A 72,089-nucleotide genomic window follows, 5' to 3' on the forward strand; every position below is an offset into this window, starting at 1 on the left:
TTGTAAAGATGTAGAATCTGCATTTAAATCTGGTACTTTACCAGAGACCAGACTAACAATACGCCTATGACTTCTCTGAAGAAGGAGAGATGGGAAAGACTGCATACAATTGTTGCCTGTTCTTCACCAGTCAAAGCTTTATGGGAGAGTGGCAAAGAAAAAAAACAGTTGAAAACTGGAGTATGGCAGATGGCTTGTAAGAAGCTCTGAAGTCAGCCGGAAGAAAGCTCTTTGGTCTGATAAGACTAAAATTTTGCTTTTTGACCAACACGTCTGGCAGATATCAAATAATGCACTTGATCTCAAATGCATCATCGCCACTGTGAAGCATGGTGATGGCAGCATCATAATGTGGGGAAGCTTGTAAAGATGGAGAGTAAATGAATGCAGCAAAGTACAGGGAAATTCTGGAGGACAATCTCATGTAGTCTTCAAGAGAACTGTGACTTAGGAGACAATTTGTTTTCCAGCATGACAATGACCTGAAGCATACAGTCAAAGTTACACGGAAATGGTTTAAAGTCAACAAGGTAAATGTTCTGGAATACGCGAGATAGAGCCCAGACTTCAATCCAACTGAGAATTTGTAGCTGGACTTGAAAAGAGTTGTTCATTCCCATCTAACCTAACAGAGCTTGAACAGTTTTGCAAAGAAAAATTGGATAAAATTGCAGGGTCCAGATGTGAAAGGCAGATGTGAGACATATCCATAAAGGCTCAGTGCTGTAATTTCAGCCACCTATTAAATACTGACTACTAACGCAATGTTTTGTGTTTTATATTTTTAATTCATTTACATTAGTTTGTGGAAATCTGAAATCATCGACTTCTGCAGGAGGAGGACACCTCAGACTGCACCGGTGAACATCCAGGGTTTGGACATTGACATGGTGGACTCATACAAATACCTGGGTGTTCACCTCAACAATAAACTGGACTGGACACACAATACAGAGGTTCTGTACAAGAAGGACCAAAGTGGTCTCCACCTGCTGAGGAGACTGAGGTCCTTTGGAGTGTGCAGGACTCTGCTCAGGACATTTTATGACTCTGTGGTAGCGTCTGCTGTCTTCTATGCAGTGGTCTGCTGGGGAGCAGGGAGCACTGAAAGGGACAGAAAGAGACTAAACAGAAGGTCAGGAGGAGGTTCTGTCCTGGACTGTTCCCTGGACTCCATAGAGGAGGTGGGTGAGAGGAGGATGTTGTCAAAGCTCACATCCATCATGGACAATCCCTCTCACCCACTGCATGACACTGTGGGGTCTTTAAGCAGCTCCTTCAGTAGCAGACTGAGACATCCACCCTGCAAGAAAGAGCGCTATCGCAGGTCCTTCATTCCATCTGCTATAAGACTTTACAACATCAGCATCACTGGCTGATGTTAACATAAACTGGACTCACCCCAAACCATAAAATTTACACAGACATTATTGCACTGCTAAATCTTTGCACTTTTTATACTTATTTTTTCCATTCTCATTTCTCATCCCTGTACATGTTGTAAATATTATTACTACTATTTTATTAATATTTTATTACTATTACTATGTTTATTGCTACATAAGCTGCTGTAACAATGCGAATTTCCCCTGGCGTGGGGAGAAATAAAGGACTATCTTATCTATCTTATCTTAAATCTCTTTTGACTTTGACTTCTTATTTGTAAATCCATGTCAAAAAAGCCAAATTATATCAGCCACAATCCAGTGTTGAAAACCAATAAAAGAGGACACCTATCAAAGGGATTAAACACTCTTTAGGCTCTGTATGTTGCTGTGCAGTGATAAAATACCATGCTAGTGTTGTTCAACTGCCTGTGGCCCTGCATGGCAAGGCTTTGTGCAAGTACAAAAACAGTCGTTTTCCCTGACCAATAATCCTTTTTTGCTATTGAGTGACAAAGACAAGCATCAAATTGTCAAGTTTCATAACTTCCAAAACAAATGTTTCATTAAAAATGAAATGATTGGCTGCTAAAGTTCTGTCCAGCTTAAACTGGGAGCACCACAGAAAAACTAGTACTTACACAGACGTGTTGAGTCTCAGGTGCAGCTGAAGCTCAGCTGTACTCTCTCCAGTGCAAAGGCTACACACAGGTGCTAAGTTAGAAGGTAGTCATATTTAAATCTTTCTTTTCAGGAAGCTTCTGTCTGTGTCTGAGTCTGGTAGTTGACTCTATCTGACAACCAGTGCCAGATATGCTTCAAACAAGTTATTGATAAATAGTTTTCCATGAAATAGTTTCACTACTCAAACCCCACTAACACCATAAATAGCTGTTTTTACATTTGTGCTAATGTTCACTTTACAAAAACGTATGTATCATGTAAATTATTGAGCTTTAAATGTGTGAAATTGGAACTTTGAAACTGTACTTAGAGTCTTTTTGTAGTTGAAATTGTCCTGCCGCTGTTTTTTCCCAGTCACAGTTAGACTGGTCTTCCCTCTGCATGTAGTCTTCACATCCTTGCATCTAACTCACCTTTAATTCAGGGACAAATAAACAAGTGTGCTGTTGGTTTAAAGCTGCTGCAGGCCTTCATTAGGAGCTAATCTGGCTCTGAAAAGGTTTTTCCTCTCCGCTGCCTCAACCTGTATTCAGACGCTATGAGCTTCATCTGCATCACAACATATACAGATTAGGCTAATAGCATTAGTGGATCTCACCGGATCATTTTTATTACCATCATATCATTATTATTATTATTGTTAGTTTAAACCCTCTCACAGACTTGTAACAGAGGGATGGATGTATTTTAGTGTGGGAACTAAACTGATTTTCTACTTTGGTAATTTGGAAGAAAAGAGGGTGATTTTTGCTTTGTATTTATGTCATGGTGACAGTTTTTAAAAAGGCCTCTCATCCTAATCTCACACATACACTCATACAGTATACTGTCTGGGGGAAAACTCAGATACAAACACGTGTACATGAATGTGTTAAGATGCGCTGTTTTGTCTTTCTTCCAAGCTTCTGTTATTTGCAGAGTTCTGATGTTTCATTGTAGAGCTCAAGATTTAAATATGCCATCTATAGTAACACACACAATTAGCAGAGATTAGCTTCTGTATGGACCCCCAGGGAGTCTCATTCACATGGAAAAAACACCTCTTGCTTGTAATTGGCAGCCAGTGTAAATCCTCCACTCCCATTTGAACAAGCCGTCAGCAGTTTGTCGTCCTGCTGTTTTGCCTCTGACTAAAACATCCATTCACTCTCTCAGCTTGATTTAGACCACAGATCCAAAGCAAAGGACCGAGAGTGTTGGTGAGATTTTTATTGACGGAAAACAAATTTGTTGAACACTTTTATCTGATTTTTTTTTTTAAGTGAAATCAGAATAACTTTTGTTTTGGTTGTTGACAGCACTTCTGCTTACACACCGTTGTTGTTTAGTTCAGTCATTATGGCATCCACTCTGGCTCCTGTCACAGGAGAAGGCAGGCCAGCATTTTCCATCTGCCGGATACTCAGTCTGGAACCAGAAAGACCTGAAAACTGCTTAAAACTCCACAGACCCTGGACAGGTGAGGAGCAAAAGTTTGGATGTTTTAATTGTTTTCTTCCTACTGATGGGTCTATTTCTGGCTGATGAAGCACCAACACAGCATTGTGTCTGACATCTATAACATTAAAATGCCATTTCATTTAATGTTTTCTAGCTATAGCTGACAGGAGAGTAAAATGATAAATCACATTGTAGGTACTGCAAGATCAACAATGCACCTATTCATTCATTCACTTTAATATTTGATATTTACATCAAAGTAATGCCCTGTACAGAAGTGTTCGATATAATCTACCTGACTAAATGTATACCAAGGGGCTAAAAGTTTGTTTTGGTAATAGCAGAATTTTATTATTTTAGGTCATAGATTTAATAGAGACTTCCCAGCTCTTAGTACTTCTTGATTTTTTTTCTTCCAATTTCCCTCAAGTAGCTGTCAGATTTAACTTTAGTTGGTGTACATTTTCCTTTGCCTATAAATTTTTTTTTAAAAAAAACTTTGTTTTGGGCAATAGCCATGTTCAAACAGGATTCAGTCTCATCAATCTGTCTGTAAATAAACCCATGGCTGCTAAAAAAAAATAAATAAATAAAAAAAAAAACCAAAAAAATCTTGCATTTGATTTCTTTATGTGGTGATGTCCATGTAATTCTGCCATTCTATCAAATGAATACACTCAATTTGCAGCCATTCAGGACAAACAGATGAAAAGTGACCTTTTAAACTTTCTTATTTAGGTTCACTGGATTCTGTGTTAATTGATTAGGGTACCATTGGCTAAATTACATTTAGCATTCAACTATACAAACTAAACTAAACTGAACAAAAAAAGTGTCATATAAACCCAACGGATAAAGCACAAATACATGTGTAAATTTCTTTTAAAATTACAGCCATTTTCAATTTTGGATATTAATAAATTAAAACGCTGAATTCATGTGTTTAGATGTGTTAGATAATGTCTATAAAATCTGTTGAAAACATTAGTGTGTAGAGTAAGATCTAATCATTTGATCTCAAGTCTATAAAAATCTTTCCATTCTGTTTAATGATGAGCCAATGAATAATTTCTTTCATTTTAATTAAAGGAGTTGTGTAGTATGTGATTTTATCCCCATCAATCCAGATGTGGTAGCAGATGAGAACAGAGGAAACACTCTCTGCTCTAAACAACAACACCATCATCAACAACAGCAGTTGCATTATCCTCAGCAGCTCGCCTCTTCCAGGCCCACATCAAACTGGTATATCGGACGCAGACCACGCACTGCCTTCACCAACAGCCAGGTAATCCATCAGTCAATCAGACTGCTCAAGGGTTCGTTTAAAAGTTCAGGACATCAAACATAAGACTTGCTGAGTGCAAACAGGTTTATCTGTAGATTGTTCATTGCTATCTCACTGTGTGTTTATGTGTCTTGCAGGTGAATGTACTGGAGACAGTGTTTCAGGTGAACTGTTATCCAGGGATCCAGCTGAGAGAACAGCTGGCAGGAAGACTCAACCTGCATGAGGACAGAATACAGGTTCAGACAAAATATTTCAACTATTTGCTTGTTGTTTCCTGCCCGTTGTAACACTAGGTCCTCTAATGATGGGGCATTTATAATATGAAAGTCCACAGGTTTTAAGCATCATACTGCTTAAAACCAGATACATAAATCTGATGGTATGAAGGGAATGATTTACTATTCAGTAAAAGCTGCATGGTTTTACTTCAAAATGTGCAATCAAAGAAAAAAATAGATTAGAAAATAGACTTAAAAAAATGAACAATACTTACGATAATGTGTCCTTATGCATTTTATAGCTCCTCCTCTCTCTTTCAGATCTGGTTTCAGAACCGGCGGGCCAAACTGAGACGTTCTCTGAGAGAAACCCGCCTGCATCTGGTTCAGACAGCAGTGACTGACCTCAGGGTCAGACACCAGGTCATAGATCAGCCAAAGGTCAAGCATGATGAGCAAAGTGACCTAGACCTTCCATCTCGTCTCCAGCTTGACGTGGAGGAAGAGGAATAGTGATGCTGATGAAAGACTTATTATTTTCACCACTCTTTTTGTTTCTGATCTTGTACAGAAATGGTTGTTTACTGTCCATGCATCATTTGTTTCTTCCTTCTTCTGTTTGTTGTTTGCGCTGCTTTGAAAGACTTGAAAACACAAATGTAAGATGTTATAGTATCATTAATTACTAGCACATTCCAAAGGCATTTGGCATATTTAATTATCAGGATTTAACAACTAAGCAACATTTTATAAATAAACTTTGTTGAGCTCTGCTGGATCAGTTGGTGTAATGCTCATTGCGTAATAATGTAATATGTCTCAATATGTAAATATTTTTTTAATTTTCTGATCCAATTAAGCTTTTGAATGTTGTGTCTGCTTTTTGTTATTTAACAGAATGTCTTCACTTTATGTATGTCATTAGAGATAAACAGTTCAGAAGAATTTCTCAAATACATTATTGTATTGCTTACTTCTTAATTTTATGATAATCTTGTATTTGCAAATAGACCACATTAAGACTGTGGTGTATTTGCAGGACGCAGAATGAGTATGAAATAATGATTATAATGCAGCCTATTAAGACTACATGTTAACTAGCAGTCATACGTATTTCCAAACTGCCACTCTGCACCACTAAAGTATTAATATTATATCTTTAGCATTGTCTGACAAACTGACCAACACATGAAATAAAAACGAACTCTGTGCTGTGATTAGCGATGCTGACATTCATTCAGAGACAAACTTAGAAGCAATAGCAAGTCCTGGTCTCACACAATAATTATATATTTGATTATACATTTGCGGTAAAATGCACTTTCTTTGACACATTTTATGCTCAAAAATTGAAAAACACATTTAAAGGACATGTAAGACTTCCATTACTTTGCCATAAAGAGCACAATATGGGGCTTTTAGAATCTAATGACTTGTCTTTTTTAATTTGCTCCTATTAGTCCGGGAGCCCAGATGGCCTACCATGCACACCTCATATATATATATATATATATATATATATATATATATATATATATATATATATATATATATATATATATATATATATATATATATATATATACATACATATTTATGTCAACTTTTTTTATTGATTTATAGTATATTCCTGATAGAATGTAGTCTTTGGTCCCACATGCTGCCTCATACTGTGCAACCAAGTGGCTGATTTCAGGACCAGCTATCATCCATCTTCTCAGTGCTGATGGCTTTCTCCTAATAGAAGAAATATGAATAAAAATGTTTCCAGAAAAAAATTCTGTGAAATTGTCCTTATTTACATTCAGGGCTGCAACTAATGATGAATCGATGAATTGCCTGAGCACGATACATCATCAAAAGTGGAAGTGAGGGCACAATGCAACAGAAATCACCGTCCGAGCGGAGCGCTGAACACGGACGGACATCTGTGCTGCAACCTATATATATTATATATGCATATACTATATAGCCACGATACAGCGTGGATGTCCATCCGTGTTCCATGCTCTGCTCAGATGGTGATTTCTGTTGCACTGTGCGCTCACTTCTGCTTTTGATGACGTATCATGTTCAGACGATTCATCCATTCATCGTTAGTTGCAGCCCTATTTACATTTATTGCAGGTAGTTAGAGGGTGAACTGAACCACGGGGAGCAAGTTGATTGTAAAGTCTGACTGCAGCAGGAAGGAATGACCTGCAATATCTCTCCTTTAGACACCGTGGGTGAAGCTGTCTGTCACCAAAGGAGCTGCCCAGTGATGTTACTGTTTCCTGTAGGGGCTGGGAAGTGTCCTCCATGATAGACAACAGCTTTGTCATCATCCTCCTGTCTCCCACCACCTCCACAGGATCAAGGTTCAGCCCAGGACAGAGCTGACTTTCTTTACCAGTTTGTTTAGTCTCTTCCTGTCTGCAGCCATGATGCTGCTGCTCCAGCAGACCACTCCATACAGGATGGCTGATGCCACCACAGACTCTTAGAAGGTCCTCAGCAGTGCCCCCTGCACCCTGAAGGACCTCAGTTTTCTGAGCAGGTGGAGTCTGCTCCGACCTTCCCTGAAGAGTGCGGCGGTGTTAGCAGTCCAGTCCAGTTCATTGTTTAAGTGAACGCCCAGGTATCTGTAAGATTCCACAATCTCAATGTCTGTTTCCTGGATTTTCACTGGTGAGGGAAAAATGTGTCTGTTCCTGCTAAAGTCCACCACCAGATCCTTAGTTTTCACCACATTGATCTTGAGGCAGTTCAGCAGGCACCAGTCCACAAAGTCCTGCTTGAGTTCTCTGTACTTCTCCTTATGTACGGTCACACCCCTGTCTACCTTGATGACAGTGTTGGCCTGCTCGTGAGCTTGGCCATTGCTGAGAACTGTCAGCTCGATTTGTGTATAACAAAGTTTCCACTCTGGAACTCCTGAGCCAGCTGAGGACGTTTCTGTTCAAGGGTCACCATGTCTCTGTAGTGGATCGGAAGCCACCATGCATAGTTTACATTGTTGTTGGCAAAGAAGTACGATATCAGCTCAGCCAGTGACTGACAGTACAGGAGGAGGTTGGCTTCCCTGAATGATCGGATCAACAAGAGGATCACCAGTTCCACTGACAGCACCGTATACCAGAAAAGAAACTGGGAACTTTACAGTTTGCGATGCTCAAACCAAGCTTTAAAGCTAGGCACCTCTTCGGGTTGTTCATCTGTCTCTTTCAAGTAGTCCATGTGGGCTGCCTTGAGAAGCTTGTACAGATTGCATACTGTTATCTGGTGTATCTGCCATGTCCTAGTGATGCTCGCAGCTGTCAGAAATTAATCTGCTGTCCCAGGAGATGCTATCCCTGCCTCCATGAGGGCTCCTGTCCAACCTCTGTCCTGCTGATACTGAACCCCATGCTGAGTTTCACAACAGCGGTGCCACCAGTGTGCCCTGGTTGTTCGTTGACATCCGCTCTGTTGAGCCACTACTCTACACCTTATGCCGCAAGTCAACTCAACTCAATGTCCCCCACTGCATCATGTCATGTCCCATTCAGAATCCTTGTACAGGAAGATGCTACACATATTAAACCTCTAACACTATGATATACACTACCATGCTTTTAGCCAAGTCAGACGTAACATGAACCTTTAATTTAGCAGAACATTAGGATTCTGGGGCTGATATTATGGTACCAGGAAGCCAGTGAGTAGGTACATAGGTCCAAATTCAGATTCTACATAGTCAAAAATGTATGATTTGACACCAAGATCATTCAAATAGGACAAATTTCTGTGATTTTATAGCGAAATGCAATATTTCTGTATGACTATATGTGAAGCACTTTGCTACATGAATAAATATTATTATTATTATTTTTTTTATTTATTTATTATTATTATTATTTATTATTATTATTATTATTATTATTATTATTATTATTATTATTATTATTATTATTATTATTATTATTATTATTATTATTATTATTATTCCACCTTAAACAGTATTTGTTGCTTTCTAGATGAACTTTGGAACTTTGATCATAGTTACATTTTAGTTCAGACTGTGTTAGAAGCAGCAGAAAGAGGAGCGAATAAATGACGCGGCCCGCTCTGATTGGTCCAGCCGTGCACCGTGTGTGTCCCGGAAGTAAAAGCGGAGGACCGATGTGTGTCTGGACAAGAGTAGTCTGTCGGTAACATTTGTGTTTCTGGTGGTTTTGTGGCTCAGAAAATGGACACGTTGAATAAACTAAAGCAGTTTGACGCTTATCCCAAAACTCTGGAGGATTTCCGAGTGAAGACGTGGGGAGGAGCGACTGGTAAGAGGCTTTAATTTGTCGGAGTGCCACAACCATTCAGACATACAGGGTGTTAGCTGCTGCTGCGGGTAACGGGGCTAATAGCTTCATTCAAATATCAAGTTTGACACATTTCTTGACTCCTACAACGCTGGCAAAACCTAAACACCAGCATTATAGACATTTGTAGCATTGACTATTCAGCAGTAGAGCAGTATTAAAGCAAACCCACTGGTAAATAAGCGAATATACACAGAAACGGAAGATTTATGTGTAGTAAAAATTGCGATATCACCAAATTTTGAAGTGCTCTTACCACATACTACTCATAAAGGGTCTTGCCAGGGATTTTGCATGTGTGGTCCATGTGCTTCAATGAACACTTTGCGTTAGTGCAGACTGTTCTACACACTGTGCAGCCGTGCTTTAGGAATTTGGAGGTATATTTAAACGAGGGGGAGATTCATATAGGCCTATTACAGTAACACACAGACAGGCTGCGACCTAACAAAACTGACATGGAACTCAATTTGATGAAATGAATAGAGAAAATAGATATTGGAGATGAGACATTAAAAAGACCAATATAATATATGCTTTAGTGAATTTTAAATATATATATGTATATGCAAATGAAAGTCATGATGTGTGAACTGTAGTACACACAGTACAGTGGCCAACTTACAGGCAGGTGAGCATGCTTTCAAAAATAACAGCATACGTTTTTGTTGTGGTTGTTAATTAACTGCATGCAGCAGACAGACAAGCATTAATCAAATCAGTGTTTGGTGAGCAGCACACACCAGTTAACTCTGGAACAGCAGCAAATCTTCTCATGTTTTAAGGTATTTGGCAATGGTGGTTATTCCAGGCGTTTTGGAGAATCTTCATGCCATGGTTGAAAAATGTTCTTTATTGCTCTGGCTCCATAGTTAAATGTTTTTTTTCCTTTTCCTTTTGTTTTTTTTTTTTTTTTCCTTTTTTACCGCTTACTATTGAAACTGGAAAAAAAACCCCATAAAATCCATTTTGTTTTCTGTTTTCTTTTTTCACTGCGAACTGCGCAGTATTTGGTTTAATAAGAGATATATAGATGTACACGCATATGTTTTAAATTCGGGTGGTGCTCAAAGATTGAGTTGGCTATTCAAATATGAAACATGTAGATTATCCCGTACAAAGTATAAATGCAAAGTATAAACTAGGATTTCAAAGCGCTTGTGGTTTTTAAAATACACACTTCCTTTTTGTCTCTGCAGTGACTATCATCAGCGGTGTGATCATGTTAATCTTGTTTGTCTCTGAGCTGCAGTACTATCTCACTAAAGAGGTGAGTTCATCTACATTATCTGATTATCTTAAACCTTCATCTGATAGCTGCAATCCTTCATGTGAAATTAAATGTGACACTAAGACTTGTGGAAAATATCTAGAGATGTTGTGATTTTTCTGAAAGATATTCAGTTCTTTTCAAGTTGTAGTCAAGTATTCAGTGTGTAAAGGTTCAAAATGTGATAGAGCATTACTACAAAAGCCACCACCTCCAGTGTGTGACTGTCACACAAGGGGACGGTATTCAGTCATCGTCTAGACAATTTAAACACTGGATTTGGTACACTGCCTAATGTACAGGGTGTCCATAAAGTCTCTTTACAATTTTAAGAATTTATTACAAAGGCAGTTAATAAGATATCTTAACCAGATTTGTTTTATTGTAATCAGTGATTATTAAAGTTTGTAATCACATTGAACTTGTGTGTTTCAGGTATTCTGTTGGTGAAAGAGGTACTGTTATATGAAACCCTAAAATATGGTTACTCCTCAAGAGAAGGCACAATGTATATCATGGTTTATTGAGACAAAATTGGATGTGCAGACTCAGCCAAACTACAGAACTAAGTATGGAAGAGATCCACCATCACATCCTTCAGTTTGTGCATGGCTCATGAAATTTATGGAGACAGGGACAGTGTTGGATAAAGGGAGGAGTGTGCGACCAAGAACATCTGAAGAAAACATCGAGTTTCATTTAACAGTACCTCTCTCACCAACAGGAAACCTGAAACACACAATTTCGATGTAGCTTTCAATTTCAAGATATCTTAACTGCTTTTGTAATAAATTCTTAAAATTGTAAAGAGACTTTATGGACACCCTGTATATCCTGAACAGTAGCCTTTACGATTTGCTAATTTAATTGTTTGGAATTGCATTTTGGTTTGAAATTGATCAATTGTTAAGCCCTGACACTGAGGCACAGTTTTCTTTCAAAAACTACTTTTTTACACTTTACATGCAGAAAGGTTAGCACAGCATGTCAGAAATGTCTTTCAGTGTCTGTCATTTATCAGTTGTACATATTTTTTTATAGTCATTTAATATTCTGTCTGGAACTACAACAGTTATGATATTTCAACTTTTTGTCATTTTTCAAGCAAATAAATATTTATTCCAGTTGTTTGAATATGAGAATTTGCTTTGGGATGAAAGAAGCAGTTTAAGGATAACTGACTAAACATTTGATCTAGAAAATATGGATTAATTAACTGATAATGAAATAATTGTGAGCTGAAACCTCAAGTCCCTCCACTTTCTAAATTCTGATATCAGTTAACGGAAGTTGATGAAGCCATTTTCAAGATCAAGATGAGTATATTCTTATTTTTGGCAATAGAAGGCACGGATTTGTAAATTATTCTAAATGATTGCATAATAGTGCTGCTAAGAGCTGCCTGGTGTGAAATTGATCACTTTTCAGCCTTCAAGTGTGTTTCCTGTCTAACCGGACTGATGAGTCAGATCACACAAACAGTGAAGCAGTGTTCAGTATGTGGAAGGTCTGCTTACACAGCAGTGAAATTAACAACAGTCATTATTGTGTTACTTATGGTTGTTAATCATTATAACAGGTCAGCAAGAAATGAAACTATTCTAGTGGCATAATTTCACTGATTGTTTAACTCAGAGGATATTAGAAGGTTTTACAGTCATCAGATGAAGCACTTTAAGGCTGTTAGTCATGTTTTTTTTTTTTAGGCCAAATAAAGTCAAATTAATTACAAAATTTTACAAAGCTGCTATTAACATGATACTAGCCAACATCTTTTGTTTTGGAGATTAAAGCCCACAAACTGAATTGAAGTCGCACATTAACGCATTCAAAAAGTACAGTTTTCTCTTGCCTTGGTGCTAAAAATGTCACTAAACAGGAGACACATTTTCCTTTTACACTTCAGATATCTGGACTCAAGTGTTCATGCCACAGTGTCAAATGCATTTGTGTTTTTAGTAAATCACTAAGTACAATCTGCCCATGTCCTGCAGGTCCACCCTGAGCTGTACGTCGACACGTCGCGAGGAGACAAACTCAAAATAAACATTGATGTTATTTTCCCTCACATGCCCTGTGCTTGTAAGTGCTGTTACTGCTCTGCTTTAGCAAGGATCTTTATTCTGATGAGGCCAACATGCCAATGATGACACACTCACTTTTTCTCCCTGCAGATCTTAGTATAGATGCGATGGACGTCGCTGGTGAGCAGCAGTTGGACGTTGAACACAATCTGTTCAAACAGCGGCTGGATAAAGACCTCAAGCCTGTCACCCTCGAGGCAGAAAAACATGGTAAACTTTAACTTTATACTGACCTTTAACCTCCTGACACTGTTGGGCAGCTTTTGGAAGGCATTCAGAGAGTGAATGGCACTGCTTTAAAACAAAGCACACAAAGGGCCCTGTTGGTGTGGTTGCAGCTACAGGAATCCCTGAGTAGCAAATTGTTCCTCTTCCTCAATGCTTGTGATGCAATCCGTGTAGTTAGCAGAATGCTAATACATTACAAGGTGTTCTGTTGGAATGTGTGTGTGCACATGTTTGACTTGAAAGTACAGAGTATTGACACATAACACTGATGCATGGTGTTAGAAGTTCATGCAGGCTTAGTTAATTTAGCAAATTTTTTTTCTTGGCAGAGCTTCTGGGTCAGGAAATTTTTGGGCATTTTTCCATCCATAATTTATTAGTCTGATGAGTATTTAGTATTTTTCCATTTTCCCACTTTATTTATTTATTCTCACACAACAAATGAAAGTACAATACTAAAAAAAATGTAAGAATGTTCACTCTGCTCATTGGTCAGATGTGTCCAGGTAAGGAGAGAGAAAGTAAACTCTGGCATCCTGCAACCTCACATTCAGATTCAGAAAACTTTATTTGTCCCCAGGGGGGCAATTAAAAAGGCATGTAGAGCAGGCAGTGCAACAATGATGTAATAAAGAAATAGGGGTACATATATATATATATAAAAATCTAGAGCAAGTAATGTAAGAATAATAAGAAAAAAGAAAAGAAACAAAAGACAAAAAGCACAACTTGGTATCATACTACACTCAAATATGTCATACAAGTGCAAATACGAATGAAAAGTAGGTGCAATATGCTTATGAGGTAGTTACAAGAATATATCAAGGTAGATATCAATTGCAGAGTGCAAAATGGCAGAGTTGACAGGTGGAGGGGGGTGGGGTGTTATGGTTTATGAGTTGAGGAGTTGGACTGCCCTGGTACAAAGGTAGACCTTCTCCTCTGTGTCCTGCATGCAGGGCAGCGACCAGAAGGAAGCCACTCAAATGCTGACATGAGAGCATGTGAGGGTCACGGATGATCCGGTTTGCCAGTCTACATGTTAAATGTTCATACACTGCAGACAGAGTTCTGAGAGGAAGTCCTATGATTTTTGAGCAGACAGTGACAGTCCTCTGCAGGTGGTTTCTGTTCTGGAGGCTGATGGAGTAGAACCAGCAGGTGATGGAGAAGGTGATGGTGCTCTCTATGAAGGAGTAATAGAATGCCTGGAGAATGTTCTTATTTACTCCAAAAGAGTTGAGCTTCCTTAGGAGATACTGCCTCTGGTGACATTTCCTGATAATCTCCTCTGTGTTAGAGAAGAATTTCAGCTGGCTGTCAAAGATGGTACCCAGATATTTGTACTCCTCCACAAGCTCAACAGGCATCCCATGGATGGTGGAATGCCTGTACATGTCAACGTACTGTATGAATTTTCTTACTAGACCAGTTCAGATCGACTTTAGTTGCCAGCAGCTCTTCTAGTGATGAAAGAAGACCTTTTATGTGGGACCTGTAAAACTGAAACCTGCCATATGCATTGTGTAGTTTGGTCAGCTGCAGGTTGGATCACATTCCCTGTAGCAAACACTTCCTCTAAAGTGCAATGGCTTTGCTCAGGAAACAAACTAAAGTGATTCTGTCAAAAAGATTGAAAATGTCTTTCAACTGAAGGCTCATAACCATGTTGATTTTGTGTATTTGTTCTTAGAACTTGGTATGGCTGATGATGGTGATGTGTTTGACCCCAGCACACTGGACCCAAACAGATGCGAGAGCTGCTATGGAGCTGAAACCGAAGACCTAAAGTAGGACACCAATAAACACACAGGCTCTGCCTTTTCTGTATTTATGCCATTTCTATAACCCTGTGTGTGTGTAGATGCTGTAACACTTGTGACGACGTACGGGAAGCGTACCGGCGGCGAGGCTGGGCGTTCAAAAGTGCCGACACCATTGAGCAGTGTAAGAGGGAGGGCTTCACTCAGAAGATGCAGGAGCAGAAGAATGAAGGCTGTCAGGTTTACGGCTTCCTGGAGGTCAACAAGGTACTCTGATTCTTATCTGGGATGTATCATCATTAGTATCAGTATTATGTGTATGCCGCCCATTGATCACGCGTGAGACTCGTTCCCTGCACTGATGTTTACTTCGATACTTTATAACACCGTAGAACTGCAGTACAGAATTAACAAACAAAACATAACATTACTTTCCACATTACTGCACCTTTCTGAAATATATTGCTCGAATATTGTCAACAGAGAAACATAAACTAACCACTTTGCCTGCTGTAATCAATGGGAGGGTTGGCTTGAATGGCTGCTTTGCCTGGAAAACTCCTACACCACCTTGAAGTACAATAAACCATCCTTAACACACAGCAATACTCAATGTCACAATTTAATGTAAACAACAAAAAACACTGACCACTTGTAGACAACAGGGAGTAAACAGTAACTTCAGTATACTGACCGCATGTCAATCAAAAACAACAAAGAAAACAAGAAGAAACAGAGAACGACTGAGAAATAATTACAGAGCCCCTGAGTGGTCAAAAAGTGCAACTGCACTGAAAGGTCAGTTTTGATTGTGCTTTCTGAGCTTTATGGATGCAAAAGAAACATTTTAATTGTATATTTAAAACACGTACACTTATTAACTATTACCTTAGAGACTGCATTTACAATGTGAGTGTAACAAAGATAAGCACCTGATATCTTTTTGGAGGACATCCAACTGGTTTGGAAAAAGATTAAAAGTTTCATAAGAATATGGAAGTTTTTTTTTTCTTAAATACGTAAAATGTGAGAAAAAAACGTTTTTTTTTGGATGTCAGTAATATTAAATGTCTTGGCCAAAAGATGGAGCTCAGCTGAATAAGCTAAGCTTAAACTGCAAAGTTACAATTCTCTATAATTCTATAGTCTCTGATACTGATAATTGTCTTTTAACATTCTGAGTTTTCAGACCTTAAAGAAACTTTTCAGATTCATTTCAGTATGAAAAAGTATGTTTTCAACTTAATTCAAATTCAGACTTAGATTATTACTTACAGTGAAACTTTGTTAGCGCTATCTCATCTTTTCTTTGCTTAAGCACGTGTTCCTGACATAAACTAGTGCCGTATGCATGAGATGATGATATATTTTTTTGGTATTAGGGCCACTGTGTCAAAGGCAGTCAGAGATTTTTAGAGTAAAGTTGAAATATTATGAGATAGAATAAAACTGTGATTTAAAACTATTTTAGAAGAAACTGTTGTAGTGGTTCTAGTTATATATATACACTACCAGTCAAAAGTTTGGACAGACCTTCTCATTCAGTGTTTTTATTTAATTATTTTCTACATTGTAGATTAATACTGAAGACATCAAAACTATAAAAGAATACATTTGGAATTATGTTAACAAAAAAGTGTTAATCTTCAGTATTAATCTACAATGTAGAAAATAATACAAATAAATAAATAAAAAAAAAAAACATTGAATGAGAAGGTGTGTCCAAACTTACAACTTTATATTATAACTTTATTCACAAAATGTCTCCTGCCAGTGCCTTTAACACTTTTTTGATCTAGATCAGGGGTGGGCAAACTTTTTGGCTCAGGGGCCACATTGAGTTTTAAAATTCGACAGATGGTCCAGGCCAGCATCAGATGGATGGAGACTTTTTGTGCAAACTAATATAAATTACATGTTAAAGACATTGCTGACAAAGTGAAAAATCCTTACATTCAGTTTCAGTGTGAAGTGTTGTTGGTCACCCTTTTTTGCCTGTACATCAAAGTGGTTTCAATTTGGTTGGCAATTCTCAGGATAGATCTGAGGTGTGTTTTGTTGATGTTCATCACGCTAAACGGCTGCTCACACACGTAGGTAGATCCGAACAACACCGGCATCCTCTGTGCCATCTTCCGAATGTTTGCAAACTTGGCTTCACTTAGTGTAGTGTAAAAGTCATCCAGTTTAAGGGAGCTGAACCTCTCCTTTAAGACTGAGTCACTTGAAGATTGATCAGTTCCAACTGCAACTAATGAGGCCCTGTTTCTTGGTCTGGTGACAATGGACATGACACCAGCTGAAATGACTTGTCAATTTTTTCAAAATCAGAGAACCGCTGACAGAATTCTCTGTGCAGGTCGCCTAGTCATTTCTTATATTTCTCCACATGTCGAGAGGCCTCTGTCAGTGTCGCCAGTGTAGGGAAATGAGTGAAGGATTTTTTTGACATTTCTCTTGAGAATAAAGTCAGTTTGGCTTTGAAGGCTGTCACATTTGCATACATTTCGTGCACAAACTGATCTTTCCTTTGCAGCTTCACGTTCAGCTCATTCATGCGCATCAGTATATCCACAGCAAAAGCAAAATCACAGAGCCAATCTCTATCACTCAGCTCAGGAAAAACACCGGTTTTCCCAATTATCTTCATAAATAAGCTAATCTCCCCTTTGAGCTCCCACACTCGCTGACATACTTTCCCCAATTTAACCAGCAGACTTGAGAGTGGTAAAGCAAGTCCTGGTGATCAGCATCACTTTCTTCAAGAAACTTCATGAACTGACGATGCTGAAGCCCTCTCGCTCGTATAAAGTTAACAAGTTTTATGACTGGCTTCACGACATGATCAAGATGCAAAACAGACTTACAGAGCGCTTCCTGATGGATTATGCAGTGGAGGAAAATCACATCCAGTTCAGGGTTTTCCTCCCTCACCTTATTCTGGATTCTTTTCAGCAGGCCAATGTTTTTTTCCTGTCGGGTTTGGTGATCCATCCGTAGTGACATTGGCAAGTTTACAAGGCACCTTCAGCCTCTCCATGACCCCAGACACCCTGTCGTACAAGTCCTCTGCTCCTGTTTCCCCTTCATGGATTCCATAGTCAAAAATTCCTCCGTTGTCTCAAAATTGTCATCAGTCCCTCTAAGAAAAATTAAAAGATGAGCAGTGTCTTTTATGCCATTACTTTCGTCCAGTGCTAATGAATATAATCTAAAGGACTCAGCTTTTTCGTTCAGTGAACTGGCTAAGTCTTTGTGAGTAGTTCAGTATGGTGAGTAACTGTTTTTTCAAATTTGTTTTTGCTCTCTGGACAAAGGAGACCTGCTACCTCAACCATGCATTCTTTCAAAAACTCCCCTTTGGAGAAAGCCTTGCTGACCTTTGCTATTACCTCTGCTGTTACCTTTGCTATTTTCATGCTTGACTCTTCAGTTGTAGTTTGTTGAAAAAAGGTATTTTGCTGAGTGTGTAAATTGGCTGCCAACCTCTGAGCAGTAGCTGTCCGTTCTTGCATTGACTGGTTGCTAGTGCAGTTAGCATGCTTGGTGGTAAAGGACCAGCTGATATTGTATTCTTTAAAAAACGCAATGGTTTAATTGCAAATAGGACATACAGCCTTCAGCAAAAAATATTTAGCTGTCCACTTATGAAGCACTTGACACTCTGTCGACTTTTCTTTTCTTTGGTCTACTCATTGTTACAGGACACCAAACGAATGTGGTCTTTACTGTATTTTTGTCAATTCTAATCTTGACCAAATTATTTGGCGGGCCAGATTGAAAAGCCCAATGGGTCGTATGTGGCCCTGAGGCCGTAGTTTCCCATCCCTGATCTAGATTGATAACTGATTGTATTTGTATTAATCCCTCTCTCCTCTCTGCTTTAGGTGGCAGGAAATTTCCACTTCGCTCCAGGCAAAAGTTTCCAGCAGTCCCATGTCCATGGTAAGACCTGCTGTCCATTCTGCTCATACACACACTTAACAATTCAAAAGTTTTTAACACCCTTTGTTAATGATGTGCCAGTATTTTTGACTACTTTCAACTTCTGTAAGTTCTGAGCTGGTTCTCCAAACTAGCTCCAAAAGAACTGTTTGGATCTAAGACTTTGACGTTACCCTTAAATATAGAGATTTTGTTCTACACATTTATCTGGACAGTAATCTCAGATTTGGCACAGCACATTAAAGGAGTCCGCTCTGTATTTCAACATCAGTGTGTTACAGTGACACTTCGATTAAAGGCTCAAGTCACAAGAGATTTCATTATAAACACTGATTGAAAAAGGGGAATAAATTCACAGTGCCCACAGTCTTCAGACTGAAAAAAAATCCTTCATCAGACCTTCTGTCACACAAACTCATTCCAGTATCACCTTTTCTATATTTAAAAATGCCTAATGCATAGCATATAATAAAGGGTGTTTAGAAACTTTTGGCTGGTATGTATTCCATCCACCCATCCATCCATCCATCCATCCATCCATCCATCCATCCATCCATCCATCCATCCATCCATCCATCCATCCATCCATCCATAGCGGCACGCCTACAACTGTTCAGGACTGCGCAATATTTTCTGACTGGTTCCTCAGCAACAATTAATGGGAGTAATTTTGAATTCAGTGTTAACATTTGTGAAGTAAACATGATGGTATTTAGTCAATTTCCAACAGTTTTGTTTGTTTATTAGTCACTCCTGTCATGGTTCATCCATTGTTGTAAAATGAAGATTTTATTATAGGACAGAGCATACTCCTGCTGTCAGCTGATTTCTTCAACTCTGTCAGTTTGACCTGAACCGGACTGTGATACTCAGGCACCACAGACAGTGAATCAATAAAAGACATTTATGTCTAATTTGATTGAGTCCCATGGTGAAAGTTAAACCCTCAACATGCAAGTCTAGAGTTGTAAATAACTTCATCTTTGATTTTCAAAAATATTCATGTGTTTTTCTGGCATAAACTTGCAAGAAAAAGTAGTTTTGACAAAATAACTGTAGCTAATCATATCTGAGATCTGAGAATGAAGTGTTACTGTTTTATAAAATAATGACAAGACTTTCCTGTGAACTTTTCAATGTCTGGGCAGAGGTACAGATGTCATTTGACACATCACTCCTGTCGTGGTTCATCAGGTGCAGTAGGGTTTGACTGATATGTTTCCAAAGCTAAATACAGTATTTCATGATTGATTTTGTGCTCCTTCGAATAACCAAACCGATTAAATACATTTTCAGGAGCGGACAAATGCAGTCTGTTCTTTCACTGTAACAACTGACATATTAACAAACTCATGTTGTATTAGTCTAGCCCTAAAAACGAAGATTTCTTCAAATTGTTTGCTTTTCCTTTGAATATGTGTGCGTGTCTATTCCTTTCATTCATCTTCCCCTCTGCCTGCCTTTCTCAATTTTTGCTCTGCCATCACTGCGTGTCTGGTCTTTGTTATATTGACTGGTATATTTTGTTTTGTGCTGTCAGTCTACTAAATGGTTCCATGTACCTGTACATGAAACCAGAGCGGTATATTAACTGTGACCGCCCACAATATGCCCCCAAAAATGCTTGGCAACAGTCACTTAAATAAGAAACCTGCCACAAGGCGGCTTCTAATCTTATCGTAGCACTGGTTAACTATTAAAACAGAAAAAGTGTCCTGAATGTAAACAAGCCTCAATTAAAAATCATGTGCTGCAGTAAAAATTTGCTTGGTTGGCTGGTTAAACAGTGAAAACAGCTGAAGTTTGAGCTGCACATTTTATGCTGATTTAAACTGCATCCACTGATCTCAGAGTCTAGGATGTGAGTTTATTAATTAATTCATTTTACTCAAGTTTTTGGTGTAATATTTAAAAGCTTAGCAGCAGAAACAAGAGACAAGAATCACACAAGATGCTTAGATGAGGCTGTGACTGAAATCCATCAGCCTCTGGCTTATTCTGGTTTTAAACCTCCCTTCAGGATGGACTGGCCTCAAAGTGTTACAAAACGATTCTTGTGTTCGGGGCCGTATGTTCACTCTGACAGAAGTTATACAGACCATTTTCTAAATCACAAGAGGTTTAAAAAACAAGAGGCATGAAAAATATAAAACTATAATCCTCCTCGATGGGATTTTCTGCTTTTTATGTAACATCTCAGGCGGTTAAAATGAACTATATAGTGAAGTTAAGCTTGTAATACTCTTAAAACAACCAAATCTTTTCATCCCAGAGGTACATTTAAAATGTAGTGTATTTTTAATAAGAAGAAAAACAGAAGAATATACATTTGGAAAAAAAGCACAAAACATTGTTAGAGTTGTGTAGCCCCCCCTCATCCCCATTAATATCACCTGGTTTGTTGTATACTTGCATCATTATAGTGACTCTTCTCTCTTCTTTCTGCAGTGCACGCTGTGGAAAGTAAGTTCATCTTTCTTTGCAGATTTTTCTTTTTCAAAGCCAGCCTTTTTCCAGTGTATCAACCTGTTCTTTTATGCATAAGAAAGAATTGTAAATATAAAACTGCTATGTATTCTGCATAGATGATCATATGCCTAAGCAATAATTTGTATATACAAATTGGAAGCATTTTGTTTTAATGTATTGTTGCCATTAAAACACATGGAGCATATCTGTGAAATGAAAATGATAAGTTTGAAAAAAGAAAATAGGTATTCTTACCAAATCTCTGTAGTCTTGTAACTCCTCGTCTCTGCATCTGTCCATCGTGAGTCGGACAGTGTTTTAGACGTATAATTCTAAATTGGAGTACATGATGTCACTATATTTAATTTTGTTGTTCTGCTTCTTGAAGGGTTTTTACAAATCTTTGCAGTCACAAATATTACTAAACCTGCACACATGTATTACTGCATATTACAGTAATAAATGCCCCCAAATATTCCTGTTTCACCATGAAGCTGCTGAACTCAAACCACTGACTAACTGCATATTGAACATTGTTACTGACTGGATGAGATTTTGTCCTCAGTGGACTCTTGCAACATGCAGCTGTCACTTGACACTGTGTGTCTGTAGTTCTTTCCTGCAGGTGAATTTTCAAGTCTTGTCAGTCCTTCCAGCTCCAGCCTCATTGTGACTGATTTAAGGAGAAAACTGTGATGCATGTCATCATGTTTAACTGGTCAAAACTATATAAGCACTTAAATGTTGTCACCTGGTACACCTACCTTCTAAGATCTAAGGTCATGTTAGACATTTTTAACTCCACATCAAATCTGAATTGTTAAGTGATTGCTAATTTTGAATCATTTTCACACATAATTAATACTAGTTTTGTGGGTCAAGTCAGCGTGAAGCAGCAGCTCATTCAAGCTCAGACACGGTGAGAAGAAAAAGATCCAACTGGAGCTTCCACACTTTCCTTTTATACATCTAAAAGAAAAATGCTGAAGTCCTTTGGAGTGAAAATTTATAATTTGGTGGCACATAGCAAATACCTCATCAAGGCTTATAAACATAACCACATTTAAAAAGACGGAGGAGAAGAGAGGGTGTGATGGTTATCAGCAAACAAGCTGATCAATAACACACACTTTATTTCCTTTACTAGGTATGTATTTGCCATTTTGTTCACGACAGTGTTGTTTTGTTTGCTTGCAGTACATGACCTGCAGAGCTTTGGCTTAGACAATGTAAGTAACATGTTTTCCACTTCTGTTTTATTTCTTTACTTTGGTTTTTTATGCTTATTTAAATGTTATTATCTCGTTATTGGTGTTGGCTGTCTAAATATTACATTATAATGTCATATTGTTTAAAGTTGACAGAAGTTCCCATCACTCAGCCATTATTTAGAATACAAAGTAAAATACATTCAATAATATGAAGTTTTATTGTGTTTAACTAGTCAGTTCAGTTCTTCAAGTTTTCAGATAAGTTGTACCAAAAAAAAAAAAAGCTGTGTATAAAGACATTTTTAACATCTGCTTATTGCACTTTTCTATAAAATGTTCCTGAAGTCAGTGATCGTTCTGTTGTCCTCCAGATCAACATGACCCATCTGATAAAACACCTGTCGTTTGGTAAAGATTACCCCGGCATCGTAAACCCTCTGGATGGGACAGATGTCACAGCACCACAAGGTTAGTGTGTAAAGTTTCAAACAGCAGTCATGCTACACAGAACAAAGAATCATGTGTAGCACTAACATTTGGGGCTAAAGCAGGATGTTTTCTTTAGAAACACAAAAGAACTTGTTCATTTAGAGGACTAGAAGTCTACAAGGAGTCAGTGCTTAGTTCTCCATTTTGTGCTCAAAAGTCAACAACTTGTGATCAACAGGTTTATATGTTCATGTGTGCAGAATATCCACGAGAACTTCTGTCTCTGTGAATGTTCTCGTTCTGCCACCAAAATAATTACAATGTCTACAACATTAAAACAGCCCATAGGTATTATTTAGTCAGTTTTTGATGGAAATTGATTTTATAGCAGTTTTTTACAGTTTAATTATCTGGCTGTTACTAGGCAGCAGTACCAGTAATGTAACATTATTAGGAGTATGTGTGTGTGTATGGATCCTTTACATACATTTGGTATAAAGTTTAGTTTTTCTTGTCAGACCCTCAGAATATCAGTGACAACTTCTGTAGCTGCACACTATGCACAAAAATCTGAGAAATACACAGAAGAGCGACCAATTTCAGTTCTCATCCTAACAGACTAGAATGCAACGTGATAACTTAAATTGGTGCTACTACTCCATAATAACACTGTGCCCTTATTTTTGATTATCTTGCTTATAAATTTGTTTTAGTCTGAAATGAGCGTCATCTGTCTTTGTGCTCTCTGTTGCTTAAGGCTGATTCTACTTGCACAAGACTGAAAGGGCAAATGAAAGAATGAAAATGTGATTGGATGCAGTAAGACAACCTGATATTTCATACTGCATTTGATGCAGTTGGAACACTGTGAATCTAATTCTGGCATAAAGTATAGTAGTATGGGTTTAGAACACACCCAAAGAACATAGTTCATTAGTGCTACTTTGACTTTCCACTGAAGTAGAATTAGACTGGGCAGAGAAAGAGTATAAATGGAATTTTACTCATGAGCAGGACATTGGCAGCATCAGAAGGTATTACACACCCACTCTGAAAACCATTTGATAAATCTGAGCTTTTATTGACAAAACGACTCTGCAGGTTGAGGTGGTGACAGCACTGAGCAGACAGAGATCTGTGGTTGTAATGATTTGAAAAGTCCCATAGCTGTACAGTTGTGTGGAGGTGGAGAAGGCTGTTCCTCAGCAGCGGATGCCCATGCCGATGGCCATGAAGGTGCCGAACGTACCTCCGCTCTGCATCATGGTTTTCCCTACTCCTCCCATTAGCTCCCTGCCACGCATGCCGATCCTGAAGACAGGAGCAATAGTTTTTGCTTTTTAATAGATGTACACTACAAAGGGAGACATATTTAACCTTGGTTGATAAATGGTGATAAATTAACATAATTACCTTAATATCGTTTGCAATCAAAGTTCTACTTAGATTACATCTATGGAAGCGATGTTGAATATGGATGTAGCTTTTAGACACAAAAGTGCAAAAAGTCCTGTACACAATGATGGTGCACAACGTAGTGTGTATGAAAAGTAATATAACCAAGGCATACTTGCAAAGATTTTACCAGATACAATAACCCAGCTAAAGGTTTACTCAATTAAAACTACAAATGTTAATTTACGTTAAGTACAGAAAATTATTCATGAAACTCAAATCAACGTAGTCTTATCAGTGCAGTTCAGTGCTTGTGTTCATTATTCATTCAGAAAAATAACTTTAAAATTGGACATTGAACACAAACTTCCAGTGAAACGTAGGTCAGTTAGTTCAACGGGAACAGAGCCCTCAACTGCAATGGGGTATATTATATTCTGTTATTCTTCCTATTTCTACACAGGTGAAAAAAACTCAGCCATCATCCTGCAAAATAGGCAAGATGAACATCATTAGTCAGTGACCTAAAGGTTGCCAGTGGTGTTCATTACGTTTTTATATTCAGAATGTTTATGAGCTGTTAGTTGGTGATTAATTGGCCCAAGTGTTAAGTAATGTGTCGCTAACAATGGACAAATGTCACCCTGTTCAATTTGATCATATAGGCAGTAGCTGTTTCTACTAAAGTACAATTAGTAGAATGCACACTACATCCCAATTTACCTGAGACAGGAGAAAGTTCCAAACATGGCACCAGCAGCCATGCCTACTGCAAACCCCATCATGAAGCCCATTTTGACCCGGTCAAAACAGCTCGGCTGGGTCTGGCCATATGGACCGACAGCCACTGGCATCTGGGGAGGCAACAGAAGACAGGTTAAAGAGGGTAGAGGGATCAGTGCTGCATTATATTTGTTTTCAGATGGACAGTTTGATGTGATAGCATGAGGAACAAATGCTGAGCAATCAATGCTGTACCCAATCTGGTTAATTCCTCGGCTCGCGGTTTATTTTTCTGACATTTTTTTAGATCAAATTATTAGCAATTCATTGAGAAATTAATCGAATAATCTCTAATGTAAGTAATCATCAGTTGTAGCCCCACCACAAACTATCTTCTACTCAGTGTTGCCAACTTGGCGACTTTCCAAAGCCTCCTGGTGACTTTTTTTGTCAAAAGCAACTAGCGGCAAATCTAGCGACTCGTTCTGGCGTTTTGGAGACTCTGACATGAAAGCTCGGATCATTCTGCAGTTACTGTCCTCAATGAGCAGCAGGTGGCGCTGTGAGCTCTTCCCCTTCACAAAGCACAGCCAGTCAGTCCAGTAACCCTGCAGCATCCCACTGTCTGATTAGAGGAGACCCACATCACTCTGCAGCCAGACGGCACATGAATCGCGCAAAGTCACTGCAGATCCCGTCCTGGCTTACAGAGCGGGATGGAAATGGAAATGTTTCTTCACTGTCATACTAAAATAAATCCCTGCATTCAGCCTGCAGTTCAAAAACATATTTTGGGTGTTTTATACTCACTTTTTGTCCCTCCCACAACGTTATTCCTCTCTCCTACAACGCTGATTACAATTACATGCAAACGGGAAATTATGCAAATTAGGCTTTGACGTCATTTAGCGACTTCTAGGACAGCCAATAGCTACTTTCCTTACTGAGGAGTTGGCAACACTGCTTCTCCTGTCCATCACAATTTCTTAAAGCCAAGCAAAAGGGCTTGACATTAATTTTCCCAACGAAAAACCCAAAACATCTATTCTCCACTTTTGAAAAGCTGAAAACAGACAGTTCTTTATTAAAATGTTCAGTCATCAAAACAGGGTTCTTCCTGGCTCACAGTACTTCACCTTTAGTAAAGGCAATGAGTGTGTGTTACCTAATTTGACCGAAATCTATTCATTTTCCTGTTATTAGTGACCATTTGATAAATAAAAATGTCTGTTCATTAGGAGTCAATCAACGAAGCTGCTGAAGAAAAAACAGAAATTCGAATTGCTGTTATTATTCTGAATACTCATCATTTTGACACTGGTGACGTTCTATTGCTGCTAACTAAAACCTCTATGCAGGAAAAAAACTACAAAATAGTTGACAACTAATGTTCTGATGATTTGCTTTTTAAGTATTCAATGAAACTGCAGTTTGTGGTTATTCCAACTGTGGGAATGTGCTCTGCTTAATTTTAATATTATCAAACACAACAACTTAAACTTAATTCTGGGTAAGATCACATTCTCAAACACCTTATGCAGGGCTTCACGTGGCAGATTGTTTGTCAAACCAAGCTGTCTGACAAAATTATTAGCCTCTCTATGAAATTTTAGGGTTTTGTAAAAAAAAAAAAAAACCCCAACAAATTCCATAGGGTGGCTAATAATTTTGTCTTCAACTGTAGATGCGTAATAGTGAAGCTGTGGACATTGAAGTGCCTGACTACAGCCCCAACTGACATCCAGCACCTGGCATGTCAACAGCCTGTTTTCACCTTTCTCATTTTACCTGTGACATTTTGTCCTTTGAGTAAATCTGCATTTTAGGGTGGCCTTTTATAGCCACTGGTCAATGGAGAGTCTGCCCTGGTCACACTGCCTGATCACTGTCCTTTAAAGCCAAACCTGACCAGGCTGTGGATTAACTTAATAATTGAGTTTGTGTGCAATTCGCTAAGGTGAACCTTTTGAAACCATAGAAATATTAGAATAGACCATTTACATGCAGTGTTTATTTTTGTTCAGTGTCATTTGTTTTGGGGGCCATATAGTTATCTAGCATTGGAATGAAGTACACAGAAAAGCTAAGAGAGCAGAATAATAATGACTGAGTAACTTATGTTCACCTTAAAGCCCCTCAGCAAATTAATCCAGTCGTGTCAGTACACACAGCATGAAAAAATTCAAACACTATGACCGTGTCTAATCTTCACAATATATCACTCAGTAGTTAGTATACAGGAAATGAACACAATTCACCTGTTTAAAAGTAGAGGAAAACAATGCATTACTGTAACTTGAAGAGACAGATGTACCCTGCAACTGTTTAATGTCATATACTATTAGTTTTTACGTTCCCCTATATTTCTTTGTTTGTATACTGACTTTATGTTACATAAAGGTCACTTTTCCAGTGATGACGAACACTGCGCAGATAAATGTGTAAAGTTAGTTTGAATTTGGTATACAGCTAAGACTCGGGTGTATGTTCTTAACACTTGGTTCACAAAACAAGCTGTAAACGTTATCTTTGCTGAAGACAAAAGGATGTTACGCTGGCTAATTAAAAAAAAACACGTTGTGCTGCTGTGAGTAGGTCACCCTTGTATATATTGTAAATAAAGCTGCTGTAACAATGTAAATTTCCCCTGGAGTGGGGAGAAATAAAGAACTTTATCTTATCTTAATTAACTCGGAAGCTAAGCTAACATTAGCTAGTCCATGTGTTAACGTTTGCAGTTTTCACGCTTTAATTCCAATCACATACAAAGACTCTGTGAGGTATTTTGCTGACTTTAGAAGTCTAACTTGCATTAACTACATCCGTGAAATTCACTTTCTCTTGCCGGATCGTTTGTTGCGTTACTTTAGCATGCTAACCAGCTGGCTAACGTCACCTGTGGCCTTGACGGATAAACACGGTGCGTTTTCACCGACAGTTGGTCTGTTTTCTCAACACTCAAAGCAAATCATCCGAAATCCACCTTACCTTGACTTAAGCGTTTAAAGTAAGGTTGTTTTGCTTCCTAAGTTGAGGTTTTCCGTGTTGAGGTGAGCGCAGGAGCGTTTAAATGTCTTTCTAGCAGATCTCCATAACCGGATAAAGGAAGAAGGAAAAGGCCGAGGAAGCGAATAAAGACAGAAAATAGGGTCGAGGAGAAAGCAAACAGCGCCGTCACGTGGTTCAGTTCAGTACTAAAGAAACAGTTTTAACCTTTATTTCCTCCATTGGTTGTAATCACTTTCTAGAACAAAATAATCCCTCTTTTAAAGTGAGTACTGAATCCTGTCCCCTAGATGTTTTTGTGTCTGATGCAGATTTGAACCTTAAGCAGTTTCTCGCCATTTTTTCCTTCCATAACATTTTACTCATTGTGGGCTCATTGTTTCACTGCAATATGAAATCCTGCATCTTTGTGGAAACAGCACAACCACAAAAAGAAGTAGAGAACACAAAAATGTTTTTACAAAATTTTTTTCTGTGTAGTATGACGGTTTTAGTGCCATAAATCATAAAAAGAAATCTCTTTTGCAAAATTAAAAAAAGTAACCTGGAATCAACATGTACAATATATTAAATTAAACAATTCTTTCTGTTTTTCCAGTTTCTGGTTCTGATAGGTGGTGTTCTTTTGAGGACTTTTTAAAGACAAAACCATTGAAAAACCGCTGTTGGGTTTTTGGGGTTCAGAACTTTAATACATGTGTTTATGCACATAAAATCTGCATGTACTTAATATATGTTTTATACTACTAAATGTATGGATGTACATAATAATATACATTTTGGACTTTGGAGGTTTTGCTTTCATGTCTTTAAGTGTGTGCGTCAACATTGATATTTTAACCAAACCTCTCCTGACAGCGTCAATGATGTACCAGTACTTTGTGAAAATTGTTCCAACCATCTACATGAAAACTGACGGAGAAGTGAGTCGAATTTTTTTTCATATTTGTTCTTCAAATTTACCTCTGGGGTGATATTTGATTGTTGCTTCTACAAACAGAGTTTGTTTAAAAGACAGAAAATTTTAACCTCTTCATTTCAATATCATTCATTTTTGCATGATTTTTTAAGGTATTTATCATGAATCAAAACAGGTATTTTCCTTAATGTTTTTCTTAATTATGCCCCCAGACTTTATTTTACAATTCTGATTTTTGTTTTTCCAGGTGGTAAAAACGAACCAGTTCTCAGTCACCAGGCACGAGAAAGTGGCCAATGGGCTAATAGGCGACCAGGGGCTGCCAGGTGTCTTTGTTTTATATGAACTGTCACCCATGATGGTTAAATTCACAGAGAAACACAGGTAGGTTGTAACAGTACGTCACACACAGTCTACTTTACATTACTGTCGACCACAACTATCACATGTTTATAGACTGAGAGTTGGAAAATTTGCATGAGGTAATAGATGGATAGTCTGTCAAAGTTAATATTTATTCTTTTGTTATAAATACAGCTGTCCTTTTAACTTGAATCTTTTTTCACTGCTGAACCGTCATTCGAAACAGGGCTGAATAATAAAGCATAAATCATAAATCACCAATAATAACAAGAACATTTTCCAGGACTGATGTATATCACTGTAAAAGTCACTATAGTAGATATTCAACAGCATAAATTTTGCAAATCGGTAGTCGTAATGATAGGATTGTAATGAAAGTGGGAAAATGATAATGCTGAATTATCACCCAGACATAGTTGGAAATGCATATTATGCAACTCTGCTTTCTTATAATTAGGGATGTCCGATAATATCGGCCCAACGATATTATCGGCCCAATATTGGCATAAAAATGTGATATCGGTCAACATCATTATTGTTTTTTTTTTGCCTATCGTGAAAACCGATAAAATAATGCCTGGATTTCGCCAGCATTTACTGGCGCACAAATGATCACATCATCAAACTGCGTCCTGAAGCCTGTAAACAACCGTGCCGGTTTCCGGCGTGTGGCGCCGGCGTTTGGCTCGATGAAAGAAAGATAGGACTACATTACCAATCGAGTTCGTCTACCAATGGAATGAGGGGAATGCAGCTTTTGCTCTCAACCAAACTAATATCACTAGCCAATGGGGAGTTGAGTGGGGCGGGTCTTAGAAAGACGTTGAGATCCAGCTGCCAGAGAGTCCGTTGTTGTCAAGGTTACAGTGACGCCGTGGTGCGATCTCGCAGTGATACAGAAATCTTGAACAAATCCATGGATCCAGACTATAAGCCGCATCTCTGCTAAAATCTAATCACTTGGTCCTTGAGTCATTTCTGACCTTCCCTGAAAATTTCATCCAAATCTGTTATTCCTATTTTTTGAGTAATGTTGTGCACAGACAAATAGATGGAAAGACAAACATACGCTGATCGTCACATAACTCCGCCACGTTCCTTGGCAGAGTAAATAAAAATAAATGGCGCTTCCCGAAGTTGGAAGAGTTAAACAGAGACGGCTTTCTGCTGGTGCAAATAAACTGAAGGAGCCGGGTTCTTGCTTCTGTACCATGTGTTAAAAAAAACCTCATGTATGCAACTAACGGCAAAAAAGTGCTGCCACGTCATGAGTCAGACCCACAGAGCTGCTGTCAGTTCTGAAACTCACAACTGGTTTACTGGGTGCAACAGCCACCGCTGAGATACTGACGTCAGACTGACCGGGTTTGTGATTTAAAACACGCGTGTGCTCGTTCATTGCAAAACATGATATTCACCAGATCTCAGCCACTCGTTAATCTGTTGGCTGAAGATAAAAATGCTTGGTCTAAACTGTCCGTGTCAGATCAGCATGCTGGTTCCATAAATACACCTGGCATAGCACCGGCATTTCAGAAATGAGCACTTTAATGCTTTTGATGTTATTATTTGGACTGAACTATAGTTTGCTGTTATAAACTATATTTTTATTTATTTAGGTTTTTTTTTTGCACTGTTACTGTTTGCATAGTTGCATTTCAGAATGAATAGTGCAAATGGTGCACATTTTGTTAAAAGGTGAATCTATGTCCTTTTCCATGTCTTTTACTGATTAGTTGCTAAATAATATATTTGCACCATGTTGTAGTCAGATGGAGAACCTACCACCACCTACTGACCTTTTTAGTATTACTATAATCTGCATTCTGGGTTTGTGAAGGCAGATATCGTAATTTCTTATTAATTAGCTAGATTGTACCCCGACCCCCACCCAAAAGAAAAAAAGTTTAGGTTTAGGAATATTTTTCACTTTAAGCCCTGCAAGTGTGGCTGCAGTAACAAGCTTGCTGTGCCAGACTAACAATATGTCTGTGGTTTGGAATTATTTCCAAGCCCATATATATCGGTATGGGTTGATAACGGAATCGGAAATTGAGAGTTGGACAACATCGGCATATCGGTTTTTGACAAAAAAGCCAATATCGGACATCCCTACTTATAATGCAAATTTACAGGCTAGTTACAGCTCAAGATTCCAAACAAAAATCTGTCAAGTCTGATGCGACTGAAATTTACATTAGTTGTACTGTCGATGTAGCAAATCTGTTTGTGTCTCTGGGCCTTATTTCTCTCTTTTCAAACTAACCTTTGGCCACATCTGTTGGAGTTGGTGTTTAGGGAAAATCAGTTTCTTAAAGTGTCTACTGACAGTCTGCATGTGAATTGTTCTGGATGACAGCTGTGAGTTGTAGATACAGACAAAAGCCTGAACTGCACTCTCCCTCTCTAAACTGCAAAGTTTCTGCATGCACATTGATCACACCACGTCGTCCATCACAACAAGTAAATTTGCAGCTTGTGGAAAACGCTTTGATATGATGAAACAGCCAATATTACACATTGCATTTAATGCAAATAATGGGGCTAAAGCACAGCTGGAAACAGAGTTTTTACTGTTGGAGCACTGGCATTTAAAGTGATATGTTAAAAAATAAGAATGTCTCCAAGAACCTCATCCTGTGATGTGATCTTCCCACAGTGTTTTACTACCAACCAGCCCCGAACTATAGCAGTGAGGAGTCAGAAATGACAGTAACATTTACCACTACATATACTACAGCCAAGGAAGAGCTACCTTTTGCTAGCATCAAGTCCCAGATCATGCAACTTTATTCCTGTGTAGAATCATTTTCATGTGTTGAGAATTACCAATGTATGTGGGAATAGACAAAAAAAAGTCACAGTATGTATTTTAAGGCCAAAAGGTGCCATGAAAATGTTGGGTGTGCCTAAATGAAAAAGTAAAGCTACCAGTGTCTGCAATGTGACAGGTTCATGTGGAGCTCTGATGCCAGTGATGTTTCTAAAGTTGAAGTCATGGGGAAATAAGGTCTGGAAGGAAAAAAATAATTGTGGTAGTGATCATGTTTTACTCATGTTTTTGTGTGTTTCTTTAATGATACAAGACATTTTATTCATTGGTAAGGTTACATTTACATTTTACAAAAAAGAAGTAGCTTTTTATTTTGAGTGTCTTATTGCTAAATGGCTCTTTCTCTTTGTTCAGATCTTTCACACACTTCCTAACAGGAGTTTGTGCCATTATTGGAGGTGTATTCACAGGTCAGTCCCTCTATTTAAACATGTTTTTGACTATACACAACACTAAAATGTATATTAAAGAGTAATTAACTGAAAATGACAAATTGTGCCTGTCTTCTTCGTCTGTATTCTGTCCACTGTCTCTTGTAGTGGCCGGTCTGATTGATTCGCTCATCTACCACTCAGCTCGTGCCATCCAGAAGAAGATAGAGCTGGGCAAGGCTTCCTAACAGCGCCTCCTGCTGGCTTCAATGGTGCAACACAGACCGAGACACTGAAACAACGGCAGAAAGACAGAGACGTTTGAAGAAGTTTAAAAGCAATTTGTTTTCTCTCCACCTCTCTGCCTTCTGTTAGACTGAGAGAGAGAAATACAGAGAGAGATAGAGGTTTTGAATCAGTCAGGCTTTAAATTCCTCTGTCTCTCCTTTCATTGTGGAAAAGCTCAGGAGAAGAGCATTTTTAGAATGTTCCTCTCCACCGTTAAATTTGATGCCAACCAGACAGAGACGGAATCAGACATCTCTCTGAGATTGATCCGCACAGGAGGCCTCTTCATCAGCCTCTGGAGGCTTGCTGATGGAAAAAGGGAAGCTGATTTCCTTTGTGCTTTTTACGTACGTCCTGCCTCCTCACCAGCCAACACTCAGATCACTGCACTGAATTTCTGCTAGAGGATCTGTGGTCGAGCCCTTCATCGAGAGGAGTGAGGAAAAGAAGACATGGAGACTTAAAGGAACATATCACCCAATTTTTTTTCTGTTCTTATGAGTTACTCACCCCCTGTAACCTGGACTGATGGATGTAAAGTTTGTACCCACATTTCTTTATGCAGAGTCACTGAAGTCCTGATAGGAGCTTTTGTAATCTGTAACTTCTATTGCTTACCAAATAATTTTTTTGGTTGTTGATTTTAACGGTAAATCTGGTGGTATTTTATGTTTCTTACTGTCAACAAATCCCTTGAAAAGAACAAAACCAACAATGAACTCAGTATCCAAATCCTGAAATCTTATTCCTCCCATTGTTGTCCAGAATTATTAAAAACACATCAATGAGCCACACTGCTGCACTGAGTGACATATTCCTTCATTATCATCATCACACTGTAGTTTATTTGGACTCAAACCCATATACACCGTTTTTTACCACCTATCACCAACAAATAACGTGTTGGCTCCTGTTAAGGTAACAGTCGTTAAAAACTACAGCGACCATATATTTAAATAAGGTTTCTCAAACAGGAAAGATGCATTTGAAAGAGATTTTTGAATGTTTAATCTTGCAAAGTATCCAAAGGACATGGAGCTAAGAAAGTACTGAGAGAGAGAGAGCGACTAAAACGTTGTTGATTTCACAGTTTTCATGGGATTTGTTGTCAGCAAAATAGTGAATATAACCAGTTGTATGTCTGTTTCTTTACAAGTCAGTAGTTTAGTCAAGTGTTCAAATATTCCAATCTGTCTTCAGTCAGTCTGGATGGAGTGAATAAGATAAGCTAAAACTGACCCACTGACTTCCACTGTTTGAAGCTGTTAATCTCCAAACATCAAGTTGTGAGTATTTGATAAAAACTGGGTGATGTGTCCCTTTTAAAAAGTTGCAAAGAGAAACTGGAAACAAGCAGATATTATCTTTTGAAGCAGTCAGTCATGACACTACAAAGGCATTTTTTTGTGTTCATTTGATTTAAAGCCACTATGTGTATGATTTTTTTTAGAACGTTTCAGTAGAGATTGGTGCAGTCTCAGTGTTGCTTTCAGCCTATTTACATCATGTCCTGGGTCCAGTCTGCGTCAGAGTCAGACTGACTTTAGTTTACTTCATTTTCAGCTTTCAGTGTGACGATACAAATCCAGCTGTTCAGTATCTAGCTTCCACTACCCCCAATCTGTTGGGTAAAACTTGTCCAACTGCCAAAGATCAAACTACCACCAGCCTGGTGTTTGATCTGCAGTGCAGCAGAGTTTTTTCTCCACACACCAGAATCTGCTTGACTGATGAAGCTGTGTGTCTCAACTTCTGAAAGCTCAAAAGTTTATATTTTAAATCTTGCTCTGGTTTATTCCTGCAAACATGAAATAATGAATCACCTGTAGGGCTAAATTAGATCCCGATGCATTTTTCCTGCATGTACATTTTTTTTCACTCAGCCTGTTATTTTGCCAAATTTTCTGTTGTAGTTTTATTGGCATTGGCAAGGAACGATGGCATCCTCATCTCTTATCCAACCAACCAAAGTGTAATTGACTCAGCATTAGTGGAAATACTGAAAACAAGTAAATTAATAGATGTGGAGTGATTTCACAATATCTTTTCAAAACTATCACTGGATGCTGCCATTACTGAAAAATCCTACACATAATGGCTTGAAAAAGCTGATTTTAAGACCGAATATATCACAGTCAGAACTGCAAACATGCTTTTATGTGTTTCAGTGCTATTCCCTCATTTCTACCTGATGAACGTCTTGCATCGAAATGACAAAAATGTTTTGCAGTGTACAGGAACCTGTTTAAAACTTTTTGATATGCTTGTTTCTCTCCTGCGCTCTGTTCTCATGAGATATGCAGTGAAGAGTTCCTTTATCTTTAATGGACAGACTGTGTAACTAAAAGACTTGATATAATCAGATCAGTTTGAATGGAGTCAGATCAGTAAGGAGCGGAAGTCCTTCAGTTTTGTTCTGTATTAAAGTGGCTGAAACCACCAGCTGCAGCCAAAATTCACATCACTTTCTTTTGTCCTCAGCTCCAGCTGCTACTCGCTGGGTTGGACACAAAATATTTAAGATGACTCATAACCAGGAAAAATCACTCTGATTGTAATGACACAATCTTTCAGACTTTCTTCTTCCTCTCTGCATCCACCTGCAGATTTTTTTAAACTCATATTTTCACTGATTGATGCCCAAAAAATTCAAAATCATCACTTGTCAATGAACAAAATCACTTCCTTAAATAACAAGACAACTTTTTTCCTGACTTTTCGCTCAAGGTAGCTATACAGCGATTTGGAAATTAATTCTTCAGATGATCTGTTTGTTTTTGTAAATAGTGTACAGACACATCCATCACTGACCCTGTGAAGGAAAGAAGACGCTTTGAATCCCAAAGCTGACTCAAATCAAGTAGATGAGATTACTGTTAATATCGGGAGGGGTGGGGGGTGGGAGGAGGTTCTCTTATTCTGCTTTGTTTTTCTCTTTCATTCTGTGGTTAACAAAACCTATTGTGCCCAGGTAGGCTGTCATTAAACAACACACATCTTCTGTTTGTTTTTTGGCCTGTGAGAGATGTTAAAGATACATCCAGGAGCTCCAGATGAACTTCAGTAAATGATGGGGTCAGTAGGGAGGCAGCTCCAAAACCACAAAGAAGACAGAACACAAATGTTGACTAGATTCTCCACTTTGTTCCTGACTCACATGTTGAGTCGCCATGTTGGGCCCCAAATGTTTCATGATGCCAGTTTGATCTTTGCCTCTGTGTTTATTTTTAAGCATTAGACAGAACCAGAACTCTGTTTTTTTTTTTTTTTTTTTTTTTTTAAAAAGCTTTTCTGACAGAACCCAACTCATGGTGTCATGTTTCAGCTCTTTAACTACAAACCAGATGTAGCTTGTGTTATTGCCAACCATCTTTCAAAAGCATACTATCATTTTTTTTTTTGAGCTTTGAGGTTATAATTAATTTCGTAATGTAGGGGAGAGTCGACTTACAATCCAACAGCAAATCACCTTAATTCTTTGCTATTGCAAATCACGAATCAGAAACTCTTGCTTCTGCTGTGTTCAAAGGAAAAAGAAAACGGGAGCTTGACTGGACCTCAGCTCAGAAACTGTTCAGTTTGCTTTGAACAAATTATCCTGTACAAAGTGTCATCCGAATAGTCCTTGCCAAAGCCATTGCTGGAAGATTGTGTTCAAGTAATGATATCTATTTATTCAAACATATTTGTGACAAATTAGTACTTTACATCTAAAGGCACTTTAGACAGTCAGACTGAGCATGACTGGACCAAACTTTGTTTTTAAATGGTACTCATCTTCTGTTTGGACTCTTCTACAAATTTATTGATGACGAAGCAGGGAGAAGGATGTAGAAAAACTCTGTGAATTTGTGACTGAAGCTCATGTCAGTGTGGCAGGTTACAACAGATATTATAGTATTATGGCTGTAAAGAGACACTGATAATCTGAAGTATGAAAATATTTCTTCTCTGTGCTTAAAAGTGTGGTTGAAGCAGTTTCATCATGAAGGTTCAGTTGTTGGTGGCTGGTTGTTGCACCTTTTAACATCTAAATCAGGGGCATGGGCAGGGGTTGTGTGTGTGTGGGTGTGGGTGTAGGTGTGTGTGTGATCCGTGAAAGAGAGAAATGTATTTATATTTTGATTGTCCTCAAACAAGTTTTTAAAATGACAGAAAATAAATGTTGAATACACCAGCTATGGCTGTGTTCTGCCCTGTTGGTTTGGTTTTAATATTATAATTACCAATAGATTCACATTATGGTGCTTAAAGGAAATCTCCAATTCAAAAAATTGGGGAAACTCTTAATATGGTGAATTTTTTTGTGTGTTACCGTCTGTGTATTAAGAATTAATGCACTTACTAACCGTTTCAAATGTATGTCATCAACAGTTTGCATTAATTACTTTTGAGTTATGACAACTGCAACTGACTGCATTAAGTGAATAGAATACACTTTTCCTCAACAAAGGCACTTATAATGAACTTTTTATTGTCCAGGTATGTTAACATAGAGGAGAGGACTTGAAATAGCCTCCTCTATCTTAAAATACCAGGATAGAGGAGGGGATCTGAAATCCTGAAGTCAAGGTGAAGAAAAATCAGTTCATAATCAAATTATTAAACCAATTTCATTAAGTACTTTAGTTTTAAATCAACTAATGGAGACATTTGAGTGTAAGTTACAAAAAATACTAAGTTGGTGCAATTATCAACATTATTATCTCAACCTATCCCATCAAAAATAATGTTTGCAGCTTAAATAATTTATCTAAATCAGGAAACTGGCATTTGTTTTTTATGCAACCATATATTTAATTATAGCTGAGCCACACAGTCTGAAGAAGAAAAATGTGCACCTGTCCAATCTATGTAAGCTGAATTTTTATTAGGTACTTACACTTTACTTGAGTATTTCTACCTCTTGTCCACTACATTATGGAGTGAAATACTTTGCATTTTGCTCCTCTGCATTTTTTTTTTACAATGGGTGATATAAAAAGCTTTTAAAACACAACACAGTGTTCAATCTTAAACCAATGTTTTAACATTTTGTTTTCTTATTTCTATCAAAAAGTACTGTGTATTCAGAGCACCTTTTCAGCTGCATAAATTAACATCTCCACCAAACAGGGTTTTTTTTTCCCTCTAAGCTTCTCATGTGGTTTTATTTTATTAAATGTGCAAATTATCTAATGTCTCGACAAAAATCTGACATTTGAGAAAAAATCTGAAAACTGACAACCAATATCAGAACTTTGTTTTTCTTCTTTCCCATTAATCATGTTTGGATCTTTCAGCTGTATCTTATTTGTATGTAAACTGGATCTGAAAATAGTTCAAACCTACAGCAGCTACAATAGTAACAAGCTGCTGACACACTGATGCTTCACTAATAATAATCTAATGATGGTGTAGCGGACTGCGGAGCAGAACATTCCAAGGCAACATATAGATAGCCCAGAGATCCTTTCTCAAAGCTGTAAATTTGGTAAGAAACCATTTCAGAAGACAGCTAACCCAAAACTCACATACAAATGAAACGTTTACAGATCAGATGTTTGCTACTAAAGGACCACTCACTTAGAGACAACCTCCACCAGAATCTGACAAGGGTCATAAGGTGTCAACTGTGAGGAAAACCACACCTCTGGAAAAGAGGATTTGCGTTCTTCATGGTGACCTTCTGACCTCCCTACCTAAGACACAAAACTTGCTATGCAGGAATGAAAGGAACAGTTTAAATCAGAACATTGAAAAAGCAGCATCACTGGAGTGACAATCTGGACTCAGTCTCTGATACCAGGTTGAACAGGACCAGGATGGTATGGAGGACTAAAAGTGCCAAAATTAAATAAATAAATACATCATTAAATAATTAATTAAATATGTCATTAATTAATTAAAATTGGAATTAAATATTTCATTAATTAATTAAAATTGGAATTAAATATTTCATTAATTAATTAAAATTGGAATTAAATATTTCATTAATTAATTAAAATTGGAATTAAATACTTAAATGTGTTATTAAATAAATATATCATTAAATAATTAAATATGTCATTAATTAATTAAAATTGGCATTAAATATGTCATTAATTAATTAAAATTGGAATTAAATACATAAATGTTATTAAATATGTCATTAATTCATTAAAATACCAATTCATTTTAAGTAAAAAACATATTGTATTATTTCACTATTTAATTAATTATTTCATGGTCCTTGTGTTGCAGTGGATCATGAATTTATTTTATCTGTCAACCTCGCCCGTCAAAGTCGGTGGGCGGATCCTAACACCTGATTGGTTACCCTGCACATCAAGTCAAGGCAAATCGATTCCAGATAATGGATTGATGCAGAGCTTGTGAACACATTCCGATACACTGGGTGACGCTATTCACCTCTACGTTGGTTTGGATACTCAATAAAACAAAACTTTATTAGCAACCGCTAAAGACTCGGTCCTCTTTCCCAAATGTTGATACATGCGGTGCAAGACAAATTTTCCTTTAGCATTTCCTTTAGCATCTACTCGGCGCGCCACGGCTCGTCTCGGTTTAGTTGTTTTTCCATTACATTGAGAACCACCTCATCGTGGGTTGAGTCGTCATAGCACGGGGGCCCGAAAGTCCCTTACCGTCATTTCTGTGCGACACAAACGCAATGCAACAATGTACATGGAGACGATAGTACACCTGCTGCTCGGTCTGTGGCTTTCTGTCAGATTCAGAGTAATAGAAGAGTCGGAGAAAGCTGAGAGCGACGAGTCGAAACACTGAGGAGACACACAGGAGAGTTTGGGAGGCGATGCAGCAGCATCAAGCCGAAGACAAGCGGATATGAACTAGAGGACATATGAGGGTAAGCTAATGCTAGTTCGCTAGCTATCGTGTATCAGTCCTGTGAACGACCCTGTAATGGCTGCAGTTTGTCGCTATTAGGTATTAAAATATGTATGCTGTGTATGTGTTTCAGATGCTCTCTGATGAGACTTCATGGGATTTACCTGAAGCAGCAGCACATGAGCCTGCAGTGGCACAAGGTGTAGAGGAGGAGGACAGAGATGTACAGGATGCACTGATGCACTACGTGTCATGCAAAGTTATTCTTCTTGTTATACTTCTGTTTTTCTGTCCCCGGACCGCTATTGTTTTCTTTAATGCAATTCTGACAATAAACTTTTGTAGATGTGTCTATGCTATTGTTTGTTTGTGAAGGTTAGCAAGATTAAATAAAAAATTAAACGCCAAAACATTAAAACAGCTGTTTTAAGAAAATTCCAGTTTGATAAATCAGTATTGCTTTGGTGTAATTCAGTCAACGGAATTATGAACCATAAAGGAGTTTGTGTTAAAACATGTTAAATCCCATTAAACACAAATACATTATTAGGGAATACAGAATTGTTTGGTTCAGACTGTTGACTCTTTTCCTACCAGTGTCTTAACAGACAAAATGAGAAGTTATGATGCAATCACATAAGTCACAAAATAGTTTATTAGTCAGTAGCAAAATCAAAACTATTTACAATGTGCAAAGTACAAACTGTGGTGGGCCTCTCCTACAGTGGAGGGCTAAAAGTAAAACTATATACAACTACAGGTGCTGGTCATATAATTAGAATATCATGAAAAAAGTTGTTCATTATTTCAGTAATTCCATTCAAAAAGTGAAACTTGTATATTATACTCATTCATTACACAGAGACTGATATATTTCAAATGTTTATTTCTCTTAACTTTGATGATTATACCTGAATACTAACAAAAATCCCAAATTTGGTATCTCTGAAAATTAGAATATTGTGGAAAGGTTCAATATTGAAGACACCTCTAATCAGCTAATTAACTCAAAACACCTGCAAAGGCCTTTAAATGGTCTCTCAGCCTAGTTCTGTAGGCTACACAATCATGGGGAAGACTGCTGACCTGACAGTTGTCCAAAAGACGAGCTTTTTCATGATATTCTAATTATATGACCAGCACTTGTAAATCTCAAGTCTATGGGAGGTGGACTCGCTCACACTCGCCGGCTGCCCACTGCCTACCCAGCTACCCCAGCTGCCCCAGCACACCCAGGAATGACTGGTTGAAGGCAGTATTCTGGGCCATCTCCTCCCGCTGCAAGGCCGCTTCATTCTCTCTTGCCTCGCTGAGGAGCAATCAGATGTTCTCATCATGCTGGGCATGACTCCACTCCTCCTCAGCCTGCATCTCCACAAGTACGCTAGGAAGGTCCAGTTTTCTGTGGCCCCCTTTCCTCTTGCCTAGACCAAAGACAGAAAAGTGATCAGAGTCAGCTTTAATGGCCAAGTAAGTACACAATATACACGGAATTTGGTTTCGGCTGTTGGTGTCATCCTAGGAATATGGAAGAGAATAATAAAAAATAAAGAAACAATAGAAAGAGGAACAGGGAGGAAAAAGAAATAGTAGTAAAATAGAACACAATACAAACAGAAATGTACAGCTAGACCGGAATGTATGAACACATTAGCAAAATGGTAATTGCTATAAACACAGTAGTGGTGATTTTTGTGTACAGGGCTCTGTAGTCCAAATGTCCAGGGTGAGTGGGGTCTCTGATGATGTTTTCTGCAGTCCGTACTATGGGCTGTAGTCTGTTTCTGTCCTGCTGTGTGGTTGATCCAGAGGTGCACAGGACAGATCGGATGACTGCAGTGTAGAACTGGATCAACAGCTCATGTGGCAGGCCATGTCTCCTCAGCTGTCGTAGGAAATACATCCTCTGCTGAGCCTTTTTCAGGAGGTCCTGAGAGATTGTAGTCCCCAGGAGCTGGAAGGACTCCACAGCTATGATGTGATGTGTTTAGCCACCCGTCCATCCATTTTCAATCATGATCATGTCTTTGATACTTTAATAAACTTCTGGCACTCTTCGCTTTAACCAAAGCACAAGCAGTAACTCCTCCACCACAAACAAAAACGACGTGGTGTGAACTTCATTTCATCCTGTGCACATTTTGGAGTTGCTAAGAAGAGCTGTGTTTTCTCATTTTTATGTATATTTTCATTCAGTTTCACAGCTACCTAGTGACTATAAGAAGAATGGTTGCAATACTACACTGCACCAGAATGTAAATTAATTAGTGACTTACTTGTTAAGTCAATGCAAAATAAATGCAGCTGCATGTGTTCTGTTTATGTGTCACTGCAGCTACATGTAGCTTTCATCAGGCGTTCCTGAGCTGGCAGCTGCACAGTTTGCATTTACACCTGCCTGAATTCTTGGTCGTTGGTCTCACTGTTCTGATCATGCTTGCAGGCATTTACACCTGTAGTAATAATAATAATAATGCGAAAATCAACCATGCTCTCTGTTTACCGTGTCTTACCGGTGATAAGATGTTGCTGTGACGTGCTGGAGGTTGATGTTGACAGTGTCGGTGTCCCAGCTGGTGCTGAAGCTGGTGCTGGAGAGGAGGCAGGGGAGCTGGGGGCTCCATGACGGAGGTGGAGTAGGCTTCGCATGTGGAAAGGGATTCTTGAAAAGAAATAAACACTCACCCTAAGTACAAGAAAAACACGGCATGCTGACTGAAGTATTAGCTTCTGAGAGCTAAACGTTAGAAACAGCAGCACGAAATACAAGCAGAACACGGAGTTAGCGCCGATGGCTAACTAGCTAGCGCCGATGGCTAACTAGCTAGCGCCGATGGCTAACTAGCTAGCGCCGATGGCTAACTAGCTAGCGCCGATGGCTAACTAACTAGCGCCGATGGCTAACTAGCTAGCGCTGATGGCTAACTAGCTATCTTATTGTCTGCTACAGAAGACAACGACGTTACTTTCTAAAAATAATTGTTTGCTTAAAAGAAGCTTGCCACCAATGGAATAAATGATGTATAAGTTTCTTGAAGTCACAAAACACTCACCGTCCTCGAACGTCTCCAACAATGCAGCGGCTGAGTCTCCCTCCTGTTGCTCGCCGGTGCGGTGCCAGTAAATAGCGTTCATGAAACCTCTTCCAACACCTCCTGGTTGACCCACGCCGGCCGTTGTGGTCCTGGGTGGACCGATAGTCACTTTTGAACTTTTTCAGCTTCTCCCTACACTGCTTCTGTCCTCTTTATATACAGTCTACTGTATATGTGAGCGGCCATCCGCTCAGAGACCTCCTGATAAACTTTCTCCGTTCAGCTCTCTCTGTATTCTTTGGTCCGCCACCAAAGACAAAGTCTCGACCTCTTCATTCACCCACGGTACAGGTCTGGCTGTCATATTAAAATTATGAAGAACAGAGAGTTTCGTGAAGAGCAATGCACACCGTCGCTGTTTACAGTCGTTTTTTAATGCAGGATTTTGTTTTCGTGCTGGAGTTGCTCTGTGTGTCGTCACTCCCTGCTCAATCAGTGGCCTGCACTATGTAAACGCAACATTATCGGCTCATCTCAGCTCGCTGGGAACCTCAGCCGAGAAGGTGCTGAAAATTAGTCCGTATGGAAACGCTCGCAAACAAAGATGAGACGAGCCGTACCGTGCCGAGTAGATGCTTGTGGAATCGCGGCTAAACAAAGACGAGCGGAGCCGTGCCGAGCCGAGTAGGTCCTAAAGGAAAAGCGCTCGACACTCCGAGCATCGCTGCAATTTGACAGGCTGGTAATCCACAAAGAACGTGATGTTCCAGAACTTCCCTCGGTATGCCAAACGCACTGGTCCCTGTGTGTGCTCCTGTTGCACCCTGGTACCAGAAAACCGGCGGAGTACTTCCTCTAAATTTGCAGTCACTCTACGGTCAACATCTTGGTCGGAAAGTGCGGAAATAACTTCAACAACTTCAATAAATTCCTCTGCTTTACACGCTACATGCTCGGGGTCAGCAGGTCCTGCTTCCACATACTCTGCAAGGTCTAAAATATCTCTCACCAACTCTCTAGAAAGTTCACAGCGACTCTCCCTCAACACAGCCTCCATGTTTAGAAAGACTTCTTCTACTTCCGAAATAGAAAATCGCTGTTTATTGAAGAATGGTATTCAAGAGGTGTATGGGCAATTAGCCATTTTCTAGACAATGAAGGTAATATTTTAAATCATACTGATTTCTGTAACAGGTTTAACATTCAATGTACTCAGAAAAGGTTCAAACAAATTGTGAAAGCTCTCCCTGTTTCTCTCCTAGCAATAATCAAACAGGACATAATTTATGCAAAGGTTACACCTTCATTAAGGCAACTTAAGATCAATGGTATTAATTTCCTAGACTTTAAATGTAACAACAAATTCATCAGGAGCTGTTTTCTAAATAGTTGCCTTAATAACTCCCTTAAAAGAGATTATATTTTTAGAAATTTTGAAATAGAAGAAACAAAAAACATTAGATGTAAATACTTAACTTTCCCAATCCCGCCAAAAACAAAAGAACTCCAATTCAAAATTATTAATAACATTTATCCAACAAATGAATTTTTAAAACAAAGATTTAAAATGGATGTAGGCAAGTGCAGTTTTTGTGAGAATGAGTGTGAAGACTTGGATCATCTATTCTTCTTATGTGAAACAGTACAAAGATTTTGGCTTGACTTTCAAGAGCGGGTTAATTCTAAAGGATTACAATTAGCAAATCTGACAGTCACAAACATTAAATATGGAATCTTTGATAATAATCATATTAACTTTGGCTTAAATAACCTTATTTTGTTTGGCAAACAATATATACACAAATGTCGCTTTTTTAAGACAAAACCCAATATTTCCCACTGGAAAAATGATCTGAAACTTTGGCCAAAATCTTTACATTTGATTAACACAAAACATGCTTCCAAATTAGCTTCCTTTATTGACAATATGTTTGTATAATAGCCCATTTTCTTTTTGATTAATATTTTGTTTAAAGCACAAGCCCTTTGTTCTATATTATTATTTTCTTTTTTTGTTTTTGTTTTCTTGAATGTAAAAAGACTTTTTGTACCTATTTTGTTTGTATTTGGCACGAATAAAAAAAAAAAATTAAGAAAAAAAAAAAACTTCTACTTCCGGTTTCAAGGCAGACAAAAGCAGTGGATTAGACTAGATTCACGTTAGTCCCGCCCACGGACTTTGACGGGCGAGGTTGACAGATAAAATAAATTCATGATCCACTGCAACACAACGACCATGAAATAATTAATTACATAGTGATATAATGAAATATGTTTTTTACTTAAAATAATTATTATTTTAATAAATTAATGACATTTAATAACACATTTATGTATTTAATTCCAATTTTAATTAATGACATATTTAATTATTTAATGATATATTTATTTAATAACACATTTAAGTATTTAATTCCAATTTTAATTAATTAATGCAATATTTAATTCCAATTTTAATTAATGAAATATTTAATTCCAATTTTAATTAATGACATATTTAATTAATTATTTAATGATGTATTTATTTATTTAATTTTGGCACTTTTAGTCCTCCATACATTTTTTTCTGGTATTTTAAAAGGTGAAGTGTCTGTTGTGTTCCAAGGAGCTAGAGAAATATTGTCCAAAAAAAGAAGCCGCCTGGATCCCAGCACTGTGGAAAAATTGATTTTTTGAATAAAAACAAATAAAATGTTGTCCCTACTTTTCTTTTACAGGTTGTCACTGGTACCACACGCAGTCACAAAACAAGTAGCAAAAGCACAATAAATTTAATTTATATAGCCCTTATTACAATTAAAAGTATCTAAGCACTTTACAGAAAGCCAGAACCTGACATCAATCAAGCAATCAAGCTACAAATCTCAAATCTCTCCCAAATTTGTTTCCATTTCCCCCTCTGTCTCTGCTATCAGGAAAAGCAGACACTATATTAAGTATATTACTTGTTTATTGGCATTATCATTTAAGCACAATTCAAAGCTTCACATAGCAAAGCTAGTGTGTCATTAATGGCACTCTGCCTGTTTTACTTTTATTTGTCCAGTTGATGGCGCAGTAGAGCAAATGAAGCACCATGAAGCTTCGAACCACGAGTGAACCAATTGGATGGAAAGCCTCAATGCTTCATGAAGCTTCATCTCGCCATCACTACTACCAGACGCGCCGACCACAGATATATACAGCAGACTAGATAGCTAACGCACTGTCTTCTATAGATATCTATGGTCTGACCGATCACTGCTCTCTAGCTCCGCCCTCTGAGAATCTTGTCGTTTGGCTCCACACTTGCTTGATGACCACTTCCGGTCTCTCTTACGCTTACTGATTTTTTTTTTGTTATTCTAAATATAAAATGAAAATCAGAGCATTTTTAAAATTTCGTATATCCCTTTTTGATCATGAAAAGGAAAAACGCCTTGTATTTCAATTTTAATTTTTGTATTCTAAAACGAAAGTCAAATAATCACTCGTTTTTTGTTTTTCAATACCCGTTTCAGAACGGAAGATCCAACTGCCAAAAAAATCCGGATTAAGGATTCAGCTTCAATAGGATTTTTCTTTTTTACTTTTCAGTCTTAAATTTGAAAAATAAAGGTAAAGTGTTCCATGCTGCTTCCTTAAAAGCAAAGACAATTTCCCAATTTGAACAATTATCCAAACAGATTCAGTTTACTACGATGGACGCTTGGCTTCAAAAGTTGTAAACAACTAAATGTGATCATATTGACTATGTGTTGCTTGTTACCACATTGTTTTCTAACCTATGACATCACATACAACCCTCATCTGAATAATACAATCATCTAAATGACTTAAGTTACTACAATTAAAGTCCCTTCCACTCGAAATAAGTTAAATCTTTTGAATGTGTAAGATTTATTCTGTACAGAATGGTGTAGGGTCAGAATTTGACCCTAACAATCAAAACTTGTGACACCACAAATAGTTTGGGAGTCAGTCCTGCTCCAATAGGAAACTTACATCGCGCAGAAATTTGAAGCCTGCACTTAACAAAGAGAACAAACTTTGAGTGATGCAAGAAATCTTGTATCCTGCTCAAGACCCCCTTTGACGAAAATCAAGTTTTTAGCCTTGTTAACATGTTTATATGTTATTTTTTATTCATGAGATGACACATAATGACTGAAATAAGCAGTCAGTGCCATGGCTGAGCATTGCCATTCTGGAAATGCAGTATATGGATGAGTTTATCCACATGCATGTGAGTATCTACTACAGTATACTGTAGCTATTTCTATTTTTTGACCTTTCATTCACACACAAATGCAGTCATAGGTGACTGAAAATGGACCTTTGTAGATTTGTAGAAACTTCGGAAAGAGATTAAAGATAACAACAGGATTTCAGGATTAAGTTAGATTTTAGTTACTGCATATTTTAAACTTTTGTGGGTTTCAAAATAATTGTGTTGCAAGGGTAATTGATGATTCTAAAATCCTTGTGCAATTATGTTAGCATGTGACTAAAATTGTGAGTTTTCATAGAACATGTGAAATTGTCTGGGTGACCTCAAATTATTATTTTTTTCTGTGATTTTACAAGACATTATCTGTAACTTAACAAAATATAGATGATCTGTAAAATAGCAATCTAAAATTTATTTATATTTTATCGATAATATTCATAGGTCAGTATGAGTTACCATTTTTTTTTTTTTTTTAAAATACAAAATTTCTGATGTGGTTATTTTTATTATTACTTATTTCCTCTGTGTCATGGTTAAAATTTAAAGGAATATTTTTTATGTGATTTTAACAGTAAATATCTGTAATCTAAAAATACAAGGAAAATATGTATAATAACAGTAAATTCTTAAAGATGTTACGGCTACAAACTGATTTTGAAAAACGTTTTTTTTACAGTACAGTATATCCTGTATATGTGACACTCATTAAACATTCATATATATATATATATATATATATATATATATATATATATATATATATATATATATATATATATATATATATCAATACAAATCATAACATCAGAAAAATGTATTATATGACCAGATAATTTTCTAAATCTACAGTCAGCGATCATTTAGATTCAAATGCTTTTGCTGGGGGGTGTTCCAGAGCTCAAATATCATTTTGGAGTCTTGGAAGTCAGAAACCCATCATCCTGAGCCTCCATTTCCTCCAGCATGTGTCTGTCATGCTGACTTCCCCTCCTCATGAATGACAGTATTCTTTCCATTGAACACATTCTTGGCACGCTTCAGTGGCAGCAGAAACAAACAGACTGATTGGTTTCCATCCATTGTCTCGTTCTTTGTACATGTGGGTCAGGTTATCAGGGTGAAACGTGGCTTAGTGGAGGCTCCCAGACACTCCCAGGCATTGTGGGAGATGTAGTCTTCCTGTTAAACAGGTTTTCTTGTCTAACTTCTGTGCATATGATATATGTTAGGGTTATTTATTTAACACTTCACAAGACCTAACTAAAACAAAGTGCTTGACATAAGACATAAACGACAGCAGTGATAATAAAATCACACCATCTACATCACAGGATTGTTGCATGTCACCTGGTTATGGTATAAACTTGGTGATAAATGGGTTAAGTACAGATTAGTTTTTTTTTTTAACCAATATTCACCAAGTAAACATATCAGCAGAAATATTAAAGGTATGACAGCTTGATTTTCCTTCATAAGACAAGGCCTCAAGATTGAGTTAGAAACCCTGTGTAGACTTTTTACTGGAAGCTACAATTTAGAAACTTGTTACTTATGCTTATTTACTGCTGACACTAAGACAGCCATTTTCTTTTGCATTAGAAATGTTCTGTAATGTTATGTTTGAATGTGTAACTGAGGTACTTTCTAGGTAAATATGCACTAATTTGCATTCATTTCCAGAACAGAAATCAGAACAGTGAAAAAAGCCAGGTTCAAAATTATTTAAAAAAAATATTTTTTTTTGACACAGAGTTTTTACAGAGGTAGTTGTTGAATCACTGCAAAAATCTTGCCAACAGACACAAAATAAATAAAAAAGAATAAAAAAGAATCAAAATTATTACTCTGCCAAGGAACAGGGAGTTGTCTGACGAGTCTGTCTGTCTGTCTGTGTGAAACATTACTCAACAACGGACTAACGGATTTGGATGAAATTTTCAGTGAAGGTCAGAAATGACACAAGGACCAAGTGATTAGATTTTGGCAGTGATGCAGCTTGTAGTCTGGATCCGCGGCTTTGTTAAGGATTTCCCATTGCTAGATATGGCTGCCGGCACGGGGTCGCTGTAACCATGACGTGATCACTGTGTCAGTTTCCTGCTGATGATCACATGATTGCGATCCTACTACAAAATGACTCTGATTTATCAGTTGGAAAGCAGACAAGGAAGTAATGATTAAACTGTGGGCTGTTTCTGAGTCCCATCAATTCCTGCCACCTGCTACATATTTAGGTCACGCAATGTAGCAAGCCCCAGCCAGACACGTTAAGTTCAGCCGTCAGCCTTATTTTGAACACAAATTCACCTTTCTGTCCTTCACTCATTTCTTCAACCTAAGAGCTTGTCCCCATCCCAGCTAGGTGCTTCTAAGTTTAGACGCATCCTTTGCTAGAATTTTCTGTATCTTCGTCATGTCAAGAAGCCGCTTCTTAGATAAACACTTCCTGTGCTGCTGGAAGGCTGACAAAATAAAAGCCCGCAACATTAAAAATGCGTCTTCAAAATAAAAGCATGGAGAGAACGGTTATTTTCATACTAGCAAAACAAAGGCTTTCCAAAAATGATGAGCTGATCAACAGACCTTTATAAGAGTGATTTACACGCAATTCAGTATTCATGAATAACATGCACATGCATAACACACGCCTGTGCTCAGCGCAAGGTCATTTTTTTTATTAAAGATTTTATCCGTCGGAAATGATACGTCAACTGTGCAGCCTTGGTGGAGTACTGCACTCTCTGAGTGCTTTTCTAGTTGTTTATCGTCTCGCTCCTATCATTGGCTGTCTGCTACACTTGTCATGTTGATGCACCTGAACACATCATCAGTGATGATTCCTGGACTGTTTTTGCTCTTTCAACATCACACTCAGTCACCCCAGGGGCCCAGTTGGGGTAGATCCAAGCGGTGGCATCTTCTTCATAACATATTGAGATGTCTGTCAAAATCCAGTTCATAGTGTGACTCAGACAGATGTGGAACCAGTTGGATTAATGCTAGAAATAAAAACGTAGTTAAGGTTTCACTGAAAGTCACTGTGGATTCAGCAGAAACATTAAAACACCTTCAGAGGTCCTGTTTGCTGCCCACAGCTGCTGTGTGCCACATTGTTTTCTCTGATTTTAATAAAAACCTGCAGCATCACAGCAGCAGAAACCATCAGTGCGTCTTTAAGCGCATTTACGCACGTGGCACAGCAGCGGTCACTTGACTGAGATCAGACGATAAATAACATTCTGTGGACTTGCACACACCATGTCAGCTGTTACGCACAGATTGAAGTTTTATAGGGTGGAATTATTTGTATTAAAGCTTCACTGGATGAATCCTGAGCTCCATCAGAGTGTCAGCACAATTTTATGAAGACAAATCGTCCTTACGCACAAACGGTGATTAGACTGTTTTAGATGTGTGATTGCAGGTGAACTGTGGGTAAACTCCTGCGTATACATGGAGAAAGTCAAGTTTAGAAACAAATAAGTTGACATAATAGAACATTTATTGAACTTCATATCAAAATTCCTCAGGCCCAGGCGCATGCGTGCATTATTTAAAACCATGGAAATGCTCCGAACGCATATAAAAGGCCCACAGACCTTCGATCGGCCACTTTTTGCACTTGGACTTTGTCTGGACCTTTTGCAAATTGACCTGATCGGCAAAGCATTTTGAGAACAACCTTCCTGAAGACCAACCTCAGAAGAAAGAAGAAGAAGAACCAGAACCAGCTGGAGAAAGCACCAGTTTTAAGAGAAGCACCTGCAGTTTGCATTCAGGTAAGAAAATTCATTTCATGCTTTTCCTGCGTCTCATCCTGATCTCTGTGGACACTTTGAAAGCCGTTTCAGTCCAAAAATGAGAATAATTTGTTGAATTTAAAGTCTGTTAAGTAACAGAATTTGGAGGGCCTGTTTGTAAAACACAGTTTGGGTGATGCTGATGGTTTCTTGGTGTTAAATTGTTATTTGTGAGTTTTACTGTACAAAAAACAAACCCTGAAATATGTGAACAAAGCGCTAAAGTGATTTAATGGAGCCCAAACTTTTGAACAGTAGTGTACATTTTGTCCACATTTGAAAGTTTGGGGAAAATGGCGACTGTACTATTTTTCATAAAATGTTGAGAATCTGATCTGTTCTGACCTCTGAAGGTCTTCAGAAGCTCTTTTCTAACTTTCTGATGTAAAATTTATTTCATGTGATGTGGTTCTTTGGTTTGTTTGTGCTGAGACCAGTAATATGATTCATTTACAAGGGAACTGTTAGAAAACAGGCAAAAGCTCTGAATGCTGTCCACATCAAACATCTGTATTTTATAAAGGATTACTTGTGTTGTTCCATCATTTTTAACGTATTTTAAGGTTTAAAACATGTTAAATAATTTCTATGTTTTAAGGTTAAAAGTTTTAGACAAAGATGGCGACTGGGCCATTTTTCATAAAATAACAGATGCATATTTTTGGTAACTACGGAGATGATGGAAGTCTTTGGAGAAGCGTTCGGGGGAACGTCATGACGTCAGAACGTGCAGGTGTAAACAAAGCAGCTGAGCTGATCTGATGGAAGATGTCGGAGCATCGGGTCCTTTTCAGTTCAGAGCTGATCCTGTTTGTGAACTGATGCTCAGATGTTGCTTCAAAAACTCTGTTAGATTTTTGTTGTTGTGAACTGACCTGAAGTCAGTGTGTGACTGTCAGCGGACAAACAGCTGTTGTGTTGAATCTGTCGTTTGTCATCATTTAGGAGCCTTAAACTCCACATGCTGTTAGTTGATCACTCTGAAATGTGTTTTCACTCCGAGTCAAGCTGTTCCTCTGTTTTCTTATCGAACTGTGAGAGTGACTGGATGATTTCCAGTTTCTAACCTGGAGAGAAGCTCGCACGTTTGTGTGCCTATTTTGGAGAAGTTTCGTTGTTGGTTCCGCATGACTTGGTAAAGGTACCAGAGGTTCAGAGTGCGTAATTACGCATACGGTGTTGTGCGCTGCAGCTGGTTGGCTGGATGAGTGTTTTCTAGCGGTGGTGGAGACTGTGGCAGCATCTTGTAAACACAGTACACGTATTATCATGAAAGGTGAAGAAATCAGTGAAGGTGCTCACACCCTCTTTTCAAACGGTCACATTTAAAGTTCATTTTAATACGATGTGGTTTGATGGTGGAGACACCAGTGAAATGATTTTATTAACATGTTACTGTGTGGATGCATCACTGCTGCATGTGACTGGATCTGAATCTGTTCTGTGTATTTAGTATTTACTGGTTGAGGTGGAATCACTGTGAGAAATTAGGGGTTTGAACAGTTGCTTTTTTTATGTACTGTTATTGTATCATACAAAGTCAGCATTTCTAAATGTAATTGCATAAACTGGCACAATGATGGTAAATGATAAAAATTTTACAGAACTGGTAAATAATGTCCGCATCAAAGATCTGTATTTGTATGAATGGTAATTTGTTCTTTGATGACATTTGACCTCAAAATCACACTAGTTTCACTGTATTTATTTATTTCTATTAGCATTTTACAGATATTTCCTTATTTTGAAAAAACATACTTATATTAAGTGCTGACAGATGGTAATCATTTCTACATTGTAATTCTGTGTTTAAAGCGGTGACCTAGACACAATACGAGGATGAAGTAAAACAGGCAGAACATTGGTTTGTGATGCTTCAGAGCTCTGAGTGTGTTTCTAGTCTCTGCTGACTAAAGACACACAAAGTGAGGATTGAAATTGTGCAGTTTTCATTTTGGAACGGTCTTTGTACAGAAATGTGAGAAACAGCCTGAAAGCCAGAAAGTGTCCTCTCAGTGTAAAATGGAACTTTGCTGCCTGCCTTGGTTTAACCCTCCTGTTGTCCTCATTTACAGGCACCAAAAAATATTGTTTCCTTGTCTGAAAAAAATCCAAAAATTCAGCAAAAAAATTCCCAAAATTTCAGAAAATTTGCAAAACCTTCAGGAAGAAAATTTCAATAATTCCTTAAAAGTTTTATTTTTTTAAAAAATCCCCCAAATTTGGCAAGAAAATTCTTGTTGTTCAAAGATTTCCCAAAAATGTTGAAAATGTGGACATTAGAAGTTTCACTGTGAAAATATATATTTTTTCCACATTTTCAAACTAAAATGGGCCAATTTTGACGGGCAGGACAACACCAGGGTTAAAAAGCTGGCTCTGTGGTCGGAATCACATTGAACTCATTGGAAGATGAAGAGAGACGTGCACTGAGCAAGGTGGAGGCCATTCTGACAAACATGGATCATCTACTTCATATCTGCCTCAATGAGCAACGAAACCTCGGTGGTGAACGGCTCCTATTCCTGTGCTGCAGACAGAAAGATTTAGAAAATCTTACCATCAGCAATTAGAGTATTTTATTCTAAAGTAAACTGATGAGACCCCAGACACTTGAATTTCCCTTTGGGGATAAATAAAGTTATTATATTGTATTGTAGCTCCAGGGACTGAAGGTGTCCTGTAATGTGCAGCAACATGTTCTCCTCTGAGGCTGCTCATTTAGATCTTATGTTCTATCAGTGTTGTGAAGCAGTGCTCTAAACATTGAGGAAAACAATCAGTGTCCATCTTTGACACGACAGCAGCAGCAGCGTCTGAGCAGCTTCACCACTGTGTTCACCTGGATCCAGTTTAGTTTGATGGAACCAAGTGAACGATGTGAGGAGCAGAAAGTCTCTGAGGTCAGACAGCAGCACTTTGAAATATTGCTTTGTTTCTGTTTTCAGAGGACTTGGGACCTCCATTGGAGCCCCGAACCACCGATCCTCCAACTGGTTACACACACACACACACACACTCACACAAACACACACACACACACACACACAAACACACACCCACCACCATGTTTACCCACCATCCTCACCCTGTCTCTCCTTCCTCCTCTTCCTCCTCCCCTCCTCTCTCCCTCCTCCTCCTCCTCCTCCATGGTTTCTCTCCTCGCTCCCCTCTTCTCTCGTCTCTCCCTTTCTCCACCCTCCTCTCAGCACAGCTGCCAGACAGGTAAGAGAGGTGCTGAGCCTCCAGCAGGCCAACCTCCAAGTAAGAGGTCTCGCTCTTCCTCCTCCATGCTTTCTCCCCTCCTCTCCCCCTTCTCCTCCTCCTCCTCCTCCTCTTCCTCCTCCATGCTTTCTCCCCTCCTCTCCCCCTTCTCCTCCTCCTCCTCCTCCTCTTCCTCCACCATGCTTTCTCCCCTCCTCTCTCCCTCCTCCTCCTCCTCCTCCTCCTCCTCCTCCATGGTTTCTCTCCTCCCTCCCCTCTTCTCTCGTCTCTCCCTTTCTCCACCCTCCTCTCAGCACAGCTGCCAGACAGGTAAGAGAGGTGCTGAGCCTCCAGCAGGCCAACCTCCAAGTAAGAGGTCTCGCACTTAAACTCTTATTTATTATAGTTTAAGTGCAGTTTCTTTTTTTTTTAAGTTTAACTGAATGTGATTTATGTTGGATGTGATCTGGTCAGACTTTATTTGAATGAATCTGTTGTGATGATGTCTGATCGATCTATTCCAACTTTATTTGAATATATTTTCTCTTTGTATAGTGTGATTTATGTTGGATTGTGATTTCATCAGACTTTATTTGAATGAATCTGTTGTGATGATGTCTGATCAATCTATTCTGACTTCATTTGAATCATTTTTTCGGGTTTTATTGTATATAGTTCGTTTGCAAAATGTGATTTATGTTGGATGCGATCTGACCAGATTTTATTTGAATGAATCTGTTGTGATGATGTCTGGCTGATCTATTCCAACTTTATTTGAATGAAATTAAATTGAATATCTATTGTTTGTGGCCCTGCAATGGACTGGCGAGCTGTCCAGGGTGTCTCTGCCTTCGCCCTGAGTCGGCTGGGAGAGGCTCCAGCCCCGCGTGACCCTACAGAGGATCAAGCGGAGTGAGGATGGATGGATGGATGGATGGATGGATGGATGGATGGATGGATGGATGGATGGATGAATGGAGTGTGATTCCAACTGAACTCTGTCCTTGTCAGTGGGACTCAGGTCAGGGTGCCTTTCAGAGGTGTGGGTGGATCTGGGGGGAATAGCACCCTCACAGTGAAACTCCGCTCTGGGTAAAGGTGAGAAGGATGCAGACAGCATGTCATGAAGTAGTAATATGTGTGTCTGCGTCCCATCCTGGACCCACAGTGGAGTCCACAGCGACAAGGACCAGAGTTCAGTGGAATCACACTGGGAGGGGGGAGGAAGCTTTCACGGGCCGCTGCACAGCAGTGGCCCGTGACAAGCTAAGTTTTAGGTTTTGATTATATATTCATAATAAACAAAGTTTTTAAATATCCAATAGGAGGTGAGCACTATTCTGACATGCTCTCCTGTTGTTTTTTCCAGCCCCAGCAGACCCATGAAGATGACCAACCGAGCCCACCAGAGACGACCCCAGAGACTGCAACCAGACGACAGGACAACTTTCTAAGGAGCAGAATGCACTGGTACTTTACAAAGAATCGCCCTACACATACTGCATGTTTACACAGGGATTTAGTATACTGTACATCACTGACTGAGAGAATGTAGTTCTGTCAGAGTCGATGGAAAAATCAATCTACGTGTTTTTTTTTAATAGCTGTTTCCTGGCCCCCAACGATTTCAACAAGGATGGAACATCAAGGAGAAAAAAGTCATTAAGAAGAAAAGGATGATGGGAACTAGATCCAGGAGCAGTGCATGAGATGTGAGACCACTCAACTAAAACAAGGTGAGTCCAGAGGAACAGAGATGCAATGATTAATCACTTAATCAAACACATCGATTGTATTGTTGGAATAACTTTTAAAGACAAAATAAAGTCAAAATTATCTGATTCCAGCTTCTTAAATTTGAATATTTGCTGGTTTCTTTACTCCTCCATGACTGTAAACCAATTGGTAATTAAAGGAAAAAAAGTCAAATTTCTCTGATTTTAGCTTCTTAAATTTGAATTGCTGGTTTCTTCACTCCTCCATGACAGTAAACTTATTACTAGAGTAATTACAGGGGAGAAAAAGACAAATTTCTCTAATTCCAGCTTCTTAAATTTGAAATATTTCTGGTTTCTGTCCTCCTCTGTGACAATGAACTGAATATGTTGTGTTATGTTGACAACACAAAACATTTAAGGACATTGTTGTGGTCTTTAGGAACCACTGATAACATTTTTCAGCATTTTCTGACAAACTACAGTCCAAACAACTAATCAATTGATTGAGGAGATGTTCAACAGACTGACAATGAAAACAATCATTGGTGGAAGGCCTGTTAATTTCAGTTCTATGGCTCAAATGCAATTATTTATCTGTGATTTAATGAACCATCTTGCTGTGTTTTTGCTCTCTTTAGAGCTCTCTCTCCAAGACACCCAGTAAAATGAATGATCAGATCAGGACAAGAAACTAGATCAAGAGCAGCCACAGTATGTGAACTGAGACAATGGAAGAGGGGATGCTTAATATAGTGACACAAAAGGTGAGACAACAAAGAAATCTAATTCTTTTGTGTTTCATTATTTTGTGTATGTTGTGGCCTATAACAAAGGACATCATCCATCCATTAGCTACATCTTTTATCCTATATAGAGTTGCAGGGGTTTCAGGTCACCAGTCAGCCTCAGAGCGATCACAAAGAGACTGACAACCATTCACACTAAGCCGTCAGGTTTAGTTTAGAATCACCAGTTAACCTTCCATGTATGTGTTTGGATTGCAGGAGGAAGTCAGAGTACAAAGAAAAAGCCACACAGCCACAGAGAGAACATGGATGGAAAGAACCAGATGACCAGCAGGTTGGTACCAATATAAATACAATAAACCTAGTGACAGTGTATTCTTATATACTCCTACTGAATGTGAATCTCACACACGTGTCTGTGATTCTTTTCTCCCAACGCTGTGACTTCAGAATCTAAGAAGATAAAGAAACACTTCGAGGAGCCTCCAGACGATCAATGACAGAAGAAACATGTCAGAGAACAGGAGGAAGATGAATAACAGCATCAAAGAGAGAAAAAGAAACAGACCCAAGAAGAAGAAGAAACAGACCCAAGAAGAAGACCCAAGAAGAAGAAGACCCAAGAAGAAACAGACCCAAGAAGAAGAAGAAACAGACCCAAGAAGAAGAAGACCCAAGAAGAAACAGACCCAAGAAGAAGAAGAAACAGACCCAAGAAGAAGAAGACCCAAGAAGAAACAGACCCAAGAAGAAGAAGAAACAGACCCAAGAAGAAGAAGACCCAAGAAGAAACAGACCCAAGAAGAAGAAGAAACAGACCCAAGAAGAAGAAGACCCAAGAAGAAACAGACCCAAGAAGAAGAAGACCCAAGAAGAAGAAACAGACCCAAGAAGAAGAAGAAACAGACCCAAGAAGAAGACCCAAGAAGAAGAAGACCCAAGAAGAAGAAGACCCAAGAAGAAACAGACCCAAGAAGAAGAAGAAACAGACCCAAGAAGAAGAAGACCCAAGAAGAAACAGACCCAAGAAGAAGAAGAAGACCCAAGAAGAAACAGACCCAAGAAGAAGAAGAAACAGACCCAAGAAGAAACAGACCCAAGAAGAAGAAGAAGACCCAAGAAGAAGAAGAAGACCCAAGAAGAAGAAACAGACCCAAGAAGAAGAGCTCCAGATTACTCCGAAGGTAAACTCCTCAAATGAAATGTGCCTACAGTTAAAGTCATTTCAGTGGATATCTTTACTATAGACATAGATGCTCTGAACGACAGCTTCAACATTACATTTCAATGTGAGACTCCATTCATTGTTTTTTCTCCAAATGTAAATACAGCAACCCAGGCTGCTGGGGGACTTCCCATGATGCACTGAGCCCCTCCCCTCTCCTCATCTCCTCTCCTTACAGTTAGATGCCACCATTGTATGTCACTAACTTTGTGTCTGGTCCTCTCTGCAGGTGTCTCTGGATCTGGAGCTACAAGTTTAGATGTGCTGTTATTGGCCTCACCCACCTGCAAAGAGTTCATGTTCTCTCCCTCCTCTGTACCCTCATTCCAAACGGAGGTTTTTTTTTCAACTTCCTGGCAACAGGAAGTTTTTTTTCCTCCACACTGCTGCCAAATGTTTGATCTGATCAAACTGCAATAAGAGAGAGTCTTAAATAAAAAGCCAAAACAAGAGAACTGTATCTGTTTGTTCGAACATTTGACATTATGGACTCTTCCTGTAGCCTTATTCTATGGTTAGAAAATCATGTTAGTCTAAAAATGTGTTTTCAAACCACTGGTTTCTCATAAACACCTGTGACTCAGACAAACTGTCCAGCATTTGCATGTTTGAAAGGTTGTTTAATAACTATTTTCACTGAATACACAAATGCTGCTTATTTTCGTGTTAACAGACAGTTTTGGGTTAGTTGTTCTTTCCAGTGCTTGTTTTATTTACAAAAAACACATCAGATAATGACATAAGAAAGTGAAAACAATATAACAGCTCAAATCACAAATAGAAGATATGAAGTAAAACACATCCAAATCAGAGAGACAGCACCCACAAGTACATGTGAACTCCTGAATGTGTTGCCTTCACTGAAGTCCAGAGGTTTAACAGGTGCAGCAGCTTCTGACCTCTGTGGACTGAGCTGAAATCCGTTCCAGAGCAACAAAAATCTGATTATTTTAACCTACTGATAGCTTCTTCTTCCCTCCTATTACTCTCTGCTCTTCCTGCTTCATCCTGGATTCTAAATAATCCCGGTTATGATGGACTTTAATATGTGGCTATGGTCTGATAACTAATAAACAAATGCTGCATTTCTAAACCAAAAAAAAAAAAAGCTACATTTCTAACAATGCCATATGGTTGAATGAACAGCCTTGGTGGAGTACTGCGCTCTGACTGCTTTTCTTGTTATCATTTGCTGTGTATTTGCCATTGTGAGGACAAAAATCTGCTTTCTGTAAGAATGTACCAAACGTCCAGAAGATAAAAGACAAGATTATTAAAGAATGTAATCCTATCGACCAACAATTCCTATTCGTCAGTGATATCAGACCTGGCCTAATTATTGAAAAATTATTCAAATGAGCATTTTTTGATCCAACACCTCTCTGATTAAGATTTGGCTATGAGTACCTAGTTAAAGATTGAGAAAGCTAATCGCTATGGTTCAACAAAAAACAAACCAACCTCTCTAAAGGTGTATTTCAAATCCCTTCCTCATTCCCATGTACATAATCAGTTTAGTAATCTAGTGACCTAGACGGCACACCGGGATCGATCCCACGCTTCAGTTCAATCTGCCATAAGCATTTTAGACAAAGGTTATTTCAGAGGAATCACCACAAATCATGAATTTTCTCACAGAGGTGAGGTGGAAGTTGTGAATTTGTGCTACTGATCAAGAAAAACTGTCTTGAGCTTTGAGGGATTTGCAGACACGTCTACGCCTACACCTGATTTCTCTCTACTTTCAAAGACAATAGATGCTCTCACAACTAGACTAGACTGCTTTTTATAACGATCTATGCTCCATCGTATCTGTGGACTCTGTGGAATCACTGTCAGCACTGGGATCAAACATGGGGGTTTTAAAGGTTAACTTTATCACTGGTCTTTAGCTCTATTGGTATTGCATTGAACAAATAAAAAACAAAACTAAATAAAATATATGAAGACATAAAACAAAAAATACTACACTTAAAAATAAAAAGATTTTTGTAGGGTTATAACTTCAGGTCTAAATTAGACACAATAATCTCCATAATGAATTTCACTGTAGGGTATTAACCTTATATTTAAATTAGCCAGACTAATCGCTATAATTAATGATAGGGTCTTTACTCACGATATTTAAATAATCCGTGTATGGTTCGCTCATTCGTTATTCCGTTTCAAAATAAAATCTAAAAAAAAACAATAAACCACGCTGTTTTTTTGTTTTTCCGTTTTTAAAACCTAAATGTAGAAATGTATTATTTAACTAATGAAAAAAAAAACTACAGTGTTGTTTTTTTGCTCTAGCTTTTTAAACCCGAAATACAAAATACGGCTGTTGTTTTATTTTGTAGCAACACCGGAAGTCACCGAGGAAGAACAGTTTAGAGCTGGTCTGGACCATGAACACATCAAGAATGGCTGTCATCGAGCCCTTTTCCTATTTCATTCTCTTTAAGAGTGGAAAACCCACGCAGAAATCATGGAGCTCCACATTGTTCTATAATGAGAGTCAGGAGGTTCTGCTGGAGAACAGTTTAAGAAGATCAATCATGTGTCTGATGCTGATTTGGAGAGAGCTGGAATTTGTTCTGTTCACCACAGATGTTATTTTCAGTGCCATACTTTATTAACTGTAGAATGTTACGTTTCACTTCTGTGTGTTTTACAGTCAGATCCGACATGTGGACGACAGTTTATGACGGGATTCTGGTCATCTACTGGTGCTGATGTTCGAGTTTAACTGGCGATCAGGATGTTTCGTCCTCAGATTCGTCCCGACCAGACCTGGCTGTGTGTGAAATAAAGATACTAGATAAAGAAGACCTCGCCAAAAGACGTCGGCATCACTATTTAATGAAGTCTATATCCATGTAAATATCATCTGCAGACAATAAAAAAGAAATGTGCTGGCGAAATTTAAAAAAACAAAAAAAAAAAACACGTATTTTTTATGAATGGTGAGAGAAACGATGGAATCCAGAGATAAAATTAGAGACCACAGTCTGACTAAAAACGAAGCGATTATTTGTTTTTTTTTCTCATTTTATTTTGAAACGGAAAAACAAAAATGAGCGAACCATACACGGATTTGTTGTTGTTGTTGTTAATTACAGTTTTGAGCTGTTTTCGTTGGTTTTACTTGTTAATATCTGTAATTTAACAAAACAGGGAAAATGTGGAAAACAACTGTAAATTCTTTACAAGTTTACTGTTAAAAAAAATGCTCTTTTTGCAGTGTAGTATAGCCTGAAATTGACTTCACAAATTAAATAAACTATCATTTCCACAGTTTCATGTGGCTATAAGAGTGGGAAAAATCATATTTATGTTATAATATTTTTGCATATATATTGGTTGTCTTCAGCAACATTAACAACAACTGAAGGAATTTTGAGAAATAAACTTAGCTGTGACTGAACTTTTTATTTTACGACACAAGATGGTGCCGGAACGTTAGGAGAAAAACAAAACCCTGCAGCTCATACAGCTGTTTATCCCTACCTCGGGAGGAAAAAACATCCAAGTATTACAAAAAGTAGGCATTTCAGAAAATTGTCATGCTGTATTTAATTCCTTCTGCCTTGTCATTAAGCATTTAGAAGCTTAAAAGCCAAGAACCTACTTGTTTTATCGTGACGTTTGTATAAAACCCTTCTGAACTTCACATTCATTTTAGAAATCTGTTTACACTCAGTTCCCACCCTCAACCCTTCACTCTCCCTCTGATTGGGCGAACGTCCCGCCAATCAAGGGACCGGGTCCGTTATGCATGCTTCGCTTGCTCCTGGAAAGCTCTGGATTTTTGGACTCTCGGAACATTAAAGTGTGGCAATTGAAGAAAAACAAAAGTGACAAAGTTTGCTAGTGAGAGCAGAAACTGTTGAATTTGTTCTAAACAGATAGCAAAGATGATGCTCAGGTAATTGTAGTTGTAATATGGGTTGCAGTTTGAATAAATTCGCTAACTGTGGCGATTTCTGCGCCATTTGTCCTGTAAGCACAACACTCTCGAGTTGTGCTATTAATAATAACACAGTTTTTCTCTGTGGCTTTTCAAGAAGACAAATAAATATCCAGTGTTGCCAAAACGCTTTTGTTGGTCCGTTGTGTCATATGATGTGTTACAGATTTCCGGCAGGCCGTGAAGGCAGCAACGAGTTCATTGTGGCCCTGCAGAGCTAATGCCATCACACGTAGCGGCTACGACGAGCAGCACGGCGACATCAGGGCCACCGCAGCAGCGCAGTCCGTATTACTGTCAAATTATTTCACTATAACGGCAATGGAATACAGCGCTGCGGATCATTAGACGCGTCCGAACTGGTAAGTGACACTGTTTTCTAATTATACTCATCATTCAGCTTCGTTTCTGCTTCCAAAGCCGAATGAATTACTTTGATTTTTTTGTACCCTCCCCTCAGTTTTTTCCGTTTACTATTATTGACGTTTGGTGAACGTGCTTAGCCTGTTAGCTAGCTACACTTGTATGTGTGCCGAGAGGATGTCTAGAAGAGGCGTCGGCTGTTTTTTAAATGCCAAAGAAACACACACATCTAGTGTGTGTAACTGGGATGAAGGAAACAGCACCCGGACCTAATTAAACAAGTAGGCTATCCACGGTCATTGGCCGAAAAACAAATGTTTAGCACCACACGGGAGGGTTTAAGCCTTCAAAGCATCTTGACGCATTTTGATTGTCACTGCTCGGTTGTTTACCATACCTCCACCCCCCCATCTCTCTCCTCTCTCTTCCCCATCATCATCAGCAGTAGCAGCATCTCCTATTGATGCTCAGTGGAGTCAGATGAAGGACACAACCTCACATGATTCACTGACTCTGTTTTCACTTGGTGCTCTGGTAACTTTAAGAAGATGCAGGTTGGACTGTGTTCATGCTGACGATCAGTGTGTTGTTGTGATAACACTATACTCTGTTCTCAACAAGTTTCACACCGCAACTCCTGGATTTTAATCAGGTTTAAATGCACCGTGCTGAGGAGATTTACAACCATCTTTCTTATTCATGTAAAATGCAGTTTCTCCCTCCTTTCCTATTTGGTAATTGGGGTTAAACACTCTCGCCACCTCTATTCCCCTCTAAAACAATAAAGGGCATCCCTCCATCTATTTCCTCGGCCCATAAACCTGGCCAGGTCTTGTTGTGGAAAAATGTCTTCACAACTTGAGGCTTCTTCAGTTCTGGCTCTAAGTTCTGACTGCTAAAAGTTTACAAGTCCAAAAATAATAACTGCCTAAGTCTCTCCAATACAGGCAGAAAAGAGTCTAAGAGTCAATCTTCAGATTCAAAGAAGATGTGTTTTATTCCTCCACGTACAGGTCAAACACACTGAGAGATACCCCGGGGTATGTCTGAAGACCCTACCTGATGCACTGGCTTTTATACTATTTGGCTCTGGGGCTTTCCACGCCCCAGGCCCATCCTTCTTTTTGTGACAGGCCTCCTACCATTATAACATAGGTTTCGATTCTAATAGTGTCTGGGCTTCTCGGTACTTTCCAAAAAATAATGAGGGATGGGCAGTTTCGCCAGGTGCAGGTAGCCCTCCCTTCTCTGGCTCCAAGCTCATCCTCATCAACCTTTTTTTATTCATCTTTTACAGTGCATCATCTTTTCTTAGGTACATTGGGTTACACTGACCCAGGTCACATTGACCCAGGAGCGCATCATCAGAGTGCATCAGACCTTCATCAGGGCATCTCTCGGTCACAATCTCATCATCATCCCGTTTTAATGACAAAAAGTAGCAACATGTGTATACTAGAGCTGGCAGCGCCGGGCACCTTAATGAGTTGCACCTGCTGGGGTGATAAAAACAACATACCAAGCTGGCACAGGTCACAGTGACCTGCACATCTTTATACACAGGGGTTCATGTGCTTAATGCTCAGAAGCTACCTTCTATATTAATAACTAAATAACTGATTAATGGTTAAATATTGTAGATCATTGGCATTGATGAAACTTATTAAGATCACACATAATGATTATTGGGATTTTACCACTACAGTCTGAACCGCAGCCATTTGTTCCGCGTGTTGTGTCTGCAAAATTAGTGTAATTGATTGTATTGTCGGCCGCTGCCATTAGGCGCCCAACCCTTTCTCTCTTCCAACATCACTTCACGAACTGTTTCTTAATGAATCAGGCTCATTTACAAAATGTGACACACAGCAAACCTTGCCACTCATAATGAATTTATTTTAGGTGGCACTATAGGGAGAACGGCAGAAACTGGAGGCTCTGTAATGTGATGCAGAGTTGTAATTTCCCCTGCTTTCTTTTGCCTATTTTCAGCAAACCAGTCTCCTTGGGTTTTGAGCGGTGCCAGCAGCTGACATTCAGCTCGCTGACTCCACTAAGTGTTAGATTTCTGCAGCAAGAAGAAGAAGAAGCTGCCTATTTCACAACCATGTGATGTTGTGGCCTGCTGAGTTCAGGTGCTGCAGGTGCAGTGTATGGAAGCGCATTATATTTATCTGTGGATGGATCGGTCCCCATGCTGCAGGGATAATCTCTGTTCAGAGGTAGTAGTCTTGGAAACCGAGCTCAGGAGACTGTGTGCTTTGTGAAATATAGTGTTTTTTGTAGAAGCTGTATACGCACACACACACACACACACACACACACACACACACACACACACACACAAATCTAGATCATTTGATGTGTGGTGGGAGCTGGCATTAATCATAGAAAATTACAGACGTTAAATAAAAATGTGTTTAATCAGACATTTTTGCAGTGACGTTCTGTATGGCAGATGTCCCCGTCTGACTTGTAGCTTCTTGCAGACACAACCCTTGTCTTGTCAGGATGAGTTATGAGTTAAGAGCTGCTACTTTTCATTCTTGGTGCCATACAATAGGACGAGACATGCAGTGTCGTTGTTAAGTCTCGCACGCTTATTGTGTATGTCTATTTAGACAGACGGCTTGAAAAAAAAAAGGCTTCTCCTCCTTTTACAATGTGGTGAAACGCTGCCAAAGAACCGCGTTCCAAATTACATTGGTATGAGCTTGCTGAGTGAAATCGAAAGGATCTGAGGAAATTTATAAGGTGAAGTCCATAAATATATATTTTTTTTCCTTTTTGAGTTATCCATTAGAATGTTTGTTTGCGTTCATCTCGAGCTCATCCTGTTGATTTTAATGGACAAACAGTGAGTGGGAAGGAGGTGACTGGCACCATCTTGGCTGTTTTATGAGCACAACAGTGGAGAACTCACTGCTTACATTGGATTTCACTCTAAAAGGGGGTTTGCAGTAGATTTTTGTGCGTTGTTTGGTGTCAACTAAATACATTTTTAAATTGCATGAATGATATACAATATAAGTTAATTTAAGACAAACTACATAGTTACATAAGTCTAAAATACCAAAGGGCTGGTAAACAACATCAAATGTGATGAATCTTAGCTAGCTAGCTGTTATCATTAGCCATAGACGGTATATAAAAGATGGATGTAGTGTCGGGGTCTCAACAGTGAAGTCAGTGCGGACATGACTTAAGACTTCATTCTTTCTAACAGCCAGCAGGGGGCTGGTTGTTAATATAAAAAAAAAAAAAAAAAAAAAAAGAAATCTGATTCTGTGGAAGTCTATTGGAAATTGACCCTACTTCTCACCTGATTTGTTTGTTGGTTTTTATGATTTTATAGGTCTCAGTTGTTAGTTTCAAGTCTGTTTCAAAGTAGCATGATGTTCATCTATTAAATTATGGTCCAATTTAGAGGAAAACAGATGATAAAGCAGGGTATTGAAGGCCGGTCTAATTTGTGATCTTTAAAAATGAAGCCTCAAAACTACAGTCACGGTTGCTACGTCTGTCTTTTGTCTACAACGTGAGGCGATAATGCTACTAGAGAGTAAAATTATACATTCTGTAAAACAATGGACAGCCCACATATTGGGGTTTGCAGGAAAATTATATGCATATTGTCTGGTGTTATTGTTGTTTCACAAGACAAAGTGAGTATACGTGTTTGTTGGCAGCTAACAATACTCCGAGGGAAAGAATTCATTGTCAGGTTTTGTTGGGTAATTGGCCTGAATGCTTTAGAAAAAAAGACATATTAAGAAAAAATTATCATGGACATAGAGATGGACTCCTTGGGGTTTTATTTAGTTGTTGTTCTTTTGCTGATTTATGGCTTTGTTAAGAGTCACTCTATGCGCTGCGAAATATATTCTATTTTCTATCTGATTGTGGTAGCTGATGTGAGTTCTCTTAGGAAAACCTCTGTTCACCTTGTTACCAGATTTAAATATGTCTCTTCAGTCGGGTTAATTTTCCCGAAAAATGCATTTTATTTTTGCTTTTTGTTGTAATAGTAAGTCTATATGCGGCTGACTTGAGGGGGTGTCATGAAGAACACTGGAGACTATACATGTGTCATATACTTTAGGGGAATCTTGAGTGGGACACGCCTCCAACACAGCTGTGGTCTGCTCTACTGCTATGACTGGTGTTGTGGGCTGTATTTTAACACTGTGACAGTTTATGATTGTTATTTCACAAGAAGATCGGTGTGACTGAAACTTTTTAAATAATCAACACAGAGGTGATGTATGTGTGCCAGACTGACTTTTCAATAGGTTTTGAAAGAGCCTTGTTTTTGTACGTCTTACGGTACTTTGTTTTGTTATGGATAAATCACATTTTTGTCAACTGTTGTGAGAGATTATATAACGTCACTTTCACACAGTGTTAACCATAGCTGTGCAATACTGTCGGATTGCTCCTTTAATTCAGTCCTCAGTTTCCAAGTTCAGCAAAGTCGTGTCACTAAGTACACTGCAATTTCTTCTCCTGTGCTAAACTCCACGTTTATTTTCTCCCTAAATCTATACAATGTCCTTTGATAGAATGATGAGTCAAGACACTTTGCTTTCTTCAATATGGTGGTGAAAACCTGCTCTGGACGAATGTTGTATATTGCATGTTTACAAAGAAATGCAAAGTATGTACTGTCCACTGTAGGACTGTGTTATATCGTATTATACAGTGCAGAATGCTGAACAGAAAGCATTCCTTCACCTTTTGCACACTTAGTAAAGTTTAAACAGATTACAGTGTAATAGATAATTGCTTTTTCCCCCCATCAAGCCACATTCAGTAATCCATGATGGCAAAATTCATGCAAAGTCTTTAAAAATGAATAACTGAAATTTCTCTGAAACATTCTGATTCTTTGCTTTGACACCTCCGACTGTGTTCAGGTGCAGCTTGTTTGCTTCGATTATCCTTAAGACGTATGTAGATTCTGATCTGAGTCCCCCAGTGGTGAGCTGAATTGACTGGACACACACCTGTGGATGTAGGGTCCCATGATTCTCACCTTGTGCCAAGGTAAACGTGTTGACTGGATTTTCTCTTCTCAGATAGACTTTAAAGCATTTCTATATGCTTCAGTGCAAATTATGTTGTGTATGTAGTGTTTCTTTGAATAAAAATGCATAAAAATAAACACAACTGTATAGAACAGATTCATCCATTTCCTCATGTTATGACCCCAACTTTAGGAACCAAAGATTTTGCAGAATATTTTTTAAAAGGTTGAGCTGAACGTATGCCTGAATATTTTCCATTCTTTTCCAGTTTTTCCTAATGAAAACAGTGTGCAACACATGTTTATCACTGCGTGTATTTTAGTGTAGATCCGAATCCAGATGGAGATGAAAAGGACTTTGGTATCGTCTGTGAATATAGCCTCAGTCTATCCTCTTGAAGTGATTTAAACTTGCTTTGGTATTGATCCACTTTAGACCCGATTCAGCCTGTACAACACCTGCTCTTCCTCTGACTCAGGCAACATGGCCGTCATTCACCATGTTTGTGCGGCTTTGATTCATTCTGCCAGAGCGTATTGTACTGTACACTAATGACACACTGTGATCCCATTGTGCTCGAATGTGAAAGAGGAAACAAACAGCTACATGGAAGTACAGGTGTGGATTGTGTTCGCTATGGTTACATCACTCCTGATGTCCCTTTTGGTCACTGTCTGTCACTGTACGCTCTGTGGCCGGAGCCATTTTGAACAGATTTGGGCATCTGTGCAGTAGCCAGTGCAGAGAGCTGGTGGCAGCATCATTTTTAAAGCTTTAATCCTCATCCTGTTGCAACTCTATGTAACCTCTTATCTCTGTTACTGAAGAATTGCTCACTTTACTGATCATAAACAGACATACTAGGAGCAATTTACCATTAATAGTAGACTTCAGAGAGACTCTTTAGTTTGTTTTGTTTGTCATCATTCTATATTTGCTTCGTAAATGACTCAGGATATTAATTATTGATTGTTCAGTCTTAATCTGAGCATTTAAACTTTCAATACCTCGATCTTGTCCAGTAACTGCAGCAGTACTTTTTTCCCTGGTTCTGTTCTCTCAAATGAAAGTATTTTGCTGGTTGTCTTGATGACCTATGACAGTAGTTTGGATATTTTTGGGTTGGGCTGCAAAATTAATCAAATATTAATCTCGACCACAATTTCGGCTTCCTGCAATTAAATGAACATGATCCACTGTGATATTGACCGTTTTAAAATGTGTGCTCTGCTCATCGAAAACTCTGCTGCATATCAAATCAAGCACTTCCTAAACTAACAGACGGCCACCAGGGAGCGACTGAGATGTTTTGCTTCACTTTTGGGCAGCTGTGCTACTTGTGCAAAAAATTTTATGGATGATGTAGAAGAGCAATGTAAGAGAGACAGCAGATGGGCAAAATCTAATGACTGGAGCAGGAAGTGAGGAGCTTCAAAAGTGATTTTAAAACAGATCTTCACTCATTGTTTGTGTTTCAGATTTAGTGCAAGTGATGCTAAGCAAGAACAAATCATATACAAAGTGCGTAGGAGACTTGTGTCTGTGCGGTAAAACAACACAACTAACTTGTTTAGCCACCTGACAAAATACTACAAACTCTGGTACAATGAATGCAAATAAATGTAAAGAAGAATAACGTTGCTAATATTAACTCGCTGAGTCCTTGTGCAGCATCAACTAAGATACTGTGTCCATAACAACGACGCTGTACAATTTGCCACCATATTGTACAGCATGAAGGTGAAAGCAGCTCTGGTGATTTTCATTTGGGTGACCATTTTAGTAAAATCTTATTTATATTTTAGATTCCAGGAGATGTGAATGGACACTTAATTATTTAATTGCAAATATTTCTATATTTGCAGGTACAGAAGTCATTGAATAACCGTGGAAAAAAATGCAAATATCACTTTGGTCATAATTTTGCAGTCGAATCTTTGGGTTTTGGACTTTTGATGATTAACTTTTGTCAATTTTTTTTGTGATTTTACAAATGAAAATATATTCGCAGATTAGTGCATTATGAAAATAATAGGTAGTTGCAACATCAACCAATACTACTCAAGGGTTTGTGGTTACAAAGTGTTTCAGTCAAGTTGGTGACAGGAAACAAGTTCATTAGGAATCTGACTCTGGTTGTCAGTAGAAATCAATATACACTGTCTTGCAAACATTGTAGGTCCCCCTTGTGCTGCCAAACAGCAGTGGACCATCGAAACATAAAATCTGGGGGCCTTTGCCGTCTAACACTTGGTTTGTTGGCAGTGGACCCTTTAGACCTTGTGACCTGTGGGGTAGGGCCTCCGTGGATCAGGCTTGTTTCGGGCATTCCACTGTTGATTAGATTGGGATCAAGTTTTGATGTTAGTTTAGCACCTTGGGCTCTTGGTCCTATTCCTCGAGCTGTTCCTGAGCCGTGTAAAAGTGTAGCATGCTGCATTATCCTTTCCACGAGGTAGGTGCTTGGTCTACAGCAATGTTTAGGTGGATGGTGCGCGTCAAAGTCACATACATGAATGCCAGGAATTGAGTTTTCCCAGCAGAACATTGCACTGTAACAAGATGATAAATGATGTTCACTTCACTTGTCAGTGGTTTCAGTGTTGTTGCTGAGTATACAAGGAGTTTATACCTGCCTGTTTCTGTGCAGTGAGCTTCAAGCAAACTCATGTCTGCACAAGTGATTAAGTGTAACTCCTTCTGCATGTCATTTAGAACAGGTGGAGTAAACCTCCATCTCCTCTTCGAGAGATCTTTGCCCAGGATTTGATCGCGTCACATGGAGCTTGCGGTGGGTCAGATGGGCCCGGCTCATGCATTTCGTGTTGAGGGGGTTACAGTCAGCCGCTCCTCCACTCTCAGCGTCACGCCAAAACCACAGAGGTCAGAAAGACACCACAACAATGCTGTCCTTTGTGTCACGCTTCCAGTGGAGAGAGATGAAATCGCTGCCTCTTCTCTCTCTCACTCTTTGTGCCTTTTTATTCCCTGCTTTGGTGGCTGAATCGTGATGTACGTGCAAGCTCAAATGAAGTTATTGTTACAGATGAGTAAATGTTGAGCCACGGATGAATGCAGGCTACGACAGAGCCAGCGGGGATGTACGCTGACATGTGAGAGCAGAGCTACACATCATATGATTGCCTCTGTTAGCCTGCAGTCCCTCCAGCATCTTCCCATCACAACTGCTAGTTTTCTTCTCTGCTAATTAAAAACAGAGGTTCGACTTCACTTTTTTGACACTTACTACATGATCCATCAGCTTCATTAAAAAAAAAAAAGGGAATGTTTATGAGCAAGGCATATGCCACTGGGTCACTGTTGCAATGATATCAGGGGAGGAAATGGTGTGTGAAAGCGATACACTTGCATGAAAGCTTGTCAAAACGGGGCCCGTGGAGATGTCTGTCTTAGGGGTGCTTCTTCAAAGGAATTCAATTAACAGGAGTTGTTTGTCTTGCTTCAAGGAGCTGGGCTAACACAGATCCTATCACGCTGATCACAACACACACAAACCCCCTTATCAGCCCAGCACTTCTACCTGTCGCAGCTCATCTTTGTGTTTGCTTACGGTGTGCTAGAACTGTGCAAAGTCAGTCAGTGGCCGTCAAGTGTGGCTTCATTTCCTCTGAAAAGAATCGCACTTGCTCATTTACATCTGGAGTACAGGCGAGGCACGAAAGCACCAGTGAGCTCGGCTTCCTCTCATATCCTGCTCAACATTTTCCATTTTTAATCTCCCTCGCTTTTTTTCTTAATCTCTCCAATTCCATTTAGGTCTCAAGTCCATTTAGCCTTTATTCGTGAGTTCAACAGTGCACTGGAGCGCCTCGGTCTATATTTAAAACCTCACCGCTGAATAAATCGAGCAGAAATCTTTTAAGTCTGCCAGCCACCACCCAACCTGAAAGTTTATACTGCTGCTGAAGCAGAGGAACAGCAATGGTAGGTTCCTGTAACAGGTTTCAGCCATATGCAGGCAGCTGAGCAGCTCGCAATAGATCCCTGGCAGCTCCGAGTACCACAGAGTTATAAGTGCTGCCATGCTTTATGCTTCCTCAGACTTTGTCCCAAACTGCAGATTAGTACTAAAAAAGTATGCAGTAGCATTTAGATTTTTTTTCAAGTATGTCCCACCTTCCAGGCTGCCTTTGCTTTGCAGTCATTTCACTGAAGGATTATGCATGCAGACTTCTCAAATATGCATTTACAGCTTTGCATCGATAGTGTGCGTTTGACAAAAATATAAGCAGCCGGAGAGTTAATGGGCAAAGTTAATGGGCAGCTAACAGGTGAGAAATTTTTTTAAAAATCCACACTTTTTTCTGTTTCTGTGACAGTATTCTCTAAAGACCAGCATCTGAAGCAGCTACAGCCAGCAGGTTTTCACATGTATTTTGCAACAGAGTTAGAAAAGCAAGTCTTTCTTCAGTGGCATTTTTTTTTTGAAGGAATTGAATAAAGCACATGACAGCATTTGGTGAGTCTCCCTTGAGAAACACTTTTGGCACTTTAACCTTGCAAAAAATCTTTGTCAGCATGGAGCCCGATAGATGAATCAGAAATTGATGTTTCCTTATTGCAAATGCAGGACATGTCAGTGCTCTGCCCTGAAAACACTACATATATAAAAGTTCCAGTTTTTAAGTCACCTCAGACATGTATTTTTAATCTTTTAGTAGCACTGAATCAAAATATAATCAAATTACAATAATGACAGCTACAATTGTTAAGTTATGGGAGGTGCAATTTTTAGTAAAGGTAGAATGCATCACAACAAGCTATTTTAGCTAAAATGTGGTGCTACAGAAATCCTCAGTCTATAAATCTTATTCTCTGTTTAGTACAGACAACAGCAAAATCACTGAATTTTTTATGTGCAAAAATTACCATCCCGATTGAAATCATTACTCATATCGCAATATCTCCCATTTTTATTCTGCAGGTTCTTGTTACATTTCAGTTGATCTATGAGTATGTTTCCTCAGGAAATTGTTTCACAGAGGTGGTAGGTGCCAATGTACCAAAGATGAGTAACACAAGACTTTAAAATAAAGTAATCATTTCCTTTGACGTCAGTGTGAAGACTTTATTTTAGGTGCAGGGTGACTGCTGTAAAAGGCTGCTTTGCACTCTGCACAGACTATAATCTAACTATAATTTCAGCTCACATATAAGTGGGGCTCCAGTTTACAAATTTATGATAAATCCATATTTGAGGTATTTAGTAAAGCATTGTATCATTTGTATAATTTGTAGGAAATCCCTCCTAGTACATATGTTTTCTTCATTAACTGAAATATTACTTAAGCAATTGAAATATTGT

At 38.6% G+C, this 72,089-nt stretch overlaps 3 protein-coding genes and 2 long non-coding RNA genes across 7 annotated transcripts in view; 4 read left to right on the top strand and 1 right to left on the bottom strand.

Annotated features, from left to right (window-relative positions):
- The first annotated feature begins 3,407 nt into the window (after positions 1–3,407).
- On the top strand, positions 3,408–5,662 carry LOC118471725 (homeobox expressed in ES cells 1-like). Its single transcript, XM_035957797.2, has 4 exons — positions 3,408–3,528; positions 4,637–4,797; positions 4,935–5,036; positions 5,340–5,662. The coding sequence occupies exons 1-4, from the start codon at positions 3,408–3,410 to the stop codon at positions 5,529–5,531; spliced, it is 576 nt and encodes a 191-aa protein (XP_035813690.2). The 3' UTR covers positions 5,532–5,662.
- Positions 5,663–9,129: 3,467 nt separating this feature from the next.
- Positions 9,130–36,833, top strand: ergic3 (ERGIC and golgi 3). 2 transcript variants are annotated; one of them, XM_035957795.2, is made up of 14 exons: positions 9,130–9,316; positions 10,555–10,625; positions 12,620–12,707; positions 12,800–12,919; positions 14,631–14,727; positions 14,802–14,967; positions 18,588–18,645; positions 21,094–21,108; positions 22,312–22,343; positions 22,697–22,793; positions 28,737–28,801; positions 29,045–29,181; positions 32,348–32,403; positions 32,533–36,833. In XM_035957795.2, the coding sequence occupies exons 1-14, from the start codon at positions 9,229–9,231 to the stop codon at positions 32,610–32,612; spliced, it is 1,170 nt and encodes a 389-aa protein (XP_035813688.1). In that variant the 5' UTR covers positions 9,130–9,228; the 3' UTR covers positions 32,613–36,833. The 2 variants fall into 2 exon arrangements, with proteins under 2 accessions (XP_035813688.1, XP_023147291.1); XM_023291523.3 differs by lacking the exon at positions 21,094–21,108.
- romo1 (reactive oxygen species modulator 1) lies at positions 23,811–28,013 on the bottom strand. The gene is made up of 3 exons (XM_023291524.2): positions 27,861–28,013; positions 24,873–25,003; positions 23,811–24,065 (listed from the first exon to the last, which is right to left on the bottom strand). Exons 2-3 carry the CDS (start codon positions 25,001–25,003, stop codon positions 23,957–23,959), a joined length of 240 nt encoding a protein of 79 aa, XP_023147292.1. The 5' UTR covers positions 27,861–28,013; the 3' UTR covers positions 23,811–23,956.
- Positions 36,834–38,817: 1,984 nt separating the features above from the next.
- On the top strand, positions 38,818–39,837 carry LOC129348902 (uncharacterized). Its single transcript, XR_008601646.1, has 2 exons — positions 38,818–39,502; positions 39,617–39,837. It is a non-coding gene; the product is annotated as an uncharacterized LOC129348902 (long non-coding RNA).
- Positions 39,838–61,561: 21,724 nt separating this feature from the next.
- Positions 61,562–72,089, top strand: part of LOC129349029 (uncharacterized) — a 21,890-nt gene continuing 11,362 nt past the window's right edge. The window contains exon 1 of one of the 2 annotated variants that reach the window (XR_008601821.1): positions 61,562–61,735. This is a non-coding gene — a long non-coding RNA (uncharacterized LOC129349029). The other variant, XR_008601822.1, reaches the window with a different exon arrangement.

The sequence above is a fragment of the Amphiprion ocellaris genome, chromosome 5, assembly GCF_022539595.1.
Source record: "Amphiprion ocellaris isolate individual 3 ecotype Okinawa chromosome 5, ASM2253959v1, whole genome shotgun sequence".
NCBI lineage: Eukaryota > Metazoa > Chordata > Actinopteri > Pomacentridae > Amphiprion > Amphiprion ocellaris.

Bases quoted from the DNA above. Each gene is read 5' to 3' on its own strand.
- LOC118471725 (XM_035957797.2), top strand. From the start codon at position 3,408: ATGGCATCCACTCTGGCTCCTGTCACAGGAGAAGGCAGGCCAGCATTT. The intron at 3,529-4,636 runs GTGAGGAGCAAA...CCATCAATCCAG, and splicing joins ACTCCACAGACCCTGGACAG to ATGTGGTAGCAGATGAGAAC. The intron at 5,037-5,339 runs GTTCAGACAAAA...TCTCTCTTTCAG, and splicing joins TGCATGAGGACAGAATACAG to ATCTGGTTTCAGAACCGGCG.
- ergic3 (XM_035957795.2), top strand. From the start codon at position 9,229: ATGGACACGTTGAATAAACTAAAGCAGTTTGACGCTTATCCCAAAACT. The intron at 22,794-28,736 runs GTTAGTGTGTAA...CTCTCCTGACAG, and splicing joins AGATGTCACAGCACCACAAG to CGTCAATGATGTACCAGTAC. The intron at 32,404-32,532 runs GTCAGTCCCTCT...TGTCTCTTGTAG, and splicing joins TATTGGAGGTGTATTCACAG to TGGCCGGTCTGATTGATTCG.
- romo1 (XM_023291524.2), bottom strand. From the start codon at position 25,003: ATGCCAGTGGCTGTCGGTCCATATGGCCAGACCCAGCCGAGCTGTTTT. The intron at 24,066-24,872 runs GTAAATTGGGAT...TCCTGTCTTCAG, and splicing joins GGAACTTTCTCCTGTCTCAG to GATCGGCATGCGTGGCAGGG.